Below are 66,458 nucleotides of genomic sequence, written 5' to 3'. Positions count from 1 at the left end.
GTTCCTAATAAGCTTTCCCCAGGATCCTATGTTCTTCATTTTGTTGTGTATATGAGCTCTTTGCTATGTGGATCAAGGTAATCACAAAGTGTATGAGCTCTTTGCTATGTGGATCAAAGTAATCAATAAAGTGACGAGTCTTTCCATAGTTAAAACAAGCCATATCACTGGATGATGGCTCTTTCTTGAAGTTCTAATTGAGGTTCTGATATGTCATATGACATTTCTTCACGAACCCTGAAAATTTCTTGAAGAATAATGACATAGCATCGTTGCTGGTTTGCTCAACAGTCACTTCAGATAGTTTTTCAATAGCAACAATAGTTAAAGCACTTGAAACGACGACGGTAATAAGAGCTTTAATTGACTGACTTGATGAAGTCTTCACCACTATTTACTTCAATTTCAAATTCATAGGTCTTTAAGTCTGCAAACAAATCAAGAAGTTCCAGTTTGCTCAAATATTTTGATTATCTCATTGCCATATTCTTAAGTCTCATTCTCTGGGCAATGCTCTCATAACCTCGAGTGCAATTTCTCTATTGCCATATTCTTTGCTGAAGAACTGCTAGTTCGTTGATAATGCAACTAAATCTTTCGACAAAGTTATTAAAGATTCTCTTACTATCATTATAACATTTTCAAACTTCGCATTGCTACGGAAAGTTTATTTTCCTTTGTCCGATCATTTTCTTCACATGTCTAGACCAAATTTCCCAGATTTATTTTGCATTAGAACACATCTTGATTTTGCTGAATGTGTTTTTGTCAAGAATTTTGTACACAAGTCCTTGGCTACATTATCTAGGTTTGCTTTCTTTTATCTTCGCTGGTCCATATGATTATGTGTTTTTCCAACATTCGTGGATCTCCTTCTGTTATAGTCCCGGTTGCATCGGCTTTCATAATTTTAATGGGATCATCAGCGATGACATACCGCATTCAAGATGAGCTCTCATCCTGATTTTCCAGTCGTCGAATTTTTCTTTAGAGAACATGATAACCTTGCTCAAAGATGTCATAGGTTTTACAGTAGATGTTTCAAAATGAGATAAACCCTATCTCTGATACCTTTCGTTGGGATCGGTGGAGTGTTTAGAAGGAGAGTTGAATAAACACTCCAAATTTTTTTCTTTATTCTGCTTCTGAAATATGTGCTTCAAATCTTTTTAGGAGTCATAAGCTAATCTCGACATTTGAAAGTATAGCAGATTACTTAAAAATGCGTTAGTCCACAACATTTGATGAAACCTAGAAACAGTAGAAGGTAAAATAACACAATGTTTGTTTCTGAAAATTCGAGGACAATTTATACGTCTCTCCATTTTCTGTTTCCAAAAGATATTATTAAAAGACTTTGATCGGTACACACTTATACAAATCAACTTCCATATTTAAACTCTTAGTATTACAACTTAAAACTTAATGAATAATGATATTAGAAAGTGGAAAAAACACTTTTTACATATTAAAAACAGTTCACATTTTTCAGTGGGTAAATACAATGAAAGAGTATGTGAACAAATGATAGCACAAATGATTTTCTGAATCTGATATAACTTTAAAGTGTGTGCTGGTTTTGTAGACTTTATAGGTGTGAGTGATCTCGCAAGTTCACAATAGGTCAGTGTATGTGAACGCATTATGAAGTCTTTTTATAAACCATTTTCAACGTTCGAATGAGAACTCTTTTTTCAGTTATGAGTATCTGAAATCGTTTTTGTATCCAAAATGATAGTGATCATTAAATGATTTGTACGATTCATTTAATGACATTAAATAAAGTTTACTATTGTACAAAATACCTGCAATAAATAGTGACATCATCTGATAGATAATACAAACCAAAACGGATGCCACTAGAGTAGTATGACATCGTAAAATGCTAACTTCTGACTATGGTTACCGATTCTATGTTACTTCATTCATAGTTCAGTCTATTGATATTGTATTTAAGGATTTGTTCTTATTTTTCTAAAATGAATACGGATTCTGGTTTTCTTCATCAAAATCTAATAAGTAATGAAATATATATCACATTATTTTTTTCTGTTTTATTTTTATTTTTATTAAGTTGTAGTATTTTAATTTTATTTCTTTGATTATTTTAGTGTCATGTTGCAAAATTATTACATTTTAAGTGTAAAAATATCTATTATATGGCTCTAATGACAATTTTCGTACATTTCAAACAAATAGAATCTACTCAGACATTTTCAGTAGTATTAAAATCGAGTGGATCTAAAATTATGAAGTCGGTGCTATTTGAGATTCTTTTTTTTAAAAAAAAAACCTAAGGGGCTATGCGCTTATTTATTTTTCAAATTGAATTGTCATCTATTTTTAGATTTTACAGAGAGTTGTATTCAATTTACTCGATTATAAACTGGTACTCTTTCTTTATTACCGTCGATGCAAATAATATTTCTAGCTTGACTCTGAATATTTTTGCACAGATGGATGTTAATAATAAAAAATTAATGCTACATACTGTTGGATCTCGGTTTTCTACACGTCCAAACGCAGCGGAAGTTTTAAAATTTTTATTTTATTTTGACAATCAAAATATGTTTTGCTTTGGGCGCTCGTATGATTTTATCATAAATAAACATTCATAGGATGTTAAATAATTATACCTTTGGTGAATAATTTCACTTGTCACCAACTATTCCGGTATTAGCGGACGTATCTCTTGTTGTAAATCCCTACGAACGTTCTTCGATCTAATTCTTTTATCTTCGAATCATGTCCACGACCGGATTACTTGTTCCTCTTCTAACTTGCACTAGAAAGTATAGAAGATTTTTGCGTAAAGATAGAACACAGTTTTGTTTAAAACATTTTTGAGAGCACAAAGGAATTGGAAGAGCCAAAAAATATTCTGAAGCCAAACCTTCGGATGCCTCATCTTTTAAAAAAAGAATCAAAATCCTTATTCCTTTTTTTTTTAAGCTTCGGTGGTCTCTTTCAACTCAAAATTAAAGTAACACATATATTATTACTTTAATTAACTAATTGTCATTTCCTTAATTAATCATATTAATTAAGTTAATGACTTCAATTGCCATTCCTTGTTTCCACCGAAATTGCATGCATTATAATAATTTTAAAAAAATATTATTATATTTTCTAATCTTTTCTTTATTTAATTAATCTAATTAATTAAGTTAACAAAAGATTCTAAAATGCATGCCAACTATAGCCAATCTCGATTTTAATGCATATATTTTAGATAATATCATGCATCAATATTTTCTCTGTGTTCAAGTTTTAAATTATGGTATCATGAATATCTCCATATTACATAATTTAATACCATATTTAATAAAAACTTAATGGGTTATATTTTAACACAATTAAAATATAATTAATTATTAAAGTTCATTTGAACTCTAATAAATTTGCATGATGGGCTTATACTCTTACAAGCCCATGATCCATGCTCCCATTACATTAATCTCATCATAATCCCGATCGGTGATAAAATATCATCGATGTGACAATTTCAACTTGTTTGTTATTATGATGCACACTTTAACTTCGAGATCACTAATGTCTAAATAAGGCAGGTGTACTCCTTTGACTGTATTAACAATCATGCTATCAAAATTTCTATAAGCTTTCATAAACTTTATTTATAAGCTTATCGATTGATCATATCAAACTTATTTCTTATAAATTCAACTCATTGAATTTATTATCTCAACGGGAACAAGTAAACCAGTACTTGTGTGACCCTCAATGGTTCAGGGATACAGCTAGCCGTGGATTCACAACTCTTTTGTGATTCAGGACAATTTCCTTTATTCGGGCTTACCCTAATTTGCCCCATTCCATGCACCAACATTTGATAATGAGAATGTCAGAACTCATTTCTGATTGCACCCATCGGATCATGGTAAGAGCGTCTAGCAGCATCGCCCCATGATCCCCTAGGTATCACTGATAGTGCCTGCAAGAACCAGTCGATTATGATTAACGTACAATACGGTCCCTTCATCTCATATATCCCGATCGAATCTGCAACCATTGGTTTATCGAGGGTTGCATATTAATTCGATAACTATGTGATAACTATAATAGTGGCATCGCGTGTACTATTTGAGAACTCCTTCTCTAATGTACATCTCATACTCTGGCCAGAGATTCCATGCACTATTATTTCATCAGATCACACAGGATATCCACACCCGTAGGTGAGCGGTGAATCCCCGACCACAATGCACTGGCTCCTATATGTGTCACAACTGTACCCAACCTCGCCACCTGATGACTCTCCTGGAGCCGGTAAACGAGTCAAAGCACAGCCCTAGCATATAGAGCCTCAGTGTTGTCCCGGGTCGTAAGGACTAATGGTGTACAATCATAACCACGGACTCATCCCCTCGATGATTGATAACCACTTGGAAAGTCCGAGGGAGGGTTGTTCGGTATAATCATCATATGACTACCAATTTGCATGTTTGGACATCTCCACGCCCTTACCAAGAAACGCAGTACACAACATCACAGATGTTAGTCTCGAGCTCAAGCGACCTTTATCCATGTTTTAGGCGGCTGAATCGACTAGGAACGAATCTAGAATATGAAGTGTTTACAAATGAGTTTCAACATCGAATTACGATTCATTTGTATCAAAGCATAATCAAGGACTTTATCTATGTTGATTGCATGGGTATACAGATAAAGTATAACGAAACCATTAAAAGTTAAATTATATTAAAATAAAGATTGTTTATTTCACTTGAGTCAATAAATTCCCTAGCCAACCGTTGGCTTGCAGGGCATCTACTCTAACACATACGTCACTGTCTTCTCAGAAGTCATGAGGAAAAATTAAACATAATTGCATCCCATGAGCGTTTGTCAACTAACAACAAAACCCAAAGAATTTTTTGCACGATGAAATCAAATTTTGTGGGGGCCTCGCAGAAGATGCATAAATGAATCAAGTCATTTGTAAGTTATTTGGAGTTCAGTCCTGTAAAAAATTCGTTCGTTAAGGATAATTCGTTAATCTTACATAGTTGAGTTCATGTTAAATTTTGAACTCGAAAATTTAATCGTGTTCGGCTCGAGCTTAAAGATATTTGGTTCGTGAACTTGCGAACATGCTCATTTATAAACTCGTGAGCATGCTCGCGAGCTCAAACTCAAGCTTGACTCGTTTAATGTTCACGAACATGTTCATTTATATAATGTACTGAATTATGTTTTTTTGGTTGTTAGGTTTGTCTTTTTAGTTATTTACAAATGATTTTATATTTTTTGTCTTAGTTTAGCATTCATTTAATATTGTATTCTCGATCTCAATTATATCTTTAACGAGCTTGAATCAAAATCAAAATTGAGCTCTATTGTATGCTTAGAGAGCTCGAATATGAGCCCATTTAACGAACCAAGCTTGAAAAAATGAGACTGCTTAACGAGCGGAACTTTAAAATGAGACAGTTTAACGAGCCGAGCTCGATTCAGACTTGTTAAACATGATAAACGAGCTATTAACAAACCGAGCTTGAGCTATTCACAATCTTAGTACTTTCAAAACGAGCTGAGCTCGAATCTCATGATAAAAGCTCGAGCCTATATAAATCTTGAACGAGACAAGCCAAGATCTAGTCTCATATTGTTCGGCTCGATTTGGTTTGTTTGCATCCCCTGGCTTACGTTTCACAATAATGAAATCAATTAATCATGAATTCAATTAATATCTTAGTTTTCATTTCAATTGTTTAATTTGTCTATACGATGAAATACTGGTCGAATCATGTAGCTTGTTCCTTTGGTATCTAGCTATTTTATTAAAAATTCTTGTGCAAAAATGTTTAAAATAAATCTTAATCCAACTAAATTCACACTCTCAGTTAGAACTCGTATCATTCACAATCAGTCAGGACAATAAGCCATAAACGGCCTTCGATACGATAAGCCTGAATATCAACTCTCACTTCTGCAATCGTTCTTCATCATCTATTGAGTTGAATCAGTCTGAATGTTGAGTCGGGGTGTAGCAATAATTTGCTGCAGGAGGAAAGTGCATATTTTTTTAAAAAATAATGATATAATTTTGTTATATATATATATTGGTAGTTTGTGTGAATTTATATAAAACCAAATTAAAATTATATTATACATATGTGTAATTTATTTTACGTGATAGGAGAGTGTGTTCATTTGAACGTGATATTTGTTTTATATATAGGTAGTTTAGGTAATTGGCTTTCAATCATGAGAATTCATATATTATGTTGGGTGCAATAATTGTCCTTGCTTGGTAGAGTGATCGAACCGTGGTGCTTGAGCTGCTATGCGGTTTAAAAGATTTGAGCTGTACCATTACCACCAGCTATAGCTTTTGATCAAGCGGCAAACACTCGATCCTACAGATTATGCCAATAATTTTTTGTGAGTGATTATATTTCGGAAAAAAAGAAGTTATTATTGGAAACATATTTTATATATCTAAATAAATTAATATTCAATTATTTATTTTTAAGTTATTGTAGACAATCATAGAATATGATATGAAAGCAAGGAAGGGACCACTTGCAAAAGTAGCTGCAGGTAGGCGGAAAATCTCACCCAAAAAAATAATCAACCACCTCATAGGCGCGCAGGTTGCTCTAATTATTTAAATCAAGCCTCAGGATGCTGAAACTTTAAATCATTTAAATTAATAAATCTTTATTTTTAAGAACATTCATTAGTATGTGTTAGGAATTTTAAACAGTGTTTCATGGTTGGATTACTATATTTTTTCTTTATATACACTGATATATGATAAAGTGCGTAAATAACTTGAACCGATACAACGAATATTTTGACCAAACTGTTATCTAAATGTAAGACTGAACACTTGTCGTTTTATCAAAATTTATAACTAGTGATAATAATACAACTCAAATCTTTTAATCGTATAACAATACAAATGTCACGTTTCGATTGCTCTACAAAGAAGTGACAATTATTATATCCCAACAATTTTCATCTTAATAATTGCACACATTGCAATAATTGATAATCGAACTCATAATATTGGCTCTGATATTAATTGTAGGACCAAGCGCGCTTTACTAAAATCTGTAGATAATGATAATTGTACAAAACAAATATTTAAAATCGTATAACAACACAAACATCATATTTCGATTGCTCTGCCAAACAGATATGATTATTGTAACCCAAACAATAAATAATGAAATAGAAAAAACAATGTGTGTCATAATTGATTATAAAAAAATAGAAAACTTTGATTTATACAATCATGTTGTATAAATCAATCCAATTGAATTCACACTCTCAATTAGAACTCCTAACATTTACGGTCAGTCAGTCCTGACCGAACTACAACCGTTCTTCCATGCGATAAGCTTAGAGATCAACTTTAACTCCTGAAACCGTTCTTTTTCATCTAATGAGTTGAACCGATATGAAGGTTGACTAAGGGTACAGTGATAAGTTGCTACATAGCGAGCACGCTGATATATATAGACGTTGAAGTCTTGGATAATGCTCGGAGATGCTCTTTGGTTGAGTATATATATTATATATGGCGGTGAAGTGTGAGCTTGAAGATATATGCATATCTGTTATATTTGTTACAGAGGAATTATGATTGACACCCATGACAATACAGAACATTGATATATTATAATAATTTTGATAAATGTTTCTATATGTTCTCGATCACTCTCTTTTCTTGGCAATGCCAAATTGGCTTGGGCGGTAAGCTTCGATTTTTATAAACATAGTTTGTTATTTTAATAAAAATTCAATTAATCTGATTGATATAATATTTAGAAATATTCTTGATCTTATTTAACATCAATTTTGTTTCAATAGAAGGTCTCTTATGAGACGGTTTCACGAATCTTTATCTGTGAGACGAGTATAATCTACCGATATTCACAATAAAAAGTAATACTCTTAGCATAAAAAGTAATATTTTTTTGTGGATGACGCAAATAAGAGATTCGACCCACGAAATTCATCCGTGAGACCGTCTCACAAGAGTTTTTGGGTTGTTTCAATATGTTCAACACTTAACTACAACTATCAAAGAATAAGTAATTTAAAAGATATATTCTACTTAAATAAAGCCGTATTATTCCTATATATACACCACTAATTTTTTGTGACTAAATTATATTTCGATCAAAATTAGTTATTATTTGAAATATATTTTATACATCTAAATAAATTAATATGCAATTATTTATTTTTTGTGAAAAAAAAAACCATAAAATATGATATGAAAGTAGGGAAGTGCTGCATGTGGGAGAAAAATTGTACAAAGAACAACAAATTACATAACCACCTAGGCCCCGCTGGTTGCTCTAATTATTGACATCAATCAGGGTGCGCAAAACTTTAAATCATTTACTTTAAAAAAAAGCTTTAAATCATTTGAATTTATAAATTTTTTCTTTTTAAAAACATTCATGAAAATGTATTGTTGAGTTAACAACAATGAAATTATTTTAGATCGGAATTAATCAGTCGAGTAACTTTATGATATATTGCAAAAATAATCTGGATTGTACAATGAATATTTTTGTCAAAAACATATAAAAAAAATTTGCGTCGGAACTAACTTGAACATTTATTAACATGATCTAAAAATTTAATTTTTAGAGATTTTAGTTTATAATTATTAAAAGGACTGGAAAAAGTGAAAGAATGAAACTTTAACAACTCAAAATATTATAGTTATATCTGTCAATATTTTTAAATATAGAAACAATATACGAAAAAAAATTAAAAATAATATTCATTAAATCATTTTTTATATTATATTCTATTTTCAGTTAAATTTTTATTTTTTTCATATTTTCTTTTATTTTTATTGTAACTTAAAAAAATAAGACTTTTAATTTATTCTCTATATCTACTATAAAAGATACATGGATACCAATAAAATCGATATTTTAATATAAAATAATAATTTATCAAATTTGTAGTTAATATATTTGTGTAATTAACATTTTTCTAAACAAAAAATTAAAATAGCAAATTGATTTTATTACTTATTATGAATCTATATGAAATGAATTGAATATGTGTAATGTTGGAACATTTAAGTTTGAGTTATGTATGAATTTTTTAAATTATATTAAAATTCAATACTCCGGAAAATTCAGTAGCCAATAAGTTCAGCAGATTGCATATGCACATATCCGATTATTAACAAAGGTCTACCGAACTAAAGAGACAAACATTATTCAACAATAATTTATTGCTAGCTTATTCAATGATGTATTAATTCAGCAAATTAAACATTCAGATAATGTTCTGTACACTATTTAAAATAGTATATGTCAATCATGAATTGTCGTCTGCTTTTTTGAATCACACAATTGACAAACGACAAGATTTAAGATTACATTTAGGGTCTTGATACGATTGATTTATTATAGCCATTCAGATTGTAACATTGGAAGATCGTCTATAAAAAGGTCAAGTCATAGTTCAACAACTTACTTTTCACTTGATCAACAGTTTAGAAGTTTTGCTGAAAATATTTGAAGCACACTCTCAAAAGTCTTACCAAATCTTTTTAGAGATAATATTGTATCGTGTTATACTCATTTTAATCTCAGTATTTATTATATCATTTGAGTGAGTTTGTAACCGACATAAAAAGCATTTCTGTTCAGAAGTCTATATAAAGTATTGACTAAGTTGATACTAAGAGTTTCAATACATGGTGTTTAAGTCCTACTAAAGTTACCTTAGTGCACTATTGTTTTTGTATTTGTTCACAAAGTATTGTAGACTCATTCCACATTGTATATCAATTGTCGGCTGAATTTTGAAGAGTCGAGATTAGAGTTATGCTGCTGACAACAATAGAAGGTAACTTATATCCAGAAGCAAAAAAAAAAGTTGTGAGGTGTTTATTTTTCCCCTCTAAAGCACCTCCACTGATCCTAACATATAATGTACCATGTTTTTAAAACTGTATCGGACTAGCCAATTCGATGGAGAACCACTCAATGGTCCATAGCATACTTAAAATCTGTTTTAATGGTCAAACCAGTCAAGAACCGGACAAAAATCGATTAACCGACCGAACTGGTTCACTGTTTTTTAAAGATTTTTTAATTGTTTTTTAAAATAATTTTTTTAGAATTTAATTGATTTTTATATTTAAAATCTTAAATTTTATTTTTGGTATTAATATATATGATTATTTGGATTTTGAACTTTGTTAAAAATATTATTTTAGTTGTATTAGAACTTATTTTATTTACAATTTTTTGTTTATAATATATAATTACATTTGATATTTTGATTATATGTATGTTGTTTAAATTCTGATAAATATTTTTTTTATTTATATACAACTTTAAGATTTTTAGAATTTAAAGTATATTATATACTATATTATATTATTATTTTATAATATATTACAGTGTTTCGATATGATCGTACGGTTGATCGAGGTCAGTTGAACCGTTATTTTAAGATAGATCGATCGATCACCGATTATGAAAAAAATATTATATACTTTAATTTGCAAAATATATTCAAAAGTAATAAAACATCTAACTTAAAATCTTAATAATGAGTGGGACAATCTCGTGGAACAATATCCGTGCGACAAGTCGATTCGATCTATACTTGAAATAAAAAAATAATATTTCTGGCATAAAATCAATATTTTCATGAGTCAGGTATGTATCCTAAAATTAAAATGTAAGACAATCTCATATAAGTTTTTCTGTTAATTATTTATATTAATTATTTATATATGCATAAATAGATATATAAAAAAATTAAATTTTATTTCAAACACTTTAATAAAATTTTGGTAAATCACAATTTTCTAAACGGGAAATTGACCTTCAGTCCCCAGCCGTCGATTTTTTTTGTGTTCAGTCCCTGGTTACTTTTTTAGTACCACATTTCCACATGAAGTGTACCACATTTCCACGTGGAGTGTACCGCATTTTGTATGACATAGTACCACAATTTTGTGGGTAGAGAGTGAACCCAAAGAAATGTTTTGATTGAGGATTTTTCACCAATTTCCACTTTTCTAAACCACATTAGTTTTATGCATTATAAAAACATGAATCAACATTTTGTATATCGAACAAATCTTGAGAACAAACATGAATTATATTAAATTTTAAGATTAAGAAAATAATTTTTTTCACATTAAAAAAATATTGATATATTAAAATTTTAGTTGTAGACAAATAAAAAGATTTCATTTCAGTTTTTTAAAGGTAAATAAAGATGTATAACTAATAATTAGGGATAGTCTATTAGTCTTGTCTACAAGACAAATAAATAGTTATTAATATTTTTTGGAGTATAATTACATTCCCTCACATACACACACACACACAAACTTAAATTTACATTAAAAATCTGTCCAATATGAATTACTTGTCTGTTTGCAAATTATCAAATAATATCGATTGTGACATATCATTAAACTAAATAAATACAAATTTTGTCCTAGCCTTCCCACTTCAATGGAGACTGTCAGGATGAAATTCATAGGGGTAAAGATTTTTTTTTCAAAAAAAATAATGCATAAATATTTACGTGTGGTGAATTTTTTTTAAGTAATGTAATTTAGTTAAGTAATTTAGCAAAATCATCTATACATGATTGAAATTGATAGATAATTTAAGAAATTTAAGTAATATTTATGTGGGAAAAAATTAAAAAATTGAACGTTCTCACATGTATCGAGCTAATTTTCCTCAACATTTGAAAATAATTGGAGAGAAATATTAAATAGTAATAAATTGCTAGAAAATTGTTACGTACATTTCTCATGATTACATTTTTTTTTCCATTGTAAATTGTACTTAATATAAAACCCTCCATTCATTCAGTCTTTTCCACAAACAAAATGAATGCAATTAAAAGAAAATTAATTTGGATGAGATACAAACACCGATAAAATTAATATGAATCCAATGAAAATGGTCGTATATTGATCTGCACTTGATTCACTATCAAGTATCAACTATAGTTGTGTGAGTTTGTTCATTTTGTATTTTGATCTTGTAAATGTTCGATTTTGGGTTTTGATTATGTAAGTTAGATATTGTTTTGATTTTTAATCATTTTTGCATTGATCGCTGACGTGACATCAAACACATTATTTTTTGGTGTCATATCAGTATTTTTCGATTACACATAAGTATTTTTCGACGTCACGTCAGCATCCTATCGAAAAATGACTAAACACCAAAACATACTGTAACTTACACGATGAAAACCCGAAATTAAATAATTACACGATGAAAACACAAAACGAGCTATCTTAATGAAACGTCTGCTTATTCGTTTTCTTAAAAAGTACTAGAATTTTTTTTTTTAAAACCTCACTTAGCATCGGCCGAACCATAAAATATTTCTGACATTATTTTAAAAATAAACATCCAACTGCCATTTAAAAATCCAAAGGAAAATATTTTAAAACATAAATTCGTCAAACATTTTACCAACCTAAAAACATTATTCGAAAAGTATAGCCCATACTATAACCTCTCAAAAATCTCTCATAACAAAAATAAAAGACGTAAAAATATTTTTAATATTACTTAAAATCATAAATAATAACTAGTGCGGAAAACTAGCGTCGGTCCTCGGGTTATGTGCACCTTCAGTCCAGCAAAGTCATCCATAAAGACCTCCATTATCATATTCATAATCAGTATCACCTGCATCAATCATACCTAGTGAGTCTAAAGGCTCAACACGTCATATTTTTGATAACGAGTAATACATAATACAGTTAACATATAACAGTGAAAAATACTTGTACTTAAAATATCGTTTTCATGAAGATGCATAAACTTCAAACATTTTTCGTAAACATTTTCATGATGCATAAAAACATTTTCAAAAGACATAAACATATCACTTAAACATATTCATGTCCATATTCGTATTCATATTCATGTTCATGTTCGTGTTCGTTGAATTCAGATCGTTGATTGTGACTCGTATTCTTAAACGTTTTGGGCGATGGATCCATCTAAAAAAAACCACAGTACTGGGCGGCGGGGACACCAGCAACACTCTCACCGGTCAACTGGGCCTTGGCCTACGTATTAACATATTCGTATTCGTATCACGTATTCGTATTCGTATCCGTATCCAAGGAAACACGATCGTCGGGCTTCCACTGGGACCATAACCCTCACGATATTTCCAACATGTAGTAGTCACAATCCCTTCACGTCCTTCAACATGTTATCATCACTTAATAAAAACATGCATAATATCATTTTTATTTTGAAACCAAGCATGCAACATATCTTTTAAATGTCCAATTTAAATCATAAAAAATCATAGACATTTAAAAATCACAACTTAACATATTAAAAATCATAAACATCCATGAACATTTTAAAAATCATATTTCAAAATATAAAAATTCATAAACATGTGAAATAATCATATTAGCATATAAAACAGCAAATAGGGCACTGTCATGACGTTTACTAATTTTTAGGTGTAAAAAGATCGTTTTACCCCTGACGTAAAATTTCACGTTTTTGACTTTTTCTTAATTCCATTGACACTAAAATGTCCCAAATAATTATTTAAGCTTACATGAATTTTCTCATATTTTTATTTAGCTTAATTCGACTAATTTTAAATTAATCTTTAAATATAACGAATTAATGCGTTTTAATCCCGAATTAAACCAAACCTTAATATAAAATTCCCAAATTAAAAACTTAGACTTATAATAGTTATTTAAGCTTAGACCTAATTTTTCATAATTTTATAAAGCTTAAACTAGGCTTTTCAATTATCTCGTTAATTAGCGTTTCGTGCGGCGATTAAATCCCGAATAAATCCAAAACTCGTTATTTTGATCCCAAATTTTAAACATGGCCTTTTTAATATTTATTCTACCCTTTCAAGTCATGAGCCGCCACCGTGGACCCTTGGATTTAATTTTAGCTTTATTATTTTCGTTTTTGACACCTTATCGCACACACCGAGCCATCTCCTAATTTACCCGAGCCACGCCCAAGCCGCCTTGAGCCAACACCTAGCCAACTCATCTAGGGACCCTAGTGTGCAAGCCCAGCCCCAAAAACCCCAGCCCTGGCCCGCTCAAAACTTGCTAGACCGAACCCAACATTCTGCAGGTGTGTGTGCGTGTGTTACCTTGAGCCATTGAACTCCTATCTAGGCTAGGACCAGAGACGGATGTATTCTAACTTTTTTAATAATTTAGCGACGGTTTTTCAAAAACCGTCGTACATCAATGTCTTAGTCCAATCAAGTCCCGTCCATTTACAAGGATGAGACCAAATTTATCCTCTGATCCGCCCCACCTCAATTCTACAAAATTTCTCTCCTAAGTCCTAAGCCCTTTAGCGACAAAATAGAATTGCGGACTCCCGAAGAAATCGAATTGCTCATCGGCAAGGCAACAATCCAGGTAAGAATCGGCTATACATTTTTTATTTTGTTTTTTTATAGCTTCTCTGTGTGTGATTTGTGGTTTCTTGATTGTTTGTTGTTGAGTTGTTGAGTGACTATTACTTGTTTATTTGGTTAATAATTATTTTATTCTTGTTTAGGATTATAAATTGAACTATTTCATAATGGAATATCAATCTGCTGCAAAGAAAGGAAAAACATTGATATCCTCTTTCTTTAAGAAGAGAGATCGTCAAGCTAGTGAAGATACTTCAATTCCTACGGTCCTTACAATGCAACATCAATCCAGTGAAAGTCTTCTATTTCCCAATATCCAAATTCCTTCATGTTCCTCTCCTAGAGACGATCATCAGTCTTCGTCTACTTTTATTGAACGAGATCCAGGAAAAAGAAAACAGATATGTGAATATCATGTTAATGTACGAGATGAGATAAGACGTTCATATCTAAATATGGGGCCTTATCAACCAGATATGTTGGAGTATCCAGGTACAAAATTTGGAAGCCAGAATCGTCGTTTTCAGAAAAAATGGTTTCAGAAATTTTATTGGTTGGAGTATTCGCCTTCAACAAATAAGGCATATTGTTTATATTGTTTTTTTTTCCTGAATGATGTTAATTCATCTAATATCTCGGTATTGGTCAATGAAGAATTTGACAATTGGAAAAGGGTAAACCAAGGAAAAACATGTGCTTTTCTTGCCCATATTGGTTCTGCAGCTTCTTCACCTCATACTGTGTGTGAGAGAAGGGCTGAAAATTTGATGAGGCCCTCACAACATATTGATAAAGTGATGCATGCACAATCTAAAGAGGAAAAAGAGAAAAATCGTCTGCGTTTGAGCACCTCAATTGTAGCTGTTCGTTGGCTAGCACTTCAAGGTTGTGCTTTTAGAGGTAACGATGAATCTCTATCTTCATCTAATCATGGAAATTTTCTTGAATTGGTGAAGGCTTTTGCAAAAATGAATATAGAAATTGATGAAGTTGTGCTTGAGAATGCTCCAAAAAATGCCCAATATATCGCTCCAGAAATTCAGAAAGAGATTTTACATATTATGGCCAATAGAGTACGACAGATGGTTCGTGAAGAAGTTGGAGATAAATACTTCTGTATTCTTGTTGATGAAGCCCGAGATATATCTAAACGAGAGCAAATGGCCATTATATTGAGGTTTGTGAACAATCATGGGATTTTGACAGAAAGATTTTTTGCCATCAAAAGTGTTAGTGACACTACCTCAATGAATTTGAAAAATGAGATATCAAATGTTCTTGTTCATCATGATCTCCATGTTAAGAAAATCAGAGGCCAAGGATATGATGGTGCTAGCAATATGCGTGGAGCGTGGAATGGACTTCAAGCATTATTTCTCAAAGATTGTCCCTATGCATACTATGTCCACTGTTTTGCACATCGTTTACAACTGACATTGGTTTCTGCAGCTAAGGATGTTAGTGTTATTTGTGAATTCTTTTCTCATTTGGACAATATTGTTAATATTGTCACTTCTTCTACTAAGCGCATTGCTGAATTACATACTGCACAGAGAAATGAAATTGAGTATATGTTGTCAATTGGAGAACGTGATTCTGGAAGTGGTGCAAACCAGATTGATAATTTGCAACGAGCAGGAGCTACTCGTTGGAGTTCTCACTATGATTCGGTAAAAAGCTTGATAGGTATGTACACTGCAACTTGCAAAGTTTTTGAAGTTCTCAGTGATTATTCTCCAAATGGAAGAGTTAAGGCTGAAGTTCGGGGGATTTACAGAAACATGGCAAGCTTTGAATTTGTGTTTATTTTGCACTTAATGCATAAAATTATGAGAACAACAGATACTCTTTGTCAAATTCTTCAAAGAAAATCTCAAGACATTTTGACTGCTATCACATTTGTCACTACTACCAAAACTTGCCTTCAAGAATTTAGAGAATGTGGGTGGAATGAATTTCTTCAGGAAGTTAAAGTTTTTTGCTCAAGAAATGAAATTGATGTACCTGACCTTGCTTGTCTATATAAGATTGGACGTTCCTGTCGGCAAACTACAATAGAACATCATTACCAGTTTGATGTTTTTAATGCAGCAATAGATTTCATTTTGATGGAGTTAAATACTCGGTTCAATGAGTCGTCGGTGGAACTTCTTTCTCTTAGTACAGCTTTAGATCCTAAAAATTCATTTGACTCATTTAACAGTGATGATATTTGCAAGCTTGCGAAGAAATTTTATCCTGGAGATTTCACAGATCAAGAAATTGTTGCTTTGGAGTATGAATTGATACATTATAAACTTGATGTGATGCAGAATTTAAAGGTTTCTACACTTGTTGAGTTGTGTCAGCAATTGACCGAGAGTGGACGGTCAAGTGTTTATGTTATGTTGACTAGATTGATTCATCTTGTTTTGACATTACCTGTGTCTACTGCCACTACTGAGCGGGTTTTTTCAGCAATGAAGCATATGAAGACGGCACTTCGCAATAAAATGGAGGATGACTTTCTTGCCGATTGTTTGACACTCTATATTGAACGAGATTTAGCTAAACATATTGATGTAAATTCTATTATTGATGAATTTTATGTTTTAAAATCTCGTAGGGCACAACTTCGTTGAACGATATAATGTAAATTTTTTTTTAATAATATATAACTTATCATATTGACTTCAAGCCCCCCCCCCCCAAACTTTTATTCCTGGATCCGTCCCTGGCTAGGACTCCTCCCAACCCTTAACCATCAAGCCACCCTGACCCTAACTGACCCTGGACCACGCCCAGACCATACCCAGACCAACCCAAGCCCCTGGGCGTGAGCAGCAAGCCACTAAACCCGTGGCAGCAACTTCACGCGCAGCACTTGCTGCATGCTTCCCTCACGTCTTCTTGAACCAGCAGCCAAACAAGCCGCCACAGCCCCAACCCAGGCTCTTAAGCTCCCTCCTAGGACCCTAAATAGTCGACCTATCCCAGCCCAGAACCCCCAGGCCAAGCCCCTTCTCCCCTGCACAGCAGCACCCCTGCGCTGCCCCCTTTGAAGCTCTCGGGTAGGAGTCCTTATTGGATAGGACTCCTCCCAGCCCACTTGTCTCGAGTCCTAGCATGGCTAGGACTCTTCCCTCGACTCACCCTTGGTCTTAGCTCGGTCCTGGCCCCAACCAAACCCAAGCCAAGCCATCCTCTCATGAAAGTCGAACCATAAGATCACCTATGTTCCAGAATTGTTCCATTCTTTTCCAGCTTGTTTCTGTTATCGTGTGTAGCGTTTTGGTTGAGTTTTATGACCCTAAAACTTGTGTAAATTCATGCTTGATCAAGTCCTAATCATGGCAGCCCTTTTTATGCACGTAAACAATACAATTCGGATCAAAGTTTCTACTTGAAATTGCAAGACACATGCAAAACGAAAATTATTCAAAAAGTGTCACTTTTTTTGCAACTTTTCATGCATAAAAATATAATATGATGTGCTGATGGTTTGAAAGGAAGAATAGGCGTGCCTTTGCGTAAATTACGCACGAAAAACCGTTGACGATGACGAAGAACGGAGCAAGACCTTTGGCTAAGAATTCCCTTGCTTCCACCGATTTTCCTCTCTCAAAATTCTTGTGTGTGTGTGCCGTGATTTTTTGTTTGGTGAGAAAATTCAGAAGGTGGCCGTGTGTCTTGTGTAGAATTGTAGGGTTTTGTTTGATTAAACATATAATATATAGCTTAATTAAATACTAATAAGGCTTTAGGCCTATTAAGCCCTTAAATTAAGCCAATTAGTCTTTAATTAGAATTAAATAAAATATTAGTATAGTTTTGGAAAAAATAAGTTTGTGAATTAAATAGCTGGGTTGCCAAAAAGTTTGTATTTTTGTTGAAAATCCAACACCGATAAAAATTACGTCCCGGCGTATAAAATCACCTCAAAACCCTATATTTTCAAAAATAAGAAAAATCATCACCCGCAATTTAAATAATTAAAAGCAATTATTCCAATAAAAACATTTTCTATTTTTCAGCCCTCGGTCTCCGTTCCTCGATCGCAACTCGAATAACATTTAAAATACATTTTAATGCAACCATATATAAAAATATAATTTAAACATACAAATATGCACAACATAATTAATTAATACAATTAAATCATATAATTGAAATACACAAAGAATTTAATAATTTGTGCATGTGGTTCGCGTGGACCTTTAAATTTTCGGGGCGTTACACTTAAATTACCATTATGATTATTTTTCCTTAAATTATTGTACTTGTAAAATAATTTTTTATTTTTTTTGAAAGGCTGGTAAATTAAATTTTATCGATAAAAAAGTAAATAAAGACGAGTACATAGAAGGCGGGTTTGCTCTATCATTAGCCATACAAACGTATATATATGTGTGTGTGCATTTTGAGTTCATCACTTACTTCTGTTTTGTCCAGACAAAAACCTTAAATTCATTTTCTTTTTCTTAATATTTCAGAAAAATCAAATCCATCGAAATGGGTTCCATAGCAACCAAAAAGCCTCACTTGGTCATTGTTCCATTTCCTGCACAAGGCCATGTCAACCCAATGATGACATTTGCCAAGCTTCTCCATTCAAGAGGCTTTTACATCACCTTTGTGAACACGGAATACAATCACCAACGTTTGATCAAGTCGAAGGGGACCGAATCCGTAAAGGGTGTGCATGACTTCAAGTTCGAAACGATTCCGGATGGCACCGGCGATCACCCCCCGCCCTCTTCGGCCCCGGGCCTCACATGCCCACTAGCTTCCGCTTGGTTCGTCCCCGAACCACACCGTACTAAGAGAGGTCGGCTCTGATACCAACTGTAACGCCCCAGATTTGACGCTACTAAGTGAGATCCTGTTTTGTTTTGTTTTCCAGGTGGAAAAGGATCATGGAAGCATCAACAAACACTGTTTTTAGACCTCCCGTGTTGGATGGATCAAACTATGCATTATGGAAAGTAAAGATGAGGGTTTTTATTAAATCAATTGAAGAAAGAGCTTGGCAACGTGTACTTGATGGTTGGAGTCCACCAAAGATTGAGGATGCTGATGGAGACACTCGGCTCAAACCTGAAAGTACATGGACAATCGATAAAGTGCAAACGTCAAATTTTAATTCCAAGGCTCTCAATGATATATTCTCGTCTGTTGACACAAGGATGTTTAATTTAATCACCAATTGTGTCTGTGCCAAAGAAGCTTGGGATATACTTCAGAAACATTGTGAAGGATCCGAAAGTGTGCGTAAAACTAGGCTAAGGATGGTGGCATCAAAATTTGAAAGCCTGAGAATGGAGGACAAGGAGTCTATTCTTGAGTTTGATAGCCGGTTGAGACAACTTTCTAATGAAGCTCACAGTCTTGGAGATCCCATGTTCAATGAAAGATTGGTGAACAAAGTTTTAAGATCTCTACCTGAGAGATTTAATGTCAAAGTTTGTGCAATTGAAGAATCTAAAGACACTTCAACAATCAACCTGGATGAATTAATGAGTTCCCTCAGAACTTTTGAGATGAATCTTGATTTACAAAATAAGGATAAAGGGAAGACAATAGCCCTTGAAGTTTCAACTGACTCTTATGATGAAATCCTTCAAATATCTAAAGAAGTGAATGAATCTGATTTAGGTGAAGATTCTATCTCTCTAATTACTAAGAAATTCGGTGATTACTTGAAGAAAATGAGAGAGAAGAAGAAAATTGGACAAAAATCTGTGTTGCCCAATATCACCACTTCTGCAAAAGCTCAAAAGTTTACTCCTATGAAAGGACAATTTCGACCAAAAACTGAATTGCAAATCCAATCAAATGTCAGAAATTTGGACTCAGTACAATGCAGAGAGTGTTCTGGATTTGGACACTATGCCAATGAGTGTGCCAATCGACTTCGGAGAAACAAAGGCATGGCTGTCACTTTGAGTGATGAAGAGTTTGATGATGATCAAGGATCAAATGAATCTGAAAATCACACATCGTTGTCTGCTGTGATCAAGGAGAAGCGTTCAATGCAAATCAATCCTTTGGGTGTTGCCACAGGTGTTGCAATACCTGGTCGCAACATCTCTTCAAATTCAGTGTGTCTTAATTCTACAACCCTTGGTGAATCAAGTCAGTCTGAAAACCAAGAAGTAGATGATGATGAAGTCACTCTGGAAAGTGTACAGACAATGTATGAAGAATTGTATGAAGACTGGATCAAAAGAAATAAAGTGAATGCAATTCTCTCCAAAGAGAACACTGAGCTGAAGTCACAAGCATCACGACTTGAAGTAATCTTAAGCAAGAAAGATTTGGAATTATGCAAAGTCAAGGAAGAGCTTGGAGAAGCAACTCAAATTCTTGCGAAGCTTAATTCAAGTTCATCCAAACTTGATTCACTCTTGATGATTGGAAAGAATGACAAAGCTGGACTTGGTTATACGAATCACCAGTTTGAAATAGGAGAGTCTTCCAACACTAAAAGAAAACCAACTGTCTTTGTCAAAGGAAGTGCTGAAATCTCGAATGCTACATACACTGAAAAAGGTGTTTCATCAAAGAGGCAAATATCTACAAAGAAGTCCAAGTCCAGAAAACGCCACTTTATCTGCCACTATTGCTTTAGACCTGGTCATATCAAACCCTACTGTTTTAAACTGAGAGATGACTACAAAAGATGGGAATCTGAACAGGTGTTGCCACAGGTGTTGTACAACACCCGGCGTAACACTGCCAATAGGAAACCATCGGTAAAAAGGGTTTGGGTGCCAAAGGCTAATATTCAATGTTCTGTTATTTATACTTCGTTAAAAACTAACATTGCAGGAATATGGTACTTTGACAGTGGCTGTTCACGCCACATGATAGGTTCTAAAGACTATTTGACTGACTATGTTGAACTAAGGAATGGTCATGTGACGTATGGTGGAGGTGCTAAAGGAAGAATAGCTGGCAAAGGGACCTTGAATGTTGATGGACTGCCTAGTCTACACAATGTGCTTTATGTCGAAGGACTTAACTCAAACTTAATAAGCATAATTCAACTTTGTGATGATGGTTTACATGTTAAGTTTGATAAAGACAATTGTGAAGTTTTTGATAATACTGATACATGTATTTTGACAGGTACAAGGTCGGCTGACAATTGTTATCAACTTGGAGAGGACCCTGTGTGCAATCATTCAAAAGTGAGTGAACTAAACTTGTGGCATCAAAAATTGGGTCATGCAAACTTCAAGACATTAAAGATCCTTGGTAAGTACGATGCTATGAGAGGTATGCCTAATTTATCCTCTGGAATTCCTTATGTTTGTGGTGCATGTCAAAAGGGTAAGCAAACACGTGTTCTCCATCAAGTGTTGCAACACTTTGGGACAACACGGTGTCTTGAACTCTTGCACATGGATCTTATGGGTCCAATGGAAGTGGAAAGCCTTGGAGGTAAGAAGTATTCATGTGTTTGTGTGGATGATTTCTCTCGCTTTACATGGGTAAGTTTTCTTAGAGAAAAATCCGACACATTTGCTGTTTTTAAGAAATTACATGCTAAGATTACTAATCTACATGATTTGAGGGTTGGTAAGATAAGGACCGACCATGGTAAAGAATTTGAAAACTCACACTTTATATCATTCTGTGAAAAGAGAGGGATAACTCATGAATTTTCGGCCCCTAAGACTCCTCAGCAAAATGGAATAGCCGAAAGGAAGAATAGGACACTGCAAAAAATGGCTAGGGTCATGTTGAGTTCAAAGAATATTTCAAAACGATTTTGGGCCGAGGCCTTAAACACAGCATGTCATATTTCAAATCGTGTGTACTTAAGGAGTGGTTCTACTATGACATCCTATGAAATCATCATGGGAAAGAGGCCAAACCTGAAGTACTTTCATGTTTTTGGGTGTGTTTGTTATGTTTTGAATGACCGAGACCATCTTGCAAAGTTTGACTCTAAAAGTGACAAGTGTTTATTTCTTGGTTATTCATCCAATAGTCGTGCATATCGCGTGTATAATCTCAGAACAAGAACGACTATGGAATCTATTAAAGTTGTTTTTGACGATCTTGTAGATCTAACGGGAAAAACAATTGAGGATGATATTGATGGGCTACTGAACATAAGTGAGACACTGCCTAACACAGATGTTGCACCCGGTGTTGTAACACATGAGACAACACCTGTACTGGCAGAATCAGATGATGAACCAGAAGAGTATACTGAAAATAATGATGTTGTAACCAATGAAGGGATTGATATTCTCAGTAAGATTCAGAAAAATCATCCATCATCTCAGATCAGTGGAGAAGCATTTGGAGGAATGCAAACTAGAAGAAAGGAGAAGGTAATCGAAAAATGATGGGTCTAGTATGCATGACTTCCGTATACTCTCAAGTAAGCCATTCTTGTTTTGTTTCACTCATTGAACCCAAAAATATAAATGAAGCCTTAAAAGATGAATTTTGGGTTGATGCGATGCACGAGGAACTTGAGCAATTTGTTAGGAATGATGTGTGGGATTTGGTTCCCAGACCTGATAATGTGAATGTTATTGGAACCAAATGGATTTTTAAAAACAAAACTGATGAATCTGGGATTGTTGTGAGAAATAAAGCTAGGTTAGTTGCTCAAGAGTATACTCAAATTGAATGAATTGATTTTGATGAGACATTTGCCCCTGTTGCCCGGATTGAGTCAGTCCGACTTTTACTTGCTATTGCTTGTCACATGGACATACAACTATATCAAATGGATGTGAAAAGTGCCTTTTTGAACGACATTTTGAATGAAGAAGCTTATGTAACCCAACCTAAAGGGTTCGAAGATCCAAACCACCCGAACCATGTCTACAAGTTGAAAAAGGCACTTTATGGACTTAAACAAGCTCCACGAGCATGGTATGGTAGGCTTACTGAATATCTGCTTGACTTAGGCTTCAAACGAGGTGAGGTTGATAAAACCCTTTTTATTCAAAAATCGAAGCATGATATTCTTGTGTGTCAAATTTATGTGGATGACATCATTTTTTGTGCTTCTTCTCAAAAGCATGTTGATGAATTTGTTAAATGCATGTCTACCACATTTGAAATGAGCATGGTAGGAGAATTAAGTTTCTTTCTTGGATTGCAAATTAAACAAATGCATGATGGTATCTTTCTGTGTCAATCCAAGTATGCCAAGAATTTGGTGAAGAAATTTTCTACCGAGAACACTAAATACATGAAAACACCAATGGGGTCGACTGAAAAATTGTCCAAAGACGATGTTGCTGCAGGTGTTGACAACACCCAGTATCGCAGCATCATAGGCAGTCTTCTTTACTTAAGTGCAAGTCGTCCCGACATCATGTTTAGTGTATGTTTGTGTGCCAGGTACCAGGCTGATCCTAAAGTCACTCATTTAAAAGCTGTCAAAAGAATTTTGAGATATATAGCCGGGACAGTTAACTTAGGTTTGTGGTACACCAAAGAAACAAACACAAATCTAGTGGGGTTTAGTGATGCTGACTGGGCTGAAAATCTAGATGATAGGAAGAGTACCACTGGAGGATGTTTTTATCTAGGTAACAATTTGGTGTCATGGTATAGTAAAAAGCAAAATTGTGTATCTCTGTCCACTGCTGAATCTGAATATGTTGCAGCTGCTAGCTGTTGTTCACAACTTTTGTGGATGAATCAAATGATTAAAGACTATGGTTTCAACAGTGACACCTTAATTGTATACTGTGACAATTCAAATGCAATTGATATTTCAAAAAATCCAGTACAACACTCTCGAACGAAACACATAGACATTATACATCATTTTATTCGAGATTTGGTTGATAAGGGTACAATTCGAATGGAATTTGTTAGAACTGAGAACCAACTGGCTGATATTTTTACAAAACCATTGGATTTTGAGAGATTTTCCAATCTTAGGAAGTCTCTCAGCTTGTGTGCACAATGATCACTCACGGATGTTGTCCTCGGTGTTACAACACCTGTGGAAAACACTCAGCATGCATGTGCATTTTATTTTTAGGATGCTAGACATATTGCATACATCCTGTTTTGTGTGAAGCCTGAACAAGTGAAGGATACTGAATGGTGTGCTCTCAGTTGTGAATCAAACTTTCTATCAAAATTTTCTAAAGTATGGAGTGTGCTCAATCTAAGTCATTAAGCTGTGAGGATGTTCGTGTATCACATGATCTTGTCCAATGTAGAAAATGACTTAGAAAATTCTTGAGCAATAAGGTGAAAAATAGAAAAGAGAAAAAAAAATTGTTTAGAAGAAAATGGAAAAAGCTACCTGGAGGAGTCCAATGAAGACCGTTCTTCTAGTGTGGGAGCTACCACTTCTAATTCAAAATACAGATGGAAAAAGCTACCTAGAGGAGTCCTATGAAGACCGTTCTTCTAGAGTGTGAGCTACCATGTCTGAATTAAAAATGTTCAAGAAAGTTTGAGTCCAACTTGTGAGTGTTGCCAACACCTAAGTACAGACTGATCACAGTTTGATCACATGCGTGTGCATTTCATTTTTGATCATATTTTAGGCATAAATTTAAGTCATTCATACTGCTGTTATGTGAATTCATCATGACCAGTGGGCTATCAGTTTTTAATTCATGAAATACGAAGAAAACCCTAACCGACTTAATTTTGAAATTTCTTGATTTCTAACTGTTTGTGGGGTTAATTCGACGTGGTGTTTTATCATGCCTGATTTCTTGAAATAATGATGGCACTGTTTCAGAAAGTTACCATTGGGTGAGAGTAAAAATTGAGTTGAAAAGGTGCTGAAGTTGCGGATCAACAGAATGTTACCGTTGGAGAGTTGTGCTTAAATAATTAGGAATGGACGAAGAATAACTTTACTGTTTATTATTTTCCCTCACATTCTAAAATTTCTCATGCCCTCACTATTCATTGTTTTTGCTTAAAATATCTCTGTTCTTCGCGATTTTCTGTGTCCTTCGAACCGATCTACTTATTTTGTTTTTGATTTCGCAGATGGCTGGCTTCGATCCTCACGACATTAGGAGTGAAATGGCTGCGAGCATGGGTGGAAAATCACCTGACACAACACCCACAGCCGAAACCAATGTTGAGGGGATGGAAATTGTGGGCGTGTCAGAAGAACCAACTCCGCTGGAAATGATCGCTCCTGGTGAACCTGGGAACGAGATCAATGTCGAGAATCCACCGGACTTTGAAGTCTTGAATAAAGCTTTTCCCACTGCTCCTATGCGCCAAAGGTCAAAGAGACAAGCATGGTTCGATCCTGACTTTGTTCCAACCAAGAAACCACGGGCATCTACCTCCTCAAATCTTCTGGATCCTGATTTCTCATCTGGAGACGACTCCAATGATGATGATTTTGAGTTGGTGGCTCGCCCCAAACCAACTGTTGCTGCAAAGGAACCTGGTTCTACTTCTGGTATTCAAAAACAAAACCCCATCACAGATACTCAAAATGTTGCAGAAGAAAGAGTTCCTGATGAGCCTGTAGAAGATGAACAATCTCTGGCCGAGTTTCTTGCTCACCTTAAGGAAGAAAAGGCTGTCAAGAAACAAATTTCTAAGGATGATGAACCTGATTCAGAAATGATGAAGGAGTTTGAGCAAAACCGACCTGGAGCTTCTTCCTCTTCATCGTCTGTATCTGACTTTGAATCTGAGGAACAGGGTGATGTTGAATATGAGGATATTGGCTCTGAAGCTAGTGAGTCTTCTGATGATGTTGCTGCTACTGCTGCCGGTGTTGAGGTGGATGTTGACAACACCGAGCACCACATTGACTCGGCTGACTATGATTTAAGTAAGTTTTTTTCCCCCAAATTTTATTCTGAGGATGCCTTGGCATTATGGCCGCTGTTTGTTCAGAGAGAGCTGATTGAGGAGAAAAATATTGATGTTAATGCATATGGAAAATACAATTTGATTGAGTTTCTCAAGAACCGAAGGTTGCTATCCACAGTCATTACTGTTATGCCCTACTGTCGCCGTGTAGTGTTAGAATTCTACTGCAATCTCCTGGGCAGTGTTGGAGATGAGGAATCGGTGATGTATGGGAGAGTGTTTGTTCGTGATCGTATCTACAAGTTCTCACCTTCTGTGATCAATGCATTCTACAACACTCCGGATATTGAGGAAGTTGAAGAGGATCTGGACATAAATGTTGTAACCTCTGTGCTCACTGGAGGCCTGATCAAAGTATTCCCTGATTATCCCAAGATGTTGAGTGCTGCTAATCTCACTTCTTTTTTCTCCGTGCTGCACAAGACATCAATCTGGAATTGGACACCGTCAACCAATTCTACTGCTGTGATTAGATCTCAGGCCCTGGTGTTGTTTGCTATTGGTACTGGAAGGGCCTTTAACTTTGGAAATCTGGTGTTCAGGACATCATTGAAATATGCTGAAGGAGACTTCAAGAAAACAAAGCTGCCCTACCCTTCACTGATTTATGAAATCTTGGAATCTCAAGGTTTCATTAGGGATATTGATGAAGATCATTGCCCTGTCAGAGATCCTCTGAAGATTTCTCCTGCTTATTTCAAAGGCAACAAAAAGATCGATCTGCCTTGGGTGCATTCAAAAGTTGCTCCGGATGTTGGCAACACTGATGATACAACATCTGAACATGTGCCTGAGACAGCTGAACAGCCACCTACAGATGTTCCTCCTACTGGTTATGTCACACTGTATATCTCCTACATTCAAGCTCAGATTGCCTATGGTCGACAACAGATTGAAAATGCCAAGAAAACCATTGAACATTATGAAAATCAAGTGGCTGACTATGAGCTTCTGCTGGGTGAAAGTGTCCATTCTGGACAAAAGGGGGAGTAGATACAGATATAGCTGGAACCAGTGGAGCAAAAATGGCTGATGATGATGATGATGGCAGTAATGAAGGATAATGAGATTTTGAATTTTTTTCTCTCTTGATGGTTTTGGTCTCTCTTGATGGTTCTAGTACTTCTTACTTTAGTTGTCCTTTTATTCTCTCTGATCTTTGTCCCTCCTGATTAATGAACTATTTCGGTGTTATGATCTGAATGTTGCAACATCTAACATACAACACCTGTGTGAACTGTATTTTTTCATCAGGGGAAGGCTTAACGGTAGAATTCAGGGGGAGTCAACTAAAGTTGGCTGAGTCACTGATTTGCTAACTCAGGGGGAGCTGAGATGTATAACCATTTTTGGGTTGTTTTGTCCAGAAAGGCAAAAATGGGGAGATTAAAAGGAACTTTATTCCTTGATATAGTTTTCTTTTCTATCTTTAATATTTTGCCTTTCTAGACATGAGAATAATCTCGAAATTGACAATATGATCTCATGACTCAAAGGAGAAGAAACATGCGAGATGGACGATATAGAGCATAAAACTTTCGGAGAGACAGAGACGCATTCGTACGAAGAAAACGTTTTCTGATTGAAGCAATCTCGCGTCGTTGATAAAGTGTTGCTGTGAAGTGCTGACAACATCTGAAGACAACACCTAATCACTGTTTTGATTAGTGCGCTGATTCTTGAAGACTTTTTCACTTCTCGGTTGATGCATCATGTGTATTTTGGTTATACGGTTTGTTAGAGGTTTAGGATGCAATTTGTTACTCGCCTTAACAAGGGAGTTGTTTTATTCTTTCACTAGTATTGGTTTTTGTAAACTTACAAGTTTTTCTAGTGAATTATTTTGCCCTGAGGCACCGCACAAGTATAAACCGCACAAGTATTTTATACTTGTGCATAATTTATCTCTCGTATCTCGTATTGTTATCATTCAAGTTGCGTGTTAGTGTGTTAAACTATAATTTTCGCTGCATGTTGTCGTGGGTGTTACAACACCTGCGCACAACACCTACATTCTGATACACACAACACTCACCCTCGTCACATTCACTCTGTGAAAACGGAACTTTCAGTGTAACTTTTACCTTCATTGCAGGTGAAACTTTTCTCACAGACGACACACTCGATACCCCGCTGGATTGGATCACTGGTATGATCGATGTGCGCCTGAAGGACATCCCGAATTTAATAAGGACAACTGATCCCAACGACATCGGGCTCTATTGCTTTGGAGAAGAAGCACAGAGTAATAATTTAAGCCGAACTCGAACTCAAGCTTTAATTCGTACCGAATTCGAGCGAAAAGTTTTAAAATTTTTGAACTTCGTATCGAAGTCAAACTTGAATAAAACTAATTTGAGCCGAATTTGAACCGTCAGATTTTTGTCATATTCGATTTGGTTCGTTTACACCTTTAATTATATTTATCGAAAAATTTTAAGACATCGTCAATCAGGCAGTGCTAAACTTTTAGTTGAAGGCAACGCAAACAAATTATTAAGACAGACCAAATTCAGATTTTACATGTAATTTTTCTGTGATATATACACCGTCCCTGAAAAGAAAATCGGGTTACTCGAATAAACTACAGCCCGAGTGAAAGACACACTCTAATCATCTCATCTTTTTCAGAGCTCGGTGTACATCAAATATAGACTGCACACCAGTTTACATAGAGTTTGATATAACTTTACCATGCACGAGCTAGAACCAGCGATTAACCACGACAGTACCAATTGCCATACTTTGCGCAGCAAGAATCATCCACCACTTCCCCACAAAGAAAAGTTATTCTTGCAAAAGAAATAGCAGGCTCTGGAGATCAAATTACCGGCCAGCAACTCTAATAATGTATGTAGTTTGATATTTCAAAGGAGCTTCTCGCCAGGTCGAAAAATTAAGGTTGCTAAGTGAATTACAAGATCCAAAGGTTTATTTTGAGCACACAAGCAGGTACATGTCGAGAGGCAAATCACATTATCTAAAGAACACATAATTTGGACATGCGAAATGCATGTGTTCATTTTGAACAAATGAAGAAATGCAACTACACAAAGGAAATATATTCGAGGAAAAGAAGAATGCCTGTGAATATTTAAATAGTCCAATATTACTAGAGATACCATTTTCGAAAACTTCAAATCTACAATAGATGTTAACAGTGCTCCTCTTACTATGAAATTCAATGGCGAGATAGCTAAGTTTAATATTCAAGATATATACTTGTGATGAAACATACTATTGATGTCATCGATCACTTGTCCGAGAAAATTTAGAGTTTGTTCGTGTTACATATCATATTCGACGGATGTCTGGTAAACTGAGTCACCATCACAGAATTACCCCAAGTCGGGGACGAATGCGTATCATTGTTACATGAGGCCATCATACAACTGGGGCATGAAAAAATGTAACTAGATACAGTGATTAATTATTTTGATCGAAGAAGAATAATCGAGGAATAAATATTAGAGCGGAGAGGATTTCTGTCTGTCTTAATTTGTTGTTGCTGCTTGCTCAGATGCCACAGTTACACCTACGGGCTCTTCTGATGCCTATTCAATGTTCGTTTGTATCGAATTCCAGCCAATTAGTTCTAGGACATTTCGATGGATTTTGTGTCTGTGCTTCTTTGTTTTGTTCTTTATTATTTGAAGATACATATAGTTGTCTTTTCTGGAAAACATTACTTCCATTGGTGTCCTTGGAATCTTTTGAAGTGGTTATATTACCCCTAATTTTCTTTCGCCTCTATATATTTTGGTACAGGTTTGTTGTTGCCTTGTTGTCACCCTTGTCTTCACCTGTGCTAGCTTTGCAGTATGTTGTCTCCTCTTTCAAAAAAATGACGGGTTGAAACAAATAGGTGAATGAAAGTGGTTAGTCCAATTCGAGGATTAAAGTGTGTAGAATCAAATCCTATTTCTATGAGGACTAAAGGTGTAATGTCCCGAAAATCGAAAAGTCCACGTGTACCACATGCATGCAAATTATTAAATTTTTTTGGTATTTTATTAAATTCTTTTAAAGCATAAAATGCATGTTTATTTTATTAATTTGTGTTTAATTATTTTTATGCATTTTATGCATATTTATTTAATGATAGCATTTAATTCATGAAATTTTAAAGGTTCATGCATTAAAGATTTTTAAGTTTCATTTCGTGTTCGAACGAGGAACGGAGACCGGAGAATTTTCAAGAAAATTATTTTTATTACATGATTAATTTTTATTAATTAATATAAGATGTTTTAAAGGTATTTTTCAGGAAATGGGATTTATTGGATATTTTTATCGTTATGATTTTAATTTTTAACGGTACGTAAATTTTATTGAGTCGGGGGACTTTTCGAGGGTTCGGCTAATATTTCCAAAAATTTTACAACACGAAATATTTTTCGATAATGTGTTTGATTTAATGGGTCTATTTTTAATCTTATTAAACTTAAATATCTTTTTAAACTCTTAAATGACAATTAGATCCCATTATCTATTAATTAACTGTTTAATAAATGTCTAAGGACCCACTAAACCTAAATCTATACCCACCCGCGGACAACCCCTCTCCCCTTCTTTATTTTTACGTGTGTTTCAGCACCTCCATGGATGCACCTCTCGGCCAAGCTCCTTTCTTCAAGAGAAAATCCTCCCGGAGTCTCCCTCGTCTCGTTTTTGTTCATCAAATCATCAAGGCACGCTCGTATCCCTCATTTTCTCTCATACACGCCATAGTATACTGAAAATTATGTGTGTGTTCGAAAATTTAAGGATCCTCCTTGTGGTTATGTTTTTGTTACAATTTTGTCATGAAACTTGCATGGTTTTGAAGTTTGTTCACGTTTTCAGTATTTTTGTGCAAGGTCTGTTAATTTTGTGATGTGAGGGGGCTGTGCAGGTCGTGGATGTTGATGTCTAGGTGCTGAAGTGTCGGGGTTGTCAAGCTCGATCGGGAAATGCTCGGGTCTAGCGGGGTTATACGTTTGAGGGATATATCGAGGTGTTTGGGTGGTTAGCCGAGCATGGCTCGATCCCAGCCAAGGAGCCGACCCTTGTGGGTCTGTGACAGGGCTGGGTGAAGGCTGGAAGTTGCTGGTATTGACCCTTAAGTGGTTCGACGGGGTTAGTGCACGGTTGGACGCGGGCGGTTCGAAGGTGGAGTGGTTTGAGTTGTGGGCACGTCCGTGAGTTTGGGGGCTTAGGGCATGCTTGGGTCGGTCCAAGGGGAGGTCCGTGAGCTGGTCTTGGTCTTAGGATGGTTTAGTTCAAGGCTGGTCCAGCCCGGAGTCGAGCTAGGAAGGAAATAATCTAGCCTTGTTGGGTTAGTGTTGGAAGCAAGTGTGCTGGAAATTTCCAGCAACATTTAAGTTTGTTTCCATGGGTCATTAGTGATCTGGAACAGAGGATTTAGTGGCTGGTCAAGTGGGTTTAAGTCACGATTTATTTTTGGGAAGTTTTGGTTAAGTTTCGAGTCGATTCAGGTTAAAATCGGGACACCGATCCAAGTTTTAAAACAATTCGGTTAAGTTATAAAATGGACTCGAGTTTACGTCTAGGGATGCTTTTAAATATGTTTTGGGATATTTCAAGGAATTTGGTAAGATTTGGATCAAAATAATGAGTTTTGGATTTATCCGGGATTTAGTCGCCGCACGAAATGTTAATTACATAATTATTTGAAACGCTAGATTTAAGCTTAATTAAATTATGAAAAATTATATTTAAGCTCAAATAATTATTAGAAGTCTAAGTTTTTAATTTGGGAATTTTATGCTAAGGTTTGGTTTAATTCGGGATTAAAACGCATTAATATGTTATATTTAAAGATTAATTTAAAAGTCATCGATTTAAGCCCAATAAAAATAAGAGAAAATTATTGTAGGCTTAAATAATTATTTGGGACATGTTAGAGTCAATGGAATTAAGAAAATGTAAAAAATGTGAAATTTTACGTCTAGCGGCAAAACGAAAATTTTTGGGTTCCAGGGGCAAAATGGTCCTTTTGCACCCGTGGTGAGATTTTGGTACTGGCAGTACCCTGAGCACATTTTATCATGTTTTAAATGTTTATGCATCATGTTTACGATTTTTACGCAATTACGATAAATACGTTGCATGCTTAGTTTAAAGGAAAAATTACGTATATGCATGATTTTATTAAGTGATGAATATGATGACATGTTTTGAAGAAAGTGATTTAGTTGTGACTAATACGATGACACGATGACATGATGATATGATTGGAGATATCGTGAGGGAAAAGGCCCCAGAGGGTGCCCGTTTACGGGAGAAGGCCCCAGAGGGAGCCCGACGATCGTATTTTCATTGACATGATATGATGATATGATAGGCCAAGGCCCAGTTGACGGGTGAGAGTGTCGCTGGTGTCCCCGCCGCCCAGTACTGTGGTTACACGTAGATGGATCCATCGACTGACATGATGACATGATGATACGAAAGTCACAGCTAATGAACTGAATTCAATTAAAAAGAAAATGTATACGTATATGATGACATGAGATGACATGCTTTAATATGATATGATTTTACACGACACGTTTACGTACATAATAACAAGAGATGACATGTTTTGACACGTATATGATGATATGAGATGACATGATTTGACACGACTTGATTTTATACGACATGTTTATATTCATGTTTTTAAAGTTCATGAAAGATATGTTTACGTATATGATGATATGAGATGACATGTTTTGACATGACATGATTTTACACAACACGTTTACATTATGCTTTTAAGTTCATCAAAGATATGTTGAGTATGATATTTTTCACTGCTATTTGCTAGGTATATGTACTTGTTATTAACAATGCAGGTGTGTTGAGTCCATAGACTCACTAGGCGTGTGTGATGCAGGTGAGCTTCATGAGGAGGAGACTGGAGGTGCCGAACTCTGAGTAGGCAGACCTGGTGCGGTGACATGACCCGAGGACCACATGTTTTCCGCATTATGATTTATGAGATTGAGAGGAGATGAACATGTTCTTACGTTGATGAGTTTAAAATTTTTACTCGTTTATGTTTACGTATGATTTTGGATGAGTTTGATTATTTTAAACTGCACTATTTTTACGGTAAGATAATTACAATTATTTTAAATGTTATTTCGAAAACGTGAGCTTTTAAAAAAAAATATTTTCGCATTTTGAAAAATGAGCGAGACGTTACAAAAGGCCTCCTAGGAAGGCTTGTAAGTCATATTATATTTCATGGGAATAAACCGGTGCACGATGGAGTATTTATATATTCGGAAAATTAACCAACCAACCGTCATTTAACTAACTGCTAATTAATTACAGTTCTGATATTGGAAGAACATAGTTCTCGCGTACTGCTGAGAGCAAGCAACAATTATATTTTAAATCTCACAACTGCAATCCAATCAAAAGCAATAATTAATTTCAAGAGAAAATAAATTCATGAGAATGACGAGATTCCAGCAACAATTATATTATCAAATCTCACATCCAATCAAAAATCTCGTATCGGAAGCTCACACAACTACAGTCCAATCAAAAGCAATAATTAATTTCAACTTCCTATATGAGATTTTTGATTGAATGTGAATTTTATAATATAATTGTTGCTAGAATGGAAAAAGACGCACATTCTAGCCAACAATCATATTATCAAATCTCACGTCCAATCAAAAATCTCATATAAGAAGCTCACACAACTCCAATCCAATCAAAAACAATAATTAATTTCAAGAGAAAATAAATTCATGAAAAAGACCAATTATATTATCAAATCTCACGTTTAATAAAAAATATCATACTAAAAAAATCTCACATCCAATCAAAAACATATCGGAAGCTCACAGTTCCTGTTCTCGAAAAACAAACAATAATTATTATTTTAAAATCTCATAACAATTATATTCAATAGCAAAAAAAATTAAGGAATGTGAAGAGAAATTGTATTCTAAATCTCAAGGTGAGGACCGTGAGATCTGAAGACTGGCGGGATGGATTTGAAAAGGAAGAAGATGTGGTATAAAATAATAATAATAATAATAATAATAATAATAATAATAATATATTTTTAATAATTAATCAGAATTCTTACTAAAAGTATCTATATTTTAATTCTCCCCTCCCAGATTCTTTGGTGTAGTTAAAGGTTTTCTCGTGCAAATTCTCACCCCATTAACTTACAAGCCTTCTAGGAGACCTTCAAGGTCATGTTGAACATGAAATATAATATAACCAATGAAATGTTCACACGCCCGAATAATTTTAGTTTTAATTTCGTCCAAAAATTGAATTTCCATTATCTCAATTACAATTCAGAACAAACCCACGAAAGGAAACCAATCGATGGCTGCGAATCTTTCCAATAAATTCGCATAAATAGTTACTTGGTGAGTACGTGTTCTTACTTTTTCTTGATTTTTTGTGGGATTTTTGGGGGTTTGTTTATAAAATTACATCGATGTTGAATGGAGTTTTTGTTGAATTTTCAATCTTAAGAACCTAGAAATTTCAAATACAGCCACCTAGCAGTACTTGCTTCTCCGCCATGGTTTGCTCGGATAGCTAATTGAACCTTTTTTTCTATGATTTTGTGGAATATTTATTTGAAGAGAAGGACTTTTCAGTTTCATTGGTGTGATTCATCTGTGTGATATTATTTTGTATGTATATATATATTTTCTCGATGTCCCCTTCATATTTTAAAAATATTAGAAGCATAATGGATGAAGTAGTACCACAACTTGGTCGATGCCATTGAAGGACCGTTGCATCATGTCTCGAGACCACAACGAGTTGATATCAGACATTATTTAATAATTTAATATCGAAAACAATAAGTTTCGTATTACAATACAAATCAGATCGGTCTATTTCACAAAAAACTCGTCTTTATAACAAAAATTCCCATAAACGAAATAAAATTACGAAAACGTTTTACAACTTAATTAAAATTGAAATAATAAAACTATATAAACTTCGGATCATCATTTTCACCAGCCCCAAAATATAGATTATTCATCATCGTCTAACTGTTCTTCGTTCTTATTCGGGGAGATAGAGTAAGAGGTTAATACTTCTTTGTGATATACTTAGTAGATGAGAGCTTATCGTTCACACACACATATATATAATTCAAAAGATAAGCATGTCCAAATCAGAACATAACGAAACAAATGATGTTCAAAATCATCTTATTTTCAATGGTTAATTGATCAATCTCTAATTTTTAATGATGTAATGTTAACAGTAATTATATCCTACCACATATGGTCATAACAAAACTTTCAAACATCCTTTCAGATTTAAGGATCATATCGAAGCAAATTGAAATGACGAAATCATATATCGAATTGAAAGAATATATTACGTTGATCAAAATTTTTTAACATACACGTATACTTTAAAAGCATAACCCCACTTACAAATTCTTTAGAAAAGATTGTTGCTTGAAACTGGAAGTAAATTCTGATGCGTTTCGCCAATCACCTAACTCTATCTTGCTCGAAAATATTTGTATGATGTGCTTGCAACTTTAGAAAATTTGTGGTGTGATTTTCGAATAACTTAGAGCTCACCCCTCTTAATTTTAGCACAAAATCATACTATTATCGACTATCAATTCATTCCATAATTAACGAAAATATCTCTAACATTATCAGATCTAACATTATCATGTGTAAAGTATTCTATGAATAATAAAATATATCAAAAAATATATAAATCCAATAATAGAGATTGTGGCAGATTATTTAAATTAAAAGCACTCCATATGTCCAAATCGATCCCCCCCGCCTGCAACCTTTACTTTATTGCTGAATTTAAATAGAAGGCAGAGATTTGGACATGTGAGAGTGAATTATTTCGGCCTTTTGAAAACCATAAAATAATAAATTTTGTCGTAGTCTTCTCACTTCGACGTGGATTTTCGGGATTCTTGATTATTCAAATTAGTCCATATAACATTTATTTTTGTTAATTTTATCTCATATATGTGTTTTTAAGTAATAATCTTTCCTCAATCGGTCACGATTATAACAAGTGTTTAAAAGCAGTCTACGATAGGTGGACGAACATCCGTTGTCTACCGCCTAGATGATATTTTTTTTAACGTAAATATATAACTTTTTTTGTCTATCTACGTATTTCTCTAATAATTTAACTAAATTAGATTTAAATTTAAAATCAATTATATATTCTTTCTCTTTATACGATCACGTAAATTGATTGAAAAATATGTCAAATAAATTTTTTTAAATATATATATACAGTGAACGACCGTCTGGTGCCTTTTAGAACACTGGTTATAATTATTATAACGTATAAATTAAGTTCAGGTTAAATTATATTGTAATGTTAAATCGAATTTTATTGATAAAAAAAAGTCACCGGGTATACCGAGACGAATGCATGCATATATAGGAGGCCAGGTTTTGGTCAAGCAATACAAACAAGAAACCTTATCACATATATATGTGCATTCAGAAACCTCTCTTTTCAGACATTTTCTTTCTTGATATTTCAGAAACCACAAAATCCATCGAAATGGGTTCCATAGCAACCAAAAAGCCTCACTTGGTCGTTGTTCCATATCCTGCACAAGGCCATGTAACTCCGATGATGAGATTTGCCAAGCTTCTCCATTCCAGAGGTTTTTACATCACCTTTGTGAACACGGAATTCAATCATCGACGTTTGATCAAGTCGAAGGGACCGGATTCGGTAAAGGGTTTACCTGACTTCAAGTTCGAAACGATTCCGGATGGACTACCACCATCCGACGAATTAGATGCAACACAAGATGTACCTATGTTGTGTTACTCGACAAGAAAAACATGCTTGGAGCCGTTCAAAAAGCTCCTGTCTAGGCTTAACTCAATCCCGAACGAGCCTCCTGTCTCGTGCGTGGTATCGGATGGAGTCATGTCGTTTGGCATCCGAGCAGCACAAGAAATGGGCATTCCTGATGTCCAGCTATGGACTGCTTCTGTGTGTGCATTCATCGGATATTTGCATTATCGCGAACTCATCAAACGAGGAATTGTCCCTTTTAAAAGTAAGTGATTTTCGTAGTATCCATTCATGAGCATTTCTTGAGTCATGTGTATCTTTTCTTGATTTTAAAGCTCACTGAATATTAATATGACTAGAACTTCATCATATTCATATTTACCAGAAGAAAGACTTGTATAACTTTTAGCTTCTCTGCAGATGAAACTTTTCTCACAGACGGCACACTCGATACCCCACTTGATTGGATCACGGGTATGATCGATGTGCGCCTGAAGGACATCCCGAGTTTCATTCGGACAACTGATCCCAACGACATCATGGTCGATTTCTTAGGAGAAGAAGCGCAGAGTAACCTAAAAGCGTCTGCTATAATCTTCAACACCTTTGATGAACTCGAAAGAGAGGCCTTAGACGCGGTTGTATCGAAGTTCAACTTCCGAAACATCTACACAATAGGCCCCCTGCCCCTTCTAGACCAAAAACTCCCCGAAAGTGAAGTTAAGTCACTAAGCTCAAGCCTATGGAAGCCCGACTCGAAAGTTTTCGAGTGGCTGGACAAGCAAGAGCCAGAATCAGTCATATACGTCAACTATGGCAGCATCACGACGATGACCAGCGAACATTTTCAGGAGTTCGCGTGGGGGCTGGCAAATAGCAAACAGCCATTTTTATGGATCGTTAGGTCTGATGTGGTGAAAGGAGAAAAATCAGGTGCTTTAGCTGATGATTTTCTTGGAGAAATAAAGGATCGAGGTATGTTGGTGACTTGGTGTGAGCAAGATCGGGTACTGGCTCATGGATCCGTCGGAGCGTTCTTGACTCACTGCGGATGGAATTCAACTCTTGAAAGCATATGCGGAGGTGTGCCAGTTATTTGCTGGCCGTTTTTCGCGGACCAGCAGACGAATTGCCATTATTCGTGCACGAAATGGGGGATTGGAATGGAGATCAGTTGGGACGTGAAGCGGGGCGAAGTGGAGGGCTTGGCGAGGGAGATGATGGAAGGAGAGCAAGGGAAGAAGATGAGGAAGAATGCCAAAGAATGGAAGAAAATGGCAGAAGAAGCTACTAATGTTGGAGGCTCTTCTTATATTAACTTTGATAAGCTTGTCGAAGAGGTTTTTCATCATAGAGATTGAAACTTACCAGACAAAATATCAATCTTTTGGTCTTTCACTGTGTTTTTAAGATTATAATAATAATAATATTTTTATATGGAGATGCACTCACATGTATCAATTGTTAAACAGTAAAATTAATGCAATATTTATCTACTTTATTAAATGGTATGAGATGCTACTATGAGTTCTTTAGATGTGATCAGAAAAGTTTCAAGAGATCATCAATCGGGCGGTGCTAAACATTTAGCCGGTGTCAACACAAACAAGAGACAAACCAAAATTCGAATTTTACGTCTAATTTTTCTGAGATATATATATCGTTTCCGAAAAAGAAAATCAAGTTACTCGAATAAATTACATCCCAAGTGATATAGTCAGATCACATCCGAAAGATTTGTGTTTTGGTTGCCGACCAAGACATTCTAATCATCTCGAGCTCAGTTTAGCTTTTCCATTGCGATGACTGGGTAAGTTTTTCAAGTTCATCCTCTGTATACATCAAATCTAAACTACACAATCATGATTACCCGTTTCTTCAAACACGAATATCTAACCATGTTGGTTGTGGTCCAGTTTATATAGAGTTTGATATGACTTTACCATGCACGAGCTAGCACCAGCCACTAAATTCTCTCCTGAACTCCTTTACGGTGAAACACAGGTGTTGCCTGATTATATGTACCTTATAGTGATGTTGAATCGATTGCCCCCAAACTGCATTGAACTTTTGCTATTCGGGCATAGGTAAAATCACTGAACTTGATGGAAGCATCCAAGAATAGCCTGTCATTCTGCTTCACTGACAGTCTTGAAGTTAACCATATATATAGCTACCACTGTTATGAAAGCTCCAACTAGTTGCACTGGACTGAACGTCTCATCGAGATAAAGGAAACTGCAATGGGGAGGGGGTTTCATGTGTTACCAAATGGTCCAGCTAAAGAAATAGTTAGCACATAATACACGTATAGGCACAGAACAGCAAAAACTATTACGCATAAACGACTTTTTCGCAATTTTTTCTAGTTTAAATTGTTTATATCTGGTGACATCTCTTACCCAAAAACTGATGCAAACATCGGAGTCAAAAAGGTGAGCGAGCTCAGCTTTGTCAAACTACCTAAAGTTCATAATTAGCAACCTGTCAATTCCCGCCGTTTTGTACTCTGTGTACACGGTATGAAGTATGATGCTTACCTCTTGTAGCATTGTAGAAGTACACACCATAGCTAATGGCACTTCCGAAAATGGATGTATAGAACAGTGCCAAAAGATCACCGTTTGTAAGCTTGTCATAACTCCCAAAAACAGGATCATGATTAATTATGGAGATCACAAGAAGAGGGAGACCACCAATTACCATGTGCTGCAATGAGTTTTACTCAAGTATATCACAGACTATTCTTTGACATCAATGAATGGCACAGACAGCGAAAAAGATTAATATATCAAGGTTCAACAAAATACTATCCCATAAATCAAAAGAGTCTTAACATATCATTTTAAGAGGTTTAAGATCAGAAGATCAGTTTTAGGACCCTAAAATCACCGCCTTAAAGAATATTGAACCAAGTCTAATGCAACATCCCCTTCGAAAGAGAATAATTGCCAACGATGGATGATATTCTCACAAGTGGTAAGAAGATGCTAGCATTAAGAGTTCATTTTCAGTAGAACTCGAGTTAAGTGCTCCTTCCTTTTCACCTACTCCATTCTCCTCTTTTTAATCACTTTCCTTCTCTGTTATGCATAAACCACTAGTTTGCAATAAGCTTATAATGTAAATTTGCTTCAGGTGTCATGAGTGCACCAAACTTGCAGTAAGATGATAAAGGCTGATTGAGCACGTGAAAAAATAACTCGAGAACCAATACGCGTATATCTCTCCCTCTTCCTATTACTTTACCGAAAACTGTTTAGTGTTTTCAGACTCGTTCAAACTCTCTTACCCATCCAGTAGCCATAATAGGATCGGAGTACTTGGAGACCCAGCGAACCATGACAGTACCAATTGCCATACTTTGAGCAGCAAGAAGCATCCACCATTCCCCACTCCCCCACAAAGAAAAGTTATTATTGTCCAAAGAAATAGCAGGCACCTGTACAGTCGACAGAATCGGTAGATCAAAACACCAGCAATTCTAATAATGCAAGTAGCTTGATATTTCAGAGGAGCTTCCTGCCAGGTCGGAAATATTAAGGTTGCCAAGTGAATTACAAGATCCAAAGGTTTATTTTCAGCAGACATTCAGGTAAATGTCGAGAGGCAAATTACATTATCTAAATAACACATAAATTGGACATGCAAAATGCCTGTGTTCATTTAAAATAAATCAAGAAATGACTAGAACAGTATTAAGCGGCTTTACAGCAACAAAATTCGGGTACTGAAAAGCCTATTAGATTTTACTGACAAAAAATAGTAAATAATGGAGATTGGAGAACATCTAATACATGCCATAGATATTCATTCACCAAAGTTTCATGTCAATATGACAAGATATTAGTGTCCACCAATAGACTCCAGGTTCAGTTGCACCAAACTAAACTAACCGAGTCAAGAATGGGAAAATCCAAAAATTACAAAAATCCAGAACTTAAGCTATCAACTTTAATACCTCAAGAAGTAAAAGCCCAATGACACCAAGCACAAGTCCAACAGCTCCAACAGGCTCCATTGACTCACCAAAAAATAAGGATGCAAGGATAGCTACAGTTAGAGGTTGAGAATCAATTATCACCTGCAGCATAATGTTGAAAATATGGATCAAATTTCGGTTCACGTGTCTCAATTTCTGTTTTGTAACCAACGGAACAAAGTTTCCAAGCACTATACACAAACAAAATATGAAGTATAGTGAAGTAATTGCACAAGCAAAATAGTAAAACTTGAAATTTATTGGCTCTATTTACAATATTTAAGATAACACCAAATCATTGAATAGGAACTCAAATAGGGAAATATGCCTGCATAGATGCTCGTGAGCCCACAAACAGTATGGAATATGACCATGATCTTAACCATGAGAACCATGAAATCATCACAGGGTTCATATTTTTTATCCTAATGCATTGCCTACTTATTTTCCTTCTATCCAACAAGCGAAGAAAAAGACTTCATTTGGACAAGTATTTTAAAAATGTTTATAGCGTTCTATAAGTGGAAAAAACTTAAACATGCTTGAATAAGATTTTAGTAAAACGTTTTTAATTTTTTTTTTTTAAAGTGTTATCCAGTTATAGTTTTTAAAGAACAACTAAGATTTTTTTTTTGATTTTTTTTTATGTTTTTAAATGCAAGTTAAACGATAATTAAAAAGTTTTTATAGAATAGTTGTCCACACCTTCTTAATTATTATTAACTATATACATGTTTCTTAAAATAATTGCCCAAACATGGATAAGATTAGGGAGAAAAGTCTATCATGATTTGGTTATGTGAAGAGGAGACCGAACACGACCTCAATCCGACATATCTTAGATTGACATGTAACATGTTAATGGAAAGAGTACAAGGAAAGCTAGAACATCGAAAACTTAGATAAATGTGGTTAAGTAGGATTTCATAGACATTGATTTAAAAGATGACACGTGAGAAAATCGCTTAGTTTGAAGAACTAATATCCATGTAGCCGACCCGCAACTAGTGAGAATGTGCTATGATGATAATGATGATGATGAATTGTCCAACACATTTTCATCTCTAAAAAAAGATTTTATAAAATAGTAGTCCAAATACATATTTATTCTCAAAACAACTTTTAAAACATTTTATAAATTTTTTGTAAAAATACACTTTTATAGAAACGTTTTATCAATACTTGTCTAAATGGAGCAAAAAATACGTAAAGTTGTAATACACTCTGAATAAAAACCAGAAACCAGACCCTTATTTGTTCTTCTACTCTACCATCATCCTTCGTGATCACAGCCAATTGATGTTATGCATGGTTTAATCCTTTCCTTCATTTCTTCTACTTGAGACCTTAATATTACCTGGACAAAAGTTTTCAAAACTCAGGACTTAAAGAATCATCTCAAGGGTATCGAAATGCTCTGCTTCACACGCTCACCTTATACAAACTAGTTTAAATTGTCTCTGAATACACTAAAACCTGAATCGTATAATTCCAATCACAACCCCCTTTTGTCCTTCCCCTGAATCTAAATCTGCAATTGCTGTTCACTGGTTCTTTCTTTTCATAACTAAATAATTGGTGACCCAGAGATCCACCTCTGATGACAATAGATAACTTGAGACAGTAAAGTACAACTGAATGTAGAACGAAATCAACCAAGAATTCGGGGGATGATAAGAATATAGAAATATATCTATTCATACAAACTAAACTATCCTCATTTCATTTTCAAGGGTCCACATTGAATTCAAGAAATGATTACTGTGAGTATGATGATGGTTTTACATAATTAGGACGAGTTTAGCAAACTCACACTACCCAAACCAGCTGTTGTCTTCTCCAATCCTTCAGCAAGAAAACCCTGCTCACAATCAGTGAAAGTAGAAAGAAAAAAAAGACCCATTACACACTTTCAAGGATACAAAAAGATTCAAATGGCAAAGGAGGACCTGAAAACAGGAAGCATCAACGAGAGCAAATGCTGAGATAGAGAGCCAAGCTCTGAACCCAGAAGGAAAACCCCGTCCACGAAAAGCCGCAAAGGCGATCAACAAGAAGCCGGATGGAATCAGCCGAAAAGCCGACACGAAGAAAGGCCCAGTCTTGGGCAGAACTTCTTTCATCGCCACCATGGCCGTGCCCCAGAAGAAGAAGGGTGATATCAGAAGCCCAAATTCCCATGCCGCCCGCACCACTTCGAATAAAGAAGACGTCGGCCCCACCAACTCCTCCTTCCCACCTCCCGGAAAATCGTCCGTAGGACTGATGACACACTCAACGTCCAATCCAGTGCCTATACATTCAACTTCAGAAGATTTGGATGGATTAATCTCAAGTTCTGATTCCGTCACCTTACTCCTGACTCTGAAACGTGGGCAAACGGGTTCGGTTAAAGGGTAGTTGAGTATCTGGGAAGAAGTGAAGTGCAATCTCCTGATAGTATTCCGAGTTGATGGGGCAGAAGTGAGGATAATAGGGAAAGCGATGGTGGGAACAGTACCGATTGCGCACGAAGTGGTGGTTGAAGAAGAAGTGCAGGAACACCACCTCCATTCCATCTTCGGAATTCTATTGTCTTGCACTGTACGAAGCAGGAAAAAGTTCCGAAATTGTACGAGTAGAGCACCACTGCTTCATACAAGATTGAGTATTTTATTTTCTATGGTCGTCGAGTGTTTTAGCTAGAAGATGTTCTAATTACTCTTATTATTATTTTTTCTTACTGGAGGAATGATTTGTTATAGTTATGGACGTTAATTTGGGTGGGTACGAGTCAAATTTACATATGATTGTATTAAAAAATTAAGTAGGTAATTTGTGAGACGGTTTCATGAATTTTTATCTGGGAGACGGATCAACCTACCGATATTCACAATAAAAAGTAATAATTTTTAGTATAAAAAATAATATTTTTTTATGGTTGATCCAAATAAGAGATCTGTATCACAAAAAATACGACTTGTGAGAGCGTCTTATACAAATTTTTATCATATATTTTGGGTATGAATTGTGGGAACTGAGGAGGGAATGAGTTATACATGTACACGATTATCTCTAAAAATGTTAATAAAATCTATATTAAAAATAATTATAGGCGACAAAATAAATTTGCGAAGGTACATTAGTGAGCCTCGTGGAATCCACATTACCACTCTAACCGCAGTCTTCCTCCACCGTTGGTTGCCAACGCCACCACCGCTGACACAAGGCCGCACCCAAAGCTTTTGTGAGAAGACAGCAATGGGGCTGGCTCAACTCGCTTCTCGAGCCCTCCTCCGATCGACCCGATTCACATCCAAACCCTATATCCTTCGCACCATCGTCTCCACACCAGACCGCCACAACTCCGAAGCTTCCGCAGCCGCCGCAGAACCAGATCTACCTCCTAGAACTCCTGTTGGGGGCGCCCGAGTCCACTTCTCCAATCCGGATGACGCAATTGAGGTGTTTGTCGATGGATACCCGGTCAAGATTCCAAAGGGAATGACGGTGCTGCAGGCCTGCGAGATCGCTGGGGTTGACATACCGAGGTTTTGCTACCACAGTCGGCTTTCAATCGCCGGAAATTGTCGTATGTGCCTTGTCGAGGTCGAGAAGTCGCCCAAGCCAGTGGCTTCGTGTGCCATGCCTGCTCTTCCCGGTACTGTGATTTGCTATCATATCAAAATTTCCTGGTTTCTTGAAATTCTTAGTAAAAAATTTACGAGTTGGGTTGTGGGAAATAGATTATTCGTGCTAAATGTGGTGTTGAGGCTTTCTATTTGTTTAAATGTTTGCTGTTGAACGTGAACCAAACTAGCTCGATAAATTTATTTACTTTAGAGTTTGATGCGATCAGCTTGAATTACGATTGAATTTATTGATTCTTAGTTTTGGATGCAAATATGTGGTAATTTGTTTGGTTTGTAGTCGTTGTAGCTTAACTATGGCATAATTTTGGGTGCTTAATGATTTTACTCCTTTCTACTTTTTATAAGAAGTTTTTCTTTCATAAAATACTTGGGTTAGCTTCATCTTCTTAATTTAAACTTCATTTAGTATTAAAATGTTAGTTACTGCTGCGTTGCTTATCCATTTAGGTTTGCTGAAGTCTGAACCTGCTCCAGGTTGAATTAGAAGTTTTTTATCTGTGTCAGGTTGCCCACCCCTGTTTTGCCTTTTTTTATTCAGTCTGTATAAGTTATTTCCCTTTGGATTTGTTTCGAGCTGGTATTAGTTTCAATAAGCTCCGCTATAACCAAATATCTTAGTGTATGTCAGTGAGTGATAGTTCACCAGTAACAACTGCACCATCCACAGTCGTCTAAAAAATCAACTCTCTCAAGGTATCAATTACAACCTTTAGTATTCTGGATGGGTTTAGGCTAGTTTATAATTGTATGCCGATTTTACCTACAGTGAGGTTGATAAATAATTTCATCTGTGCTGTGACCAAACTCGACATTGCCTGAATAATTAGTGGTTGTCCCCTGTTTGTTATATTTTTTCTTTGGTAACGTTTTTTGTCTGAACATTTAATTATCCCTCTGCAGTTCTGTAAAGCAAGCAAAACAGGTTTTGGTTTGGGCTTTTGTTGTTTATTTTTTATTCTTCCCTGTGAAGCACTGTTGAATTGATCTTGTGCACAAGGTTGCTTTCCAATCTTACTTTTTCTATGCCTTTATCCAAATTCTGTTGACAGGAATGAAGATTAAGACCGATACACCTATTGCGAAAAAGGCAAGAGAAGGGGTGATGGAGTTTCTGTTGATGAACCATCCACTAGACTGCCCAATTTGTGATCAGGGCGGAGAGTGTGATCTTCAGGATCAGTCTATGGCTTTTGGTTCTGATCGAGGTCGTTTTACAGAAACAAAGAGATCTGTAGTAGATAAGAACCTTGGCCCACTGGTTAAGACAGTCATGACTCGATGTATCCAATGCACAAGGTTCAAATCTCTATTTCTTGTGCTTTATTTTTTCATTTGTGATTTTATGTCTTCAGTTGGAGATACACATGCAATCACGGTTCTTTTCTTCTCTGTATATAAAATTATAACTCGTTGAACTAGGCCAAAGATTCAAATGTAGTTCTGAATACTATGCTTTTTCTAACTCTTCCAGTCATGTAATGGACCTAATGGTTCATTTAATATCTTTCGGAAACAAAGAACCCCCGATGAAAATCAAACTCTTGTTTGTTTAACTTGTCACCTATACCTTTAAACAGATATTTTAGAGTTACTTTTACAGTCTAAATAATTTTGAAGAATATATTTGGAAAGGATTTTAAATATTAATTTGACATGTATGCGAATAAGTTTGTTTACCAGTGGTATGAAAAATGTGAAACAACGTAATACCTGGTTGAGTTGGTGAGAATTTAATTTGGCAATAATCATGTTTGAATAGTTGATTTAAATGCAAATTGATAAAATAATTGCAAAATTCGGAGGAAAAAAAAGAAGCAATTCTCAAAGATTTGTGTCGAAATTTTTGTTGAGCTTTTGAGTGGTTAGTGGAGATTGGAGAAATTTTTACTCAGAAGTTTATTTTTTAAAGCTCATCAAGTTTAGGGTTATCTAAAAAATAGATTCGACTGAACAGAACATCAATGCTGGCTTTTTAAATATCCTCATCTTTTTTCTACTCTTTGCATATATGCTTTAGTTTCTTTATGAATATTTACGATCAGTATTGATGGCATGCAATCTTATGTCGTGTGGATGTGCTCTAGGTGTGTAAGGTTTGCAACAGAAGTAGCTGGTGTTCAAGATCTTGGAATGCTGGGTCGCGGTAGTGGAGAAGAGATTGGAACTTACGTTGAGAAGCTAATGACAAGTGAGCTGTCAGGGAACGTGATCGATATTTGTCCAGTAGGAGCCCTGACCTCAAAACCTTTTGCCTTTAAAGCTCGTAATTGGGAGTTGAGAGGAACAGAGAGCATTGATGTCTCAGACGCAGTTGGTTCAAATATTCGTATTGATAGCAGAGGTCCTGAGGTTATGCGCATTCTGCCACGATTGAATGAGGTATTTTGGGCTTTATGAGCCATATTATGGTTGCATCGTACCCCTTATCTATAAGAGATCTTTTGTTATGCATCACCTGTATATGGATGGGTTCTTGTCGGCTTTATGAACGCTCTTTCTTTGTTTTCTTTTAAGTAACAAAGCTGCTTAACCTTATAAGATGCATAGCATAGATTCTGGTTTCAATTGATTATCTTATCAAAACCTATAATTAATTACAACCAGCTTGGTTAAAAGCATCCTAATAATCATGCTTAGCTGTGTAATTGTATTTAATTGTTTTTTAAGCACTAATTCATTAGGTTTAATGACTTACTCTTTGCAATTACTTTATCTAATTATTAAATTTAAATAGCATATTGATTACATTGCATATTGTTCTTAATTTTATTGAGATGACAATTCTCACCGGATGCAAACTTACCTTTGTTTAATTTTAAGGCTCAGTTGTATCTGAATTGTATACAAAATTGTGCTTTTGGTGGATAGGGACAGCCTAGGTGGGACATATAGACATCTAAAAAGCTTGTGCTACACAACTTATTATATCTAACTTTGTCTCTACTGGTGTTAGTGTAATGGCTGATTTGATTTTCATTCTACGTGATTCTTGTACTTTTTGCCATAAGTCTTTATTTCGGTTTTGCGTTGCAGCGTTATGCCTTTCGAATCGTATGTTGACCATTTTTTGCAGTCTTAAACAGTTAAACTCACGGATTTGTTTTTCTGAAACTTGAGTTTGTTTGTTACTGGCTACGTGTTTGTAGGACATCAATGAGGAGTGGATCTCGGACAAGACACGCTTCTTTTATGATGGTTTGAAGAGGCAAAGGCTAAGTGACCCCATGGTTCGTGGAGCCGATGGACAGTTTAAGGTTGTGAGCTGGCATGATGCGCTTGCTGTGGTTGCAGAAGTAATTCACCAAGTTAAACCTGAGGAAATCGTTGGGGTTGCTGGTAAGCTGTCTGATGCCGAATCCATGATGGCACTAAAGGATTTCTTAAACAAGATGGGATCAAATAACATTTGGTGTGAAGGGAATGGCTCAAATCCAAATGCTGACCTGCGAGCTGGATATATTATGAACACTAGCATCAGTGGGTTGGAGAAAGCGGATGTTTTCCTTTTAGTCGGCACACAGGTAAATATTTTATTTATGGTTTAACACTATGGAGAACTTTACATTAAGATATCTTGTGTTTTATACAACTTTTTTTTATCATTTGTGTTTGATACAACTTGGTCAAGCATGGTCGTTGCACTTTTTTTTTAATTCATCCACATGGAAAAATTATCTGATTTTGGTGAACAATCATCTATAGGTATGGAAGTACCTAAGCGTTGGTCCACAAAGTCTCATCTATCTATTACTATTACTAAGTGTAAGCCTATTAGAACGAAAAATGGTGTCGTGGTCTGGTATTTTGTTTTCTTCTTCTTTTTTTTATAATGTTTTTTAATTTTACAATTTCAATTTGCAGTTTAGTCCCTCATTAGTTTTTAGAATTATGATATTATCCCTATTTGAATATAAATCAAATTGTTTATAAAAACTACACAAGCATGCAACGTGTTCGTCGGTGTATTTTTTTTAATTATGCAGGAGGACTTCTCCATTAATGATTTGCTGAAAGTTTCAAAAGTTTTGTGGTGAAAAATCCCCACAATTGCTTGGTTTTAATTTTTTCTTTATTAGTTGATTGAATTCCTTAAAGTTGGTATTTGAATTGATGGATTTGAATCTAAGAATTTCATTTATATAATAACAAATCTATCTCTTCGCTTGGATAAATCCATTTCACAATATATTTTAAATACACAACTAGTTATTTTTTGAATGATTGTGGATTTGAAATTCATTTCAATATGGATCGATTTGAAATCATTCTTTTAAATAATTTGTCAATCAAATCTTCCAATCATAACGCAACCTACGTTGCATTTGGATTGATTTGGATGAAGATATCCGATTTGAGGAATGAGTTTCAAATGACATCCATCATAGGTGTAAACTCTTGAAATTGCATAATTTAATATGGAGTGGATTTTTTAAATTTAATTGAATTTTGTCCATCCAAGGAAGTCAAGGAATCTGAAATTCAATGGATTTGACATCCATAATCTCAAATACATCAATCCAAGCACAAGCTTATGGTACACTTGGATTGAGGATTTGAAGCTATGAATCTGAAATCCATTTGTTTGTTCGGATGAATTTATATTTGGTGAATTTCATATCCTCGTCTTTGTTAATTTATGTAGATCTATTGGTAAATGTGATGGATTTGAAATGCATGAAGAAGTGCATCCTTAGGGTGCACTTGGATTGAAAGATTTGAAGTTGTGGATTTCATATCCATTTGATTGCTGGGAAGATTTTATGTTGAATGTATTTCAAATCCACCCATCTATCAAATTTTGTAGATGTAAAGGTGATTGTGATGTATTTAAAATACACTCAGTCGTTCTTCAAACCAGTCCAAAATCAAATAATTCCATCTAAGTGTGGCCTTAAATTTTGTCGATCCAAACAAGGAAATGAATTTAAAATCTATCATTTTAAATTCATCAATACAACCTAATTGAATTTGCAAAAAAATAAGAAAACCCTGTTAAGTAACCTTGAGTTTTTTATGGAGTAGTACCCAAAAATGATAAATTAGTTATTAATGCATTGGTCCTTTCTTTTTTGCCTATTCTATTTTTCAAGGACTGACTTGTTGATCACAATGTAACAAAAGTAAAAGTTGAAATTTTAGGACTGCGATTTATTAGCTTATATCAAATGTTAGAAATTGCTGAAAAGAGGTTTTAACTAATTGAGCTTTCTGTTTAAAGTTGATTGAACAGTTTGCACAATCAATTGTGTACTGATTCGACAAAATGTTTTTGTAATCAGTGTTTTTTTTAAAAAAAAATAGGGATTTGTTGACAATGTAACCAAAGTAAAAGTTGAATTTTTAGACTTCGATTTATTAGCTTATATCAAATGTTAGAAATTGCTGAAAGAGGTTTTAACTAACTGGGATTTTGTGTTTAGGGTTGAATTCGACAAAATGTTTTCTTTGATTCAGGTTTTGTTTAAAATAGGGATGTGATGATCTCTGTCTTCCATACTCTTAGATGCCACTCCTTTCCTTCGTCTTGTTACAAAATCAATTAATATTTCAGATATTGTGTTACATTTTGTAAACCTATAGTTTACACTGTTCATTGTGCTTGATTGCTTATGAAATATTACAAAATAAGTGATCTTAAGACCAAGAAGCCTTATTTTTCTCCATTGGTACTCTGCTTTGTTTCTTATTCCATGAAATTTTAATATGCTCTTCTTGTATCTTAAGATCTCATGCACGTATGTTCAAGTCTACTGTAGTCGTGTACCATAATCATGTGCACATTTTGGACTTCTGACCCGGACAACTTTTTTTCCATGTTACTGTTTTTGAGTCATGATTTATTTCAGTTTTAGTTTTAAAGTACATACAATCAGGGGGTAAAACAAAATCGACATGGTGCTCGGCTTTTTATGTGTCAGGTTTCAAGGAGGTGGTACGTGAAATAAAAACTCAACGGTGGTACATGAAATAAATAAACTAAAGTTAACATCCAATAGCAACATGGATGGTTTTAATTGTCATCTACTTGAAGAGCATCGTGAATTTTTTGTTTGTTTAGTACAACTTGGAGTAGTCGCCAAAGGCTTACTCTATATGATAAGAGAAAGAGAGGGGGTAGAGGGGGTGGGTTTGCGCATCGCGATACGTTCTATATTCATGAAAGTAGTGTATCTTTATCTAAAATGGTCAAGCGTTCTCAATTATCTCAGTTCGTTGCATCTTGTAATTTTCAGAATCGCTCCTGTTCTCTTTATTTTCGTTTTTATATAAATGTGGATCTTTTAGCATTTGCATGCATTTAGAAGAGTCAATTTTTATTTTGTGGATTTTTTTGCACTGTCGATTTTATGCGAGTCAATGAAATTTTTGACGAATTATTTGGGTATTTTATCAGTCTTCTATGCTAATGATTTTGAATTGTCAGCCAAGGGTCGAAGCCGCAATGGTCAATGCAAGGATACGGAAAACTGTTCGAGCAACCAATGCCAAGGTTGGTTATGTTGGCCCTCCAGCTGATCTCAACTATGATAACCAGCATCTTGGCACAGGGCCCGAGACACTTACTGAACTTGCTGAGGGACGCCATCCATTTTCTTCTATTCTATCAACCGCTAAGAATCCTGCCATCATAGTTGGAGCAGGTATCTTTGAGAGGAAGGATAAAGACGCAATTTTCTCTGTTATTGATACCATTGCAAAAAAAACAAATGCAGTTACTCCTGAATGGAACGGTCTTAATACGCTGCTGCTTAATGCCGCCCAAGCCGCCGCACTAGACCTTGGACTTGTACCCGAATCCGACAAAAGCATTGAATCTGCCAAGTTTCTCTACTTAATGGGTGCTGATGATACTAACTTGGAGAAACTCCCTACTGATGCCTTCGTGGTTTACCAAGGTCACCATGGCGACAAGAGTGTGTATCGGGCCAATTTAATTTTACCAGCATCGGCTTTTAGTGAGAAAGAAGGGACGTATGCTAACACAGAAGGGTGTGCTCAAACAACTGTACCTGCAGTCCCTACGGTTGGTGATTCCAGGGACGATTGGAGAATTATTCGAGCATTATCAGAGGTGGCAGGTGTTCGGTTACCTTATGATACACTCGGTGCTATTAGGACCCGAATAGGAACTGTGGCACCGAATCTCTTGCAAGTTGATGAGAGAGTGGCTGCAACGTATTCGACTTCTACCTTGAGACCTGAGGTGAAGGAGAAGGTGGATAAGGCCCCGTTTGAAACTTCTGTCGAGAATTTCTATATGACAGATTCGATTTCCAGGGCGTCGAAGATCATGGCGCAATGCAGTGCGCTGTTGAGGAAGTGATAAATTATTCCATGACGATTAATAAAGCGCCCCGTTACTTCCCTTTGGGTAAGGTTTTAGTGTTCATTCCGGACCAAGAACAGGGGAATGAAAATCTGTAACTCTTTTTTCTGTGGTGCCATTGTTATGTGTTCACTCATAAATGGCAAGAAGACGACTTTAGCCTATGTTGGTGTATACCTTTCTTTTGGTAAACTTGAAACCCAGAAAATACTTGGGCTTTTTTGAGTTCAAACAGCTGCAGCTGTCTTTTGTTTATAAAATATCAGTCGGTTCAAGACATTTTTTTCCCTTTGAAAAAAACTTGCTCTTCTTTTTTTCCTCCCACCCCTCAGAGTATAGTGGGTCATACCGTAATCTGGTAATGTTTGGCGAGAAAGGGTTGCCTTGCAAATGAAGATAAATGGTACTAAAGAAACATTGTCTTAGAATTTAGACGTATTTAAACATTGAAAACCTTAAAAAAGGTACGCAAGTGAAACAAATCAAGAGGTTGCACGTAACTCAGGTGGGAAGGTCAAATAAAAAAAAATGGTCCCGGTTTTAGTGTGACAAAACAAAGAACATCAGCCCCAACAATCTTCAGCTCTGTCATCCGATCTCATGTAGCATCAACATGACACAACACAAGCAGCTCGAGAAAAGCAAATAACCTTCGAACTCCGAAAGGAATTAAAGCCAATCCATCTCAAAAGCATTTAATGAAGAAGCTTACCATTTCTGGCTACGCTTGGCTACTTTGGATTGGACACAGAAGAAGAGAGACCTTATAAGGATCTCTCTTCGAACTTACGTAACAATATTTTCTCTCATTAAAACGACATTTTTTTGTAGCAGTACTATTGGTCAAATGACTCAAAAACTTCAATTGAACTTGACTGAATTTAGCTTGTATAAACGTAATTTTAAAAACAAAAAATGATATTTTTTTTTGTTTTTATTTGAGAGATTCTTTATATAATAGTATAGATATAAATATTTTTTTTCTTTGGAATAATATGTAATGTAGAAATCACCCCTGTATGTATGTGTATCTGTAATCTTAAAAAAAAAAAAAAACCAAAATATTATATTGTAATCTCAATTTTTCTATAAAAAATCTCAATTCTTATAAATATCATATAAATTTATTAAATTTAATAAATTTATTACTTATCCTTAAAAATTTATTTTCATAAATTTATATACCTTATCTTATATCTAGGTCTATAACTAACATATGTTATTAAAATTTTTATACGACATATATCCTGATCCTAACAAACGGAGATCTTAACAAACTAAAGAAGACCAAGTTTTGATGTCTCATCCTTGCCACTAGAGTAAGACATCTTTGGCACTAATATATGTTTCAATTTTAAAAATTTTTAAATTTATAAAAAATATTTAATTATCTGTTATCTTTATTTTAAAAAAATTTAGATGGCCATTTTACAAAAAAACGCACTAATGTTATGTTGTACTATTTACATTATATATTTTCAAATGTAATATATATCACACATTAATAGATAATTATGCCAATATATTTTTGCATAAATATCATCCTTCATCTTTTTAGTATAAAAATATTTCTTGAAAAACAAAACCAAACAAACCATACATTCTTTCAGCACAATGCCCAAAATCAGTCCAGAAAATATTTTTCCCACAATATTGCAAATAAATACACGTATTATAAATCAATACTCCAAAAACCTCGGACAAACAGAACCAAGATTCACCAAAGTTTTCCAAAGGTTAAGGATCTAAAATAAAACCATCCTATCCACTTTATTATTAATAATAATATCAGAAATATTTTATTAAACTGACTGAATCAAGAAACAAACAAGCACTATAATGCCCGTAGAAGCTCAAGGCTTTCCGAGAATGGTGGTCTCTGCAATCATAGAGGTGACAACATATGGATCCATGTTTGAAGCAGGCCTCCTGTCCTCAAAGTAACCCTTGCCTTCTCTCTCGGTGTCTCGGCCAACACGAACTGACGCACCTCGGTTAGCAACCCCCTACAAGCAGAAACATTCCAAACGAAATGTATTCAATAAGTTTAACGTTGTTCATGAAGAAGACTTCGATGTTTGAAACTAGCATTGTCAAGATTCAAGGGATTGAAAATAATGCATGAGCTGCTGGTTATTTAGACGATGAAATAAGGTTTTTTTTCCTATATAATAGAGAGTAAAGATCTAATTTTTTACCCATTTGAAGGTCTTGATGTCAGCGGTTTCGTGTTTTCCAGTTAGACGACGCTCATTGCCTTCACCGTAGGCAGCGATATGCTCTTTGTGCTTGAGTTCAAGCTTCCCGATAGCTTTCTTAATGACTTCGTAACCTCCTTCCTTCCTCATGGACTTCGTGCTAAAAGAATGTTAAATGAGAGAATGCGATTGGTGATATAGTCGAATATAATGCTCTCGCGAAATCGTCTAGGAATTCAAATGACTGCGGTACCTGTAGTTTGTGTGAGCACCAGCCCCATTCCAGTCACCCTTTTGTAAAAAACAGCAAATAATCAATAAGGGCGAGAAAAGACTCGATAAATCATAAAAAGATGGAAAATGATAGTGTGCATTATAGAACACCCGAAAATGTATTTTCCCCTATCACCAACTGTTTTGGGTGATGCATTTAATTTTTTTTACGCCAGGTTACCGAGAAAAGTTAAATAAAACGAAAGTATGAAGGTTTACCTGGATAGGCTTGGGATCGAATGAGACAACCACCCCAGCAATCTCGGCAATCCTCTGCCAACAGTAAATGAACATTTCAAAAATTCATTTCACTTTCTAATTTAGTACACGAGCACGCGACGAAAGTCACCTCTAGTATGTAACGAGACATCCACACTTCGTCACCAGACGAGATGCCAACAGACGGTCCTACTTGGTATTCCCACTAAAATTGATAGCATGATTTAGAATTTCAATTGTTAGGCCGAAAAAATATAACAGAAGACATTAATTATCTCATCATGAACAGAAGCTAGACGCAGCCAACTCTACCTGGCCAGGCATCACTTCACCATTGATGCCACTTATATTGATTCCAGCATAAAGGCAAGCCTTGTAATGTGCATCAACAATGTCACGTCCAAAAGCTTTGTCAGCTCCAATACCGCAATAATATGGACCCTACATTGATAATGCGTCAATACTTGATATATGTAAATATAAATCAATAAAGGAATCCCGAAAGAAAACACAAAGAAAATGTTGGATCTAGGATAATAATTACCTGAGGTCCAGGATAACCACCAGTCGGCCATCCAAGAGGCCATTTAACTTCCTTTTGCAAAAGGGTGTATTCTTGTTCAATACCGTACCTATCAAAAATAAAATTTTGAACAATCAACAAGCCAATAAATGAGTTGATATATTCTGCAACAGAATTGGAGATACGCTACCATGGCTCTTCGGCTTGAACTTCAGGGTTGCTGAAAATCTTGGCAGCGCTATGTCTCTTGTTTGTTGGAATTGGATCACCAGCCGGAGTGTAAGCATCACACATTACCTGTGAGAGACAAAAATATTTTAAATTTCGCAACAAATCTTGAAGCCAATAAGATTTGAAATATATAATAAGTATTAACGACTCAACTCACCAATATGTTATTACCCCTCCTGAATGGATCTTTGAAGATTGCTTGAGGACTGTTATATTGCATTATAACACGTAATGATTAATATTTACATCTTTCATAAAGAGAAAAGTAAACAACATAATCGAAATACTTACTATATGATTACTTCACTGTCTTCTCCGGGAGCTTGGCCAGTGCTGGATCCGTCATAGTTCCACTTGGGAAGCTTTGAAGCATCCTTTATGGTTCCAGAAATAGTCTGAGAAGAAAAAAAATAGGCCCAATTATATTGTAACTCAAATACATTCAGAGAACATGTACAAGAACTTTCAGCTAAGGAATTACTTACCCTGGCTTTACTCCTAAGGTCCATACCAGAGCCACCAATCCTGCCAAATATATATTTAACACAGGTTTGAGTAATCTATAATCAATGGATAAACAAGATTTCAGAAAAAAGGGTCCTTAAAGAGAAATCAATGTGGAGTATTATATATAACAAAACCACTGAATGGAGAGCACCATGAATTTAAATGAAATAGGACAAAAAACAAAATAAATAGTCACAAAACAGATTGGGATGATGCTAGATTCCCTCGTACATAAGCTACAGTTGAATTCCTTACAAAAATACGACAAAAATTGAGGGAATTATAGTAACACACATTTTCCTCCAGATTAACAAGAAAAACAGGTAGCTTGGTTGAAACTCATTCAGAATTGATCGCGCATAGTTAATAGATACAGAAGGTGCAGTAAGGCTTATAAATATTGACAGCCTAGGCGCAAGGCAAGGTGTGTGCTTTATTGAACTGAAGTGCCGTAAAGGATGATTATGATAAAATCTAAATATTTAAAGAAAATTTCATCAAACATAAACAAAATATATAACTCACAAACTATTAAACGCCAATGAAACAAATATTTGTTAGTCTGCAATAAAATATTAGTGACTGATATAATATATTTCATCTTTAACTATCCTCACAGGTACAGGGGAGACTTTAAAGTACGCCAGGACCAAGGCTTTTAAGATTAAGGGACTTTCCATACTACACGTGGAACATACACAACACTATATTCCCTAGGCTACACATGATTTCCCGTGATCCCACGATCCCACCATGGTTTCGGGATCCAATGGGGATGACCACCGGATGTGATATACCCAATGAAACATAAGTTAGACCCATGGATGAGCCTGCTAAGCATTCAAGATACAGTTAAGAAATTTAAGATCACTGAAAATCGTATATTTCCCATCTCAAGAATGGATAAGCATAAATAACAGAAACAAATACTAGTGGAAGTCAAAAAATAATATGTTAGATCCGCAGTCACCATCAGTTTATATATGTATATCTAAACAAACCATCGAATAGCCAGTTACCATCGTTTGATTGATGGATGAAATTTATTCAACATTTAATATATAGCAAAATCAGATATTGAAACAATATTAAATATATACGATAGGCAAATCACGGATCTCCTTTCATTGGTTAAAACCAAGAAAACATAACAAAAAAGCCACTGGCTTTCCATAAAAACTATCGAAAAACAGATCGTAAAGGAAACAACATGATACAGAAAATAACAGACTCATTTCACAATGATCCAAATCATGTGAACCTCGAAACACAGATAAACAAAAAAGACAACATAAAAACAGATCCAAATCCAGAACCCACAAGCATAGTCCAGCACAAATCTCGTTCCAACAAAAGCAGAGCAAGAAAAGTTACAGAAATGTCAAGAAAGACAGCATCCCGCTGGAAAAGACTCACCAGACATATTCGGCAATGATCTTATCAGTGGTTTCTGAGAGGTTGAGATTGATTAGATCTGAAAGCAACGCCATTTTCAGAGTCTTCCTCTACCTTTACTTTTCTCTCTCTCTTTCTCGGTGAATGAATAAATGATTGAACTGGTTTGCGGATTAAGTGTATTTCTTTTATAGTGGGAGATCTGAGGGTTGATGACATATGAGACACACGAACTCTGACATTATCAAAGCCAACCTTTTTATTAAAATCTAAATTTATTGTTTTTTTATGAAAAACTTAAATTAATCAATTTTTCAGTATCATATTGACATTTTTCAATATCAGATCATATTTTTGGTTGATGAAATGTTAGCATAAAAGTAATACCCAACACTATATTCGAATCCAATAATTTAGCTTATTTTTTGGTGTCAGAATGCACATGCACTCAAATGAAATAAGATTAAAAATCAACAAAACGATAAAATTATATGACTAATATATAATTTTGACAAATTAAATGATATGTCGAGTTAAGTCAGGTAGGATATCCATCGTACAAAATTAATCTGTGAGACGATCACATAAAAATTTTTGTATAAGGTTTACTGCAAATGCTCAAAAAATATTTACAAAAACTCTTATGAGACGCTCAGGAACTAATTTTGTGATAGAGGTCGTCAACACGATCCGATTAATGAAAAAACATTACTTTGATCAAATATATCAGTTAGCAGTAAGTAAGTTAGTAAGCAATTAGCAATTAGTTAGAAAGCGATATTAGTATTAGAGCTACTAATATACAAGAAAAATAGCTTTTGTATTCATTCGTTTATTTTCCAGATTACATTCAATATATCAAAGAACTCTCGGTTCGAGAGATTCAATAGCTTCACGTAATATGGTATCAGAGCTTCCGCATAAATCCTTCAATTTCTTTCATATCGTCCCAAATTCTTGAGCTAACGATTCGATGGCTCCCGGAAACACATCTGAAGTTCCTCGCACGCATGCTTCATCCGCCATTGATGATCCCCTGAGTCCCTACTTCCTGCATCACTCGGATAATCCAGGGCTCACACTGGTATCACAATCGCTTACCGGAGACAATTACCCGTCCTGGAGTAGAGCAATGAAGATTGCGCTTTCAGTCAAGAACAAGTTCGGTTTCGTTGATGGAACGATCGTCAAGCCTCCTGAGGTAGATTCAAATCTTCTCAATTTCTGGACTAGAAACAATAATATTGTAATATCTTGGATTCTGAATTCGGTATCTAAAGATATTTCGGCAAGTATTCTTTTCTCGGAGTCTGCTGCACACATTTGGGAAGATCTCAAAGAAAGATTTCAGCAAAGTAATGGACCAAGAATTTTTCAATTAAGGCGTGATTTAATCAATCTGCGTCAAGAACAACAATCCGTGAGTGTCTATTTCACGAAACTTAAAGCGATTTGGGAAGAATTGAATAACTTTCGTCCACTTTGTAGTTGTGGAAGATGCACTTGTGAAGGAGTTAGGAAAATGGATGCATACTCCCAGATGGATTACGTCATGACTTTTCTCATGGGTCTTAATGAATCTTTTGCTCAAATTCGCAGTCAAATTTTAATACTTGATCCCCTTCCTCCCATCAATCGTGTGTTCTCGCTGGTTGTTCAAGAAGAACGTCAGAGAGCAATTGGCTCACATCCTTCAGTCCATAATCATGCAGGGGACATGGCATTTGCTCTCAAAACTGATCGGCCACAACGACAGTCTCATGAACGAGGGCCCTCGAGGTTCGTTCGAGAAAGGCCATTCTGTACTAAGTGCAACATCAATGGACATACAATAGACACATGTTATAAAATCCATGGGTACCCACCAGGATTCAAGTTCAGAGGAAACACCATTAATCGGCCAAATGTGTTCAATGCAAATCAAGTGTCTGATTCACACAATTCCTCTGCTAGTACAGATGATGGTCCAAATCAGAATTTGTTTCAGAGTTTCAACACAAAGCAATTAAATCAGTTAAAGCTAATGTTTGACCAACATCTTTCTTCGGTTGATCAGAAGCACAGTCACCCCAATGAGCCAAGCAATGCTCCCACCACAGGTATATGTTTATCTACATATGCTCCTAATGATTTAGTCTCTTCATCATATTGGATTATTGATTCCGGAGCATCCCGACACATATGTTCCCATGCGTACTGGTTTAATTCACTCAAACCAGCTGGTGGTTCCATAATTACCCTACCCAATCACACAACCATTGAGGTTAAGTTTTGTGGTGATATTGAACTTGGTGAAGGTCTCATTCTTAAGGACGTTATGTTTGTACCAGATTTCAAGTTCAATCTTTTATCTGTCAGTGCACTCCTTGCTACTGCCAAATCAATGATCACCTTTTATCATGATTCATTCGTTATTCAGGAAGCATTAACGACGAAGACGATTGGCAAGGGTAGGAAACTAGAAGGGCTCTATGTGCTTGATACAAATTCAATCCATCAACATTGTTCTGTCAATCAAATATCAGCTGAAATGTGGCATAGCCGGCTTGGGCATCCTTCGGTTAATGTCATGAATACACTAAAAGATCAATTACTGTGTAATATGCAAAATTTAGATAGATGTAAATCTTGCTACATTTGTCCATTAGCAAAACAAAAGAGACTTGCGTTTATATCACACCATAATATAGCTGCTTCTTCCTTTGATCTTGTGCATTGTGATATTTGGGGTCCATATAATGTTCCAACCATACATAATCAAAGATATTTCTTAACCTTGGTGGATGACTGCACACGGTTTACATGGATATTTCTCCTTCAATACAAGTCAGATGCACTCAAGGTTGTCTCAAAGTTTTGCATTATGGTTGAAACTCAATTTCTCAAGAAAATTAAAGCATTTCGCACTGATAATGCAAAAGAGCTTGAGTTTACCGAATTATTTCTTGAAAGAGGCATCATACATCAGTTTTCGTGTGTACAAACACCTCAACAAAATTCCGTAGTCGAAAGGAAGCATCAACATCTATTAAATGTTGCTCGAGCTCTATTATTTCAGTCCCATGTGGGGGTTAATCTATGGGGCGAATGTATCATGACAGCAACTTACTTAATCAATCGGGTACCATCTCCCACAAATCAAAACAAGTCTCCCTATGAACTACTATATCAGAAGTCGTTTGACTACTCATCTTTAAGAAATTTTGGTTGTTTAGCTTTTGCTTCTACTCTGGCTGCTCATCGGGACAAGCTATCACCTCGTGCTCGGGCTTGTGTTTTCTTAGGATATCCTGCTGGTATTAAAGGGTACAAGTTACTTGATATCAAAAGTCATGAAATTTTTATTTCCCGGGATGTTATATTTCATGAAACCACATTCCCTTTTCTGTCCACTAACACAAATATCAACATTGATCCATTTGATGATGTGGTTCTGCCATTGTCTCATGATACATCAAATCTCGACACCTTGGTTCCTTCCATGGTCGAGGATCCACAATTACTTGAGTCCATCAATCATTCTTCGCCCATGGATCAAGCTACTACTCAACCAGTGTCAGTTCCTCTTCGAACTTCATCCAGAAACACACAGCCTCCATCATATCTTCGTGATTATCATTGCAATCTGATGCAGTCCAGCAACCTAATGCAGTCCAGCAGTTCTATCACCTCTGAAGCTGTATATCCCTTGAGCTCTTGCCTTTCTTATGAATCTTTGTCTCATTCTTATCGCAATCTTGTCCTCAATGTGTCTTCACAATTTGAGCCACAATTCTTTCATCAAGCTGTCGGTTTTCCTCAGTGGCGAGCAGCCATGCGTGATGAACTAGAAGCTATGGAGTCTAATCACACATGGTTAGTTGTCCCATTACCACATGGCAAACATTCCATCGGTTGTCGATGGGTTTTTAAGATTAAATACGCATCTAACGGGTTGATTAACAGACACAAGGCTCGCCTTGTAGCCAAAGGATATACACAACAGGAAGGTATTGACTTCTTTGAAACTTTTTCCCCTGTGGCAAAGCTAGCAACCGTCAAAGTGTTGTTAGCACTAGCTGCAAGTCAGAGTTGGAAAATTGCCCAATTGGATGTGAACAACGCATTTCTCAATGGTGATTTGTTGGAGGAAGTTTACATGGATTTGCCACTTGGCTACAATACACAAGTTTCACATACCGATTCATCCCAAAAACTTGTATGTAAGCTTCACAAATCAATTTACGGTCTTCGTCAAGCTTCTAGGCAGTGGTACTCTAAGTTTTCTACGGCGCTGCTTCAATCTGGATTCACACAATCTCAATCTGATCACACTCTGTTCACCAAAGGCACAGGCCACTCTTTTGTGGCACTTCTTGTATACGTAGATGACATCATAATTACAGGTCCATCCTCAAGTATCATTCACTCATTAAAGGTGCTTCTCCAAGAACATTTTAAACTCAAGGATTTGGGTTCAGTTAAAGTACTTTCTTGGTCTTGAAATCGCTCGGTCACAGCACGGCATTTGTCTATCACAACGACATTATGCCTTAAAGCTATTAGAGGACACAGGATTTTTGGCCAGTAAGCTAGTTTCCACACCAATGGAACCACGACTTCGGCTAAACAATACTGATGGTGAGCTACTAGAGGATATTTCACAATACCGTAGGCTCATTGGACGGCTTCTCTATCTCACACTATCACGGCCAGACATTACATTTGCGGTTCACAAGCTTAGTCAATATGTTGCTAAGCCTCGCACGACTCATTTACATGCTGTGCATCACATTTTGCGCTACCTAAAATCAGCCCCTGGTCAAGGCATTTTCTTCCCAACTTCATCTTCCACTCAGCTGAGAGCCTTCTCTGACGCTGATTGGGCCGCCTGTCCTGACACGAGGAAGTCAGTCACAGGATTTTGTATCTTTCTTGGTGATGCTTTAATCTCCTGGAAGGCAAAGAAGCAAGCCACCGTTTCCAGGTCTTCTACCGAAGCTGAATACAGAGCATTGGCTAGCACCACCAGTGAAATCTCGTGGCTTATTCAATTGCTTCGTGATTTTCACATTTCGCCACCGTCACCAGCAATCTTGTTCTGTGACAGTCAGTCGGCAATACACATTGCCACTAATCCAGTGTTTCACGAACGAACAAAGCATATAGAAATCGATTGTCACTTTATTCGAGGACGAATCCTAGATGGATCTATCAAGTTACTGCCAGTTAGATCGAATTCTCAACTCGCGGACATGTTCACAAAGCCATTGTCGTCTCCCACATTATCCACTTTACTCTCCAAGATGTCCATCACTAACATTTATGGCACATCTTGAGGGGGGTGTATCAAATATATCAGTTAGCAGTAAGTAAGTTAGTAAGCAATTAGCAATTAGTTAGAAAGCGGTTATTAGTATTAGAGCTATTAATATACAAGAAAATAGCTTTTGTATTCATTCGTTTATTTTCCAGATTACATTCAATATATCAAAGAACTCTCGGTTCGAGAGATTCAATAGCTTCACGTAATAACTTTTTATGTTAAAATTATTTCAATATTTTTGTTTGAGAATTTATTTTATTTTATTTCTGATAAAAACTTGGTATTAGGAAATGGGTATTTTGGGAAACTTTTGGCATATTTTAAAGATAATAGTTAATTTAAGGATGTCTCGCTTAATAATATTGTATAAATGAATAATAAATTTTTTTAAAAAAAATTTAGGACAGTTTTCGACTTATAAATACTGATTAGGTGCACTTTTTAAAAATAATAATAATAAAAATATTTATGTGAAATAAAACAATAAATCAACAAACAGATACGAGGTGGGTTTGTTGTCATGTTGAGATATTTGCTGCTCGTGGCTGACTTTGCCAAGGGAAAGGAATCCAAGGTTGGATTTTGTCACATGAATGTTTTACACGCAAATTACAACATATAATAATAATTTATTATTATTATTATTATTATAAATAATTTTTAATTTATACTCTTTTTAAAATAAGAGTGGAACTTTAAGAACAATGCGGGTACGTATTTTAGGAAAAGGAAAAAGACTTCACCAAACAGAATATTATTATTTTTCAAAAAATTAATATATTTTGTGGTAATTGAATGAAAGCAAGATAACATTAATATATTCTTGTAATTGTATTAAGCATTAAAAAATTTGTACCATATCAAATAAAATGATCAAATGCAAGACCAAACATTTTGGACACACAAAATAAAAATATTTTAAATTTTAATACAATTTGCGTATGCAAACGAGTATAAAATGTATATTTAGATGACTCACCGTACATAAAAATCTCTAACAGGAAGAAGGCTCGATTCGATCTCAAGTGATAACGAAACATCATAGTTTTTGTTTGTGTTATTGTATGTTTTCTTTAGAAAATTATGATAAAAACAAAAATAAAATAAATTCGTTTCACAAACTTTCTGTTTTTATTTGGAAGAAAAAATCTTTCAATTTTAGGGGACAGAGAATTCGTCAAACCCTGAATTTTTCAATGTAGAAATAATAGCCCACGTAAATATTTTACCCAAATATATTTTTTATTTTTTTTATTTCAATTGATTTATACAATAGGATGTTGTGAAAAAAGTAAACAAAGCATTGTTAAAAGGATAATTAATTAAAGTTTTCCATCATGGAAAATCTACTAAAGGTTATTTGTTTTTCAGAAAAACATTTGAACTATCTTGAATATATATATATAATCTAAATTTGCATTTAAATTAGGAAATATGTTTCAATTGTTGGTGAAGCAAATTGACATTTTACCTAAACTTTAGTGTAGAAGGTGGGTGACACGTGGAAACCCGAATGTAGTTCATCTTCGGATTCTGTTTCTTTATTTGAAATAAAGATTATGCAAGGAAAAAGGCCAAAAGAAAGGTTGGTTTTTTTCCCCGTGTTTTGGATGGTTTTAATTAGTCAGCCGACACCCCTAATTGAAATCTCTGGATATTGGGTTAAGTTTATTATTTACAACTTTGGAAAAATTATATTTTTTGTCTCATGTTTTATGTTTTGTAATTGCCAAATCAGCATTATGTTGGTGTCACACTGTCAAATCAGAAAACGGACCGAACTTGAAAAAAAAACCAAAGAAAACATATTGAGATTGAAATTTGTATATAGATGACCAAAATCATATAGAAAATTTGTATATAGAAAATTGAAAAAATTTCTATTTGATATGGTGTTCGGCTTAATAAGAAAATTTTCTTATTCGATGGAAACAAAATATAATATATGATATTTTGATGATGTGTGTTTGTATCTTACGTATTTATGCTATATCATTGTTGAAATTTATGATATAACTTAACTCGAACAATATACAATTCATTCATAGTTATTCGACGTTCCTGAACAGACATGTTGGGATGTAATAATTGTTCATGTTAGGAGAATGATCGACATGTGAAATTTTATGTCGTATGATTTAAAATATCATACTTGTGTAATGGGTAACAGAGACAAGATCATATATTCGATGTCCATGAATATCAAGGAGTAAAAGTGGAAAAAAATGTCGAACTTTTTATATACTCAGCTCCGTATCGAAAAATACCGAATTTTCGGTACGGTATGATATCAATACCGAAATTTTCATTACGATAGCAATATGTAATTTGAAAATTTTCGTTATATACTGAACTATCGAAACAATATATATAAATTAATATATATAATATCTTTAAACAATAAAGTTCAATTTTTTAAAAAAAATATAAAATATTTTTCAATATAAAACTGTATATATCAATGCCACATCCGAAATCTCAGTATACCGCAACATTTGGTATAATCAAAATAAAAATTTTTAATATCATAATTTTCGATACGATATACGGTATTCATTTTTCAATACGATACGATATACCACCAGGTATCAAGAGTACAATTATTAGAAAGCATATTCTTGATGTAAAATAATTGCTCATGTTACGAGAGTGATCAACACATGACAATATGATTGATGTACGATTCGAAAGATTGAAGTTACACTGGTGTGCTCCACGTAATTTGTTCCGTATATGTGTGTGTCTGTGTGTGAAGGGGCAAGATTTTTTAGCTACCCACACTTTTTTCTATAATTATTTTATTTTGTTAATTATACAAATAGTGTGTGTGTGTGTGTGTGTGTGTGAAAAGAGGTTAGGTGGGGGTAAGTGCAAAGATTTTTGAGCCGCCCCCCACTTTTTTAAATTATTATTATAAAGTTTTTTATATAAAAATATTAAATTGTAAGATATAAAAACAAATCTTCTCCCAAAAAATTTATATAACCGTATTACTTGACCCAAAATATCGTTCTTTTCCTCCCAAATCCAAAATTCCCAAATGTCTTCTCAAACAATTTCGGATTTCTTCTTATTTCTTTGCTCTGTGTGCGCGCGCGCGCAGATTGTGGAATTTTGATTTTAAAAAACCCGTGAGGTGACATCTTTCTTTCATTATTATTTTTATTCCGTGAACTTTAAAGCTAAATATATGATGTTGAAAAGGAGATTACTCAAATATTTAACATTGATTTCATTATTTATGAGTTTCAAACAAGTTAAATATTGTTATTAATATTAGTTTATTAGTAAATAATAAGCACAATACTTGTATTTTTTTATTAGTAAATATAAATATTAAGCACCGTATTTGTATTTTAAATTTTTGTAATTAATAACTGTTTGGAAAAACAAAATCGTTCCCACCTTAGCAAAATCGTTCCCACCTTAACAAAATCGTCTAGTTCCTTCTCTGCAAATTAGAAGTGAATGAATGGAAGTTACTAATGCAAAAAAAATAGGCATCAAACTCGGTCTAATAATTTTAAATTTAAATATATTTCGAATTAAAAACTCTCCTTCCTCCGTCCTCACTCCTCCATTTTTTTTTATTGCTTTAGGAATTGTTAGCTTATATGCGATAATATTCAATTTCTCATCCCTATTGTTCGAGTGATTTTCCGGTTCGATCATTTTTGTTTCTCATGTGTCAAAACGATGTCTAAACTTGTATAATTCGACTCGATAAAGTAATCGACGAGGACAATGGTGTATTTGAATTGACGAATTTGAGGATATGATATCACAAGACTAATTCTGCCTTTAAATTGGCCAATCCAA

General features: G+C 35.1%; 4 protein-coding genes and 1 long non-coding RNA gene across 5 annotated transcripts; 3 read left to right on the top strand and 2 right to left on the bottom strand.

Moving 5' to 3' along the window:
- The first annotated feature begins 30,798 nt into the window (after nucleotides 1-30,798).
- LOC142516719 (uncharacterized) lies at nucleotides 30,799-33,325 on the top strand. The gene is made up of 2 exons (XR_012812504.1): nucleotides 30,799-30,950; nucleotides 33,140-33,325. It is a non-coding gene; the product is annotated as an uncharacterized LOC142516719 (long non-coding RNA).
- A 3,377-nt stretch (nucleotides 33,326-36,702) lies between these two features.
- Nucleotides 36,703-38,546, top strand: LOC142529459 (linamarin synthase 2-like). Its single transcript, XM_075635026.1, has 2 exons — nucleotides 36,703-37,312; nucleotides 37,468-38,546. Exons 1-2 carry the CDS (start codon nucleotides 36,730-36,732, stop codon nucleotides 38,406-38,408), a joined length of 1,524 nt encoding a protein of 507 aa, XP_075491141.1. The 5' UTR covers nucleotides 36,703-36,729; the 3' UTR covers nucleotides 38,409-38,546.
- A 140-nt stretch (nucleotides 38,547-38,686) lies between these two features.
- Nucleotides 38,687-43,704, bottom strand: LOC142529535 (WAT1-related protein At3g02690, chloroplastic). The gene is made up of 7 exons (XM_075635119.1): nucleotides 42,979-43,704; nucleotides 42,843-42,890; nucleotides 41,009-41,131; nucleotides 40,340-40,489; nucleotides 39,588-39,756; nucleotides 39,450-39,510; nucleotides 38,687-39,285 (listed from the first exon to the last, which is right to left on the bottom strand). Exons 1-7 carry the CDS (start codon nucleotides 43,585-43,587, stop codon nucleotides 39,177-39,179), a joined length of 1,269 nt encoding a protein of 422 aa, XP_075491234.1. The 5' UTR covers nucleotides 43,588-43,704; the 3' UTR covers nucleotides 38,687-39,176.
- Nucleotides 43,705-44,134: 430 nt separating this feature from the next.
- On the top strand, nucleotides 44,135-52,267 carry LOC142529385 (NADH dehydrogenase [ubiquinone] iron-sulfur protein 1, mitochondrial). Its single transcript, XM_075634942.1, has 5 exons — nucleotides 44,135-44,669; nucleotides 45,711-45,957; nucleotides 46,746-47,040; nucleotides 47,808-48,182; nucleotides 51,086-52,267. Exons 1-5 carry the CDS (start codon nucleotides 44,270-44,272, stop codon nucleotides 51,983-51,985), a joined length of 2,217 nt encoding a protein of 738 aa, XP_075491057.1. The 5' UTR covers nucleotides 44,135-44,269; the 3' UTR covers nucleotides 51,986-52,267.
- A 1,374-nt stretch (nucleotides 52,268-53,641) lies between these two features.
- Nucleotides 53,642-57,576, bottom strand: LOC142529312 (glutamine synthetase cytosolic isozyme 2-like). The gene is made up of 12 exons (XM_075634854.1): nucleotides 57,356-57,576; nucleotides 55,918-55,957; nucleotides 55,724-55,827; nucleotides 55,590-55,638; nucleotides 55,392-55,498; nucleotides 55,223-55,310; nucleotides 54,991-55,119; nucleotides 54,809-54,883; nucleotides 54,679-54,732; nucleotides 54,440-54,477; nucleotides 54,187-54,346; nucleotides 53,642-53,994 (listed from the first exon to the last, which is right to left on the bottom strand). Exons 1-12 carry the CDS (start codon nucleotides 57,427-57,429, stop codon nucleotides 53,842-53,844), a joined length of 1,071 nt encoding a protein of 356 aa, XP_075490969.1. The 5' UTR covers nucleotides 57,430-57,576; the 3' UTR covers nucleotides 53,642-53,841.
- Between the last annotated feature and the right edge of the window lie 8,882 nt (nucleotides 57,577-66,458).

Source organism: Primulina tabacum, chromosome 1, assembly GCF_025594145.1.
Source record: "Primulina tabacum isolate GXHZ01 chromosome 1, ASM2559414v2, whole genome shotgun sequence".
Taxonomy (NCBI): domain Eukaryota; kingdom Viridiplantae; phylum Streptophyta; class Magnoliopsida; order Lamiales; family Gesneriaceae; genus Primulina; species Primulina tabacum.
This window is presented reverse-complemented; position numbering and strand designations above follow the sequence as displayed.

Excerpts from the sequence above, each read along its gene's own strand:
- LOC142529535 (XM_075635119.1), bottom strand. The coding sequence starts at position 43,587 with ATGGAATGGAGGTGGTGTTCCTGCACTTCTTCTTCAACCACCACTTCG. Across the intron at positions 42,891-42,978 it reads TTGATGCTTCCTGTTTTCAG|GGTTTTCTTGCTGAAGGATT; the intron begins GTCCTCCTTTGC and ends GATTGTGAGCAG. Across the intron at positions 40,490-41,008 it reads TTGGGCTTTTACTTCTTGAG|GTGCCTGCTATTTCTTTGGA; the intron begins GTATTAAAGTTG and ends TCGACTGTACAG.
- LOC142529459 (XM_075635026.1), top strand. The coding sequence starts at position 36,730 with ATGTGCATTCAGAAACCTCTCTTTTCAGACATTTTCTTTCTTGATATT. Across the intron at positions 37,313-37,467 it reads AGGAATTGTCCCTTTTAAAA|ATGAAACTTTTCTCACAGAC; the intron begins GTAAGTGATTTT and ends GCTTCTCTGCAG.
- LOC142529312 (XM_075634854.1), bottom strand. The coding sequence starts at position 57,429 with ATGGCGTTGCTTTCAGATCTAATCAATCTCAACCTCTCAGAAACCACT. Across the intron at positions 55,639-55,723 it reads GACAGTGAAGTAATCATATA|TCCTCAAGCAATCTTCAAAG; the intron begins GTAAGTATTTCG and ends GCAATATAACAG. Across the intron at positions 53,995-54,186 it reads ACATCAAGACCTTCAAATGG|GGGGTTGCTAACCGAGGTGC; the intron begins GTAAAAAATTAG and ends TTCTGCTTGTAG.
- LOC142529385 (XM_075634942.1), top strand. The coding sequence starts at position 44,270 with ATGGGGCTGGCTCAACTCGCTTCTCGAGCCCTCCTCCGATCGACCCGA. Across the intron at positions 44,670-45,710 it reads TGCCATGCCTGCTCTTCCCG|GAATGAAGATTAAGACCGAT; the intron begins GTACTGTGATTT and ends TTCTGTTGACAG. Across the intron at positions 47,041-47,807 it reads TTCTGCCACGATTGAATGAG|GACATCAATGAGGAGTGGAT; the intron begins GTATTTTGGGCT and ends ACGTGTTTGTAG.